This window comes from Prunus mume, linkage group LG6 (assembly GCF_029339155.1).
Source record: "Prunus mume cultivar Tortuosa linkage group LG6, ASM2933915v1, whole genome shotgun sequence".
NCBI lineage: Eukaryota > Viridiplantae > Streptophyta > Magnoliopsida > Rosales > Rosaceae > Prunus > Prunus mume.
The window spans coordinates 21,034,946-21,106,471 of record NC_142703.1 but is presented as its reverse complement, the minus strand read 5'-3'; the positions used below and the strand labels follow the sequence as shown (position 1 = coordinate 21,106,471).

The 71,526-nt window shown below is 38.0% G+C and overlaps 4 protein-coding genes and 1 pseudogene across 12 annotated transcripts; 2 read left to right on the top strand and 3 right to left on the bottom strand.

Annotated features, from left to right (window-relative positions):
• Positions 1-3,794: 3,794 nt before the first annotated feature.
• LOC148916409 (protein RETICULATA-RELATED 4, chloroplastic-like) lies at positions 3,795-8,581 on the top strand. Its single transcript, XM_089055285.1, has 8 exons — positions 3,795-4,518; positions 4,614-4,682; positions 5,425-5,556; positions 5,663-5,716; positions 5,812-5,856; positions 7,449-7,588; positions 8,057-8,182; positions 8,267-8,581. The coding sequence occupies exons 1-8, from the start codon at positions 3,982-3,984 to the stop codon at positions 8,310-8,312; spliced, it is 1,149 nt and encodes a 382-aa protein (XP_088911411.1). The 5' UTR covers positions 3,795-3,981; the 3' UTR covers positions 8,313-8,581.
• A 3,660-nt stretch (positions 8,582-12,241) lies between these two features.
• On the bottom strand, positions 12,242-29,805 carry LOC148916408 (uncharacterized; annotated as a pseudogene). Its single transcript, XR_016128060.1, has 4 exons — positions 28,890-29,805; positions 28,648-28,702; positions 13,232-13,713; positions 12,242-12,376 (listed from the first exon to the last, which is right to left on the bottom strand). The product of XR_016128060.1 is annotated as an uncharacterized LOC148916408 (transcript).
• Positions 29,806-30,311: 506 nt separating this feature from the next.
• Positions 30,312-42,016, bottom strand: LOC148916407 (NAD(H) kinase 1-like). 3 transcript variants are annotated; one of them, XM_089054162.1, is made up of 12 exons: positions 41,580-42,004; positions 40,447-40,600; positions 40,234-40,353; positions 36,639-36,776; positions 35,480-35,655; positions 34,656-34,769; positions 34,365-34,459; positions 33,591-33,697; positions 32,649-32,722; positions 32,455-32,533; positions 31,969-32,276; positions 30,312-30,956 (listed from the first exon to the last, which is right to left on the bottom strand). In XM_089054162.1, the coding sequence occupies exons 1-12, from the start codon at positions 41,604-41,606 to the stop codon at positions 30,648-30,650; spliced, it is 1,701 nt and encodes a 566-aa protein (XP_088910288.1). In that variant the 5' UTR covers positions 41,607-42,004; the 3' UTR covers positions 30,312-30,647. The 3 variants fall into 3 exon arrangements, with proteins under 3 accessions (XP_088910288.1, XP_088910290.1, XP_088910289.1); XM_089054164.1 differs by having other exon boundaries at positions 36,639-36,798; positions 41,580-41,962; XM_089054163.1 differs by lacking the exon at positions 36,639-36,776 and having other exon boundaries at positions 41,580-42,016.
• Positions 42,017-53,435: 11,419 nt separating this feature from the next.
• Positions 53,436-57,831, top strand: TRO (histone H3K4 methyltransferase TRAUCO). Its single transcript, XM_008229112.3, has 2 exons — positions 53,436-54,750; positions 57,286-57,831. Exons 1-2 carry the CDS (start codon positions 53,706-53,708, stop codon positions 57,549-57,551), a joined length of 1,311 nt encoding a protein of 436 aa, XP_008227334.2. The 5' UTR covers positions 53,436-53,705; the 3' UTR covers positions 57,552-57,831.
• Positions 57,832-61,141: 3,310 nt separating this feature from the next.
• Positions 61,142-70,823, bottom strand: LOC103326861 (ABC transporter G family member 15-like). Of its 6 annotated transcripts, XM_089054245.1 has the most exons (10): positions 65,532-66,077; positions 65,198-65,335; positions 64,261-64,340; positions 63,673-64,134; positions 63,376-63,492; positions 63,049-63,180; positions 62,649-62,933; positions 62,281-62,553; positions 62,073-62,180; positions 61,142-61,736 (listed from the first exon to the last, which is right to left on the bottom strand). In XM_089054245.1, exons 2-10 carry the CDS (start codon positions 65,232-65,234, stop codon positions 61,380-61,382), a joined length of 1,851 nt encoding a protein of 616 aa, XP_088910371.1. In that variant the 5' UTR covers positions 65,235-65,335; positions 65,532-66,077; the 3' UTR covers positions 61,142-61,379. The 6 variants fall into 6 exon arrangements, with proteins under 6 accessions (XP_088910371.1, XP_008227333.2, XP_088910370.1 ...); XM_008229111.2 differs by lacking the exons at positions 65,198-65,335; positions 65,532-66,077 and adding an exon at positions 70,294-70,823; XM_089054244.1 differs by lacking the exons at positions 65,198-65,335; positions 65,532-66,077 and adding an exon at positions 70,294-70,823 and having other exon boundaries at positions 62,820-62,933.
• Between the last annotated feature and the right edge of the window lie 703 nt (positions 70,824-71,526).

Below are 71,526 nucleotides of genomic sequence, written 5' to 3'. Positions count from 1 at the left end.
TTAATTATTGCTTGTATTTAAAAATAAAATAAAAAGCTTAGGTGTTCAAGTAGCTGCAAACATGTTGGTGATATATAATTTTCTTTCCACTGTTCCTTCTAGAATAAAATTTAATTTAATTTTTATGATTATAAGATCTGGAGAATCCCCTTATAATCGCTTTCTTATATTATTTTTTATTTAAAAAAAAAAAACATATTTGTCATAATATGTAGGAAAGTAGCTTCTGATTCTGCTACCGCAAATAACACCAAACCTTAACCGAGCCCACGTTGGATTTCTGTGTTAATTTCCCAACAACCCACCGAATTCAAACTTTCGCACGCGAGGTAAGGGCCGTGTGTACACGCACTGGTGATTAGAATCCCCTTTTTAATTGGGAGGCTGCTTTGCAATTTTGTGTCGGGTCAAAATGAATGCCCTTTTCTCTTATAAAAAATAAATGCTCTTTCTTTTTCTTTTCTTTTTTTTACCCAAAAAGCATATCATTTTCTGTTCTAGAAAGGAAAGCATACATTACTACATATATTATAATTTCAACAGATTTAATATAGTATATCAACATGTTTTATGGCGTATGCAACGCACATAATAGTCTTTTTGTACTTATATGCCTACATGAATGAAAAGTGAACATCCAATCTTGAAATAAAAATGAAAAATATATTCAAATTAAATAATCAATTGTAAGAAAAAAATAGTCTAATCGATATATTTTAAACACAGAGAAATTCAGAAATAAACATGCAATTAAATGTGCAAATTTAGGTCTCATTTGGTTCATGGAACAAATTTTAGTGGAAATCATTTCCCGTGTTATTTCCTAAGGGATGGGAAATGGAAGATTCTTTTCATATGTTTGGTATTACTGGGAAAGTAACCGAGAGATATCACTTTATTTCATTTTCCATGTTTGTTTTGAGTAGGAATGGAAAACAAAGTTTGTATAAATTTTCAATTGTACCCATGTTAAATCAAATAAGAATAGAATGCATTTAATGATATATTGTAATTCTAAATTGTTAATGGCGACAAAATGATCATAAAAAATATTTATTTAATATTGGCTCATTTTTCCAAACTTTCTCAAGAGGGGGGAAAACAAAACTCAAGTTGGGAGAATGGCTTCACTTTCCCCCTACTTTCCTATAGGTCAGGCAACGATTTCCCATGCCTAGACTTATTAAATATGGGAAAGCAATTGATTTCCTATCCCCAAGTCTCATTTCCCATGAACCAAATGAGACCTTAATGCATATGACATAAGCACAACCAACGCTAAATGTACATATAAATTAGATTAGAAACACCTGAAAATTGGTCAAGGTTTATGTTTGGCATTCTGTACTTAAGACAATTTACGCCTCATTGCAGTGCTCATGGTTGACCAGTGCTTGTCTCCTAAGATATAACGACCTAGTCCTTACTATTGTAGCACTCCAAATGAGCTAAGCCCCGAGTGAATCACAACTGTATTGAATATTATCTCATACGAAGACTCATACTCTCTATAATATGCAAGTGACTCATAAATGCTTTTGAATGACTTGGATTGCATTTCTTTAGTGAGATGTAGATCCTTTATATAGATCTGAAAGCAGTGGCAGATTCATAAATTTTTTAGGGTACGTGCAATATTTTAAAGACTAAGAGCTCATAAAAAAATTTAGACAATCAAATGCCCTTATAATTAATCAATATTATTATCTATTCATAAAAAATAATAATAAAAAGACTACAATCAAGCTATGATTGTTGCCAACTTTAATTAATATCTATTAATATAACAAAAATCAATCTCAATTAATCTAATCAAAATAAGATTATAATCAAGCTACAATTGTCACTACTCATTAAACAAATACACAGAGGGAAAAACACAAGAAAATAAAAATCAGAAGAAAAAAAAAGCAAGAGGAGTGGTGCAGTGGCGTGAGAGCCTCTTCACCTTAGATTGGGTCTGCAGCAGCAAGCGATTGAAGAGCGGCCCTTCAAGTTTTAAGGATTGCGATTAGGTATGAAGTGTTTGTAGCATATCTGACCCCCCACTCATGTCCTGGCACGTGGAGCATAAACAAGGCGAGACCACTCGGTTGGCCATGCCGAAGGTCGATCGGCATACTCTACCGTTTCATGCGTGGTCGGCAAGTCGGAAAAGCACCTACAACTGGCACCCTCACCACCTTCAACACACAATACCAAGTGACCGGTCAGACATTCGGTAGATTCTAACAGATAAACTCAAAATTCCCTCCGAACATGTCAGGGCACGTGTCGACCGCCGAAGACACTCCCACGAGTTCCACATCGAAACTAAGCACTAAGAGCACCACAAATGCTCTCTATAAATAGAGCCATTTGGCCCAGCCAAGAGGTAAGACGTTTTTGACTTGACTTACTTTCACTCTGTCAATAGAATTGCTCTCGTTACTAACTTCGGCATCGGAGGGTCTTCGGCCGACACCGCACCAGTGTCCCATACCTCACCTGACGTTTCTTTCTCTAGTCCGAATCTAGCACTACGCTCTAAGAAAAAATGCTACGGACCGAAGGCTCCTTAGGTTCAAACCTCCATTCCACTTGTAAGTTAGCTCTATTTCTATATGTTTAGCGCAAACATGAAGTATTATAATTTATAGTGTTTTAATGATTGATATCTTGCAAGAGGACTCCTTGTCCACACACTATTGCTTTTGGTGAAGGTAAGGCTATTCCATCAGGGGATTTTTATCTAAAAATAAATAAATTATGCAAAAAAGAAAAAAATCCATTCAAAGATCTAAAACAATGATTAAAAGAAAACAAATAAAATTATGATTTTTTGTTAAAGATAGGCGTTGGACTCACGTGTCTTATTTAGTGAAGGTAGCGAACCACTTTTCAGGCTCATTATATTAGACGAGCGAGTGAGGCGTTTTTTTTTCACTATTGGACTATACAGTCTCATTTAAATTAGTCTCGTTTCTTACCAAACATGAGTTTCGAGTGCTATTTAACCCAATCTAGTCCAGTGAGGTGTACCAAACATGGCCTTAGTTTATTAGAATATTTTTAACCTATGTTCTAGGTTTATTATTTTATTCTCAAACATATAGGTATTTTATTATGAAAATTAACATATGTATAGGTATGTTTTTTGTGTAATTTTTTATTTTTATAAATCCTATATAGTAGGTAGACCATATGTATTGAGTTTATTAGAATGTTTTTAACCTATGTTCTAGGTTTACTATTTTGTTTCCCAAACATAGTATTTTAATTCTTCAAAAAAAATATATATATTATATTATTTGTGTACGCCTTAATATTCCTTAAAGTGTCTTTTGTTTGGCTTCTACCTACACAGTAAGTTTATTCAAACGTGTTATATGTTGATTGTTTTTCACAGATTCTTTTAGGGTGCAATGCAATAGTCAAAATTCAAAATTTGTTAATAAAACAAAAGATGTATTAAATCAAGGAATTTGCATTAAATCAAAGGATTTTAATTTATTTTAATTATTTACCTCTAAGGGCATAATAGTCACAAAAATAAATAATAAATACAAATTGGGCCTCAATTCAATATCTGTGACACGAGGGTTTTTCCTAACATTTTTGGCATGAAATGGGTCTATAAAGACCCCAAAATTCTAAAGTTGGAATCTAGTCCCTAATTTGTTAAAATTGGATGGAGAAATGTGATTCTCCATGGTAGAGGCGAGGGACTTGAACGCGCTGGAAGCCGTGCGAGGAAGTCGCTTGGACTCTTGTAGACTTCATGACTTTGCCAAAAACCCTTAAAATAAAACACGCTTCTTCCCTCTCTCTTCGTCTCTCTCTCCCTCTCTCTGCCTCTGGAACTCACGCCCATCTGCAGAAGAAACAAACGAAGAGACAGAGAGCACACAGCCCACGCCTGAGAGCGAGAGAGAGAGAGAGAGACAAACATAAATTCCTTTGCCCACCCGCCCAAACTCTAACCAAACCCAAAAACCACCAATGGCGATCTCCTTGTGCTTCACACCCGCCTCCACCTCCTCATCCTCATCCTCTCCCTCCAAACTCAATCCCCACCATCCATCTCTACCCTCCACATCGCCCCTCCTCCACCTCCGCCTCACTGTAACCCCTCCCTCCCTCACCCACCGCCACCGCCAGTTCCGCCAGGTCCTATTCTCCACCGGCGGCGGCGAAGGAGGCATCAACGGCCGAGACTCTTCCGGAGGTGGCGGCGGCGGCGGGGATGATGGCGACATCAACGGAGGTTCGGACAATGCCGGCGGGAAGAACTTGGCGGAGGCCTTGTTGGTGTTGGCGGAGTCTAAGCGGGGCTTGGAGAGCTTGCCCACGGACCTGGCCGCCGCGATCCAGGCCGGTCGGATCCCCGGGTCGGTTGTGAGCCGGTACTTCGAGCTGGAGAAGTCGGGGCTTTTCAAGTGGTTGATGCAGTTCGCTGGGTTCAGAGAGAGGCTGCTGGCTGATGATCTTTTTTTCGCTAAGGTCTTCATGGAATGCGGCGTTGGTCTCTTCACTAAGGTCTCTCCTTCTCTCTGTTTCTCCCTGTTTTTCTTTTTAAATTAAGCTGGTTTTTTTCTTTTCTTCTTTTAATCAGTTTTGTTTGGATTTTGTAGACTGCTGCGGAGTACCAGCGTCGCGGAGAGAACTTTTTCAATGAGCTTGAAGTTGTTTTTGCAGATGTGGTATGGATGCCTTTTGTCAAACACTTTACTTCGAACCACATTGCACATTGTTATCAAAGTTGCTTTCTTGGGTTCATAGTTGTTTTTGTATCTGTGTGTTCAGCGATTTTAAGGGGAAATCAATAATTGAGAGATGGTTCAAAGTGACCGTCTTTTTATTTTTGATTGATGATTTTTGTTAAATAGAGAGAGGATTAGAGTGTAGTGCAGTGGTGACTGATGAAAGAGATATGGAAATGACTTTTAATTCATGTAAATCAATTTGGAAGTAGTTTTATAGTGCTTGCATAGCTATGGGATGTTTTGAGTTAGAGTTGGCCTCTTGGCTTGCATTATGTGTCTCCATTAGGCATGCTTATGCCCATGACCTTTTATTCGACATGGTAGTCTAAGGTGAAGCACATGATCCAAATAAAAGGTGCTTGCCAATCAGATTTTTCCAGAAGTTTTGCGTGTAAATGCATCAACAAGAGGTCATAAGCAATCCATTTTTTATCAAGTGCTTGCCAATGATTTGAATAATTGGAGATCATAGATGAGTAATGTACTTTTCTTCCATAAGCTACTGTGCGATATATTTTTGCTTTATAAATCTATCTGTGGGTACTGGACTTTGTTATTGGCAAATTTAAATGATTACGTGAATAGCGTTTCTGGTGGAAAATCTTCAGCTAACATAAATAATGTCTAGTTTAAATATTTTCAGTTCCTATCATTTATGTGTGTAGTGTATCTCTGTTAGGTAATGGCCATCATTGCAGATTTCATGCTTGTATATCTTCCAGCCCCAACTGTCTCTCTCCGACCTCCACTTGCACTCAATGCGGGAGCAATCACTAAGTTTTTCCATGGCTGCCCTGATAATGCCTTCCAGGTTACTTTCCTATGAATTATTGAATTGTTGTATTGGCAATTTGCCTTATAGATCAAATTAAAAGCCAGATACAGTTACTTATATGATTCTGAAATTCTGTCTGCAGATCGCTCTCTCTGGAACATCATACTCATTATTACAGAGGATTGGTGGAGTAGTGGTAAGTAGGCTTTTAGTAATGTGCTTTTATTTAATCTGAAGTTTGAGGTTAAGAGTCATATCAAATATTTCGTAACACCTCATTTGTTTGTGCAGAGAAACGGGGCCAAGCTCTTTGCTGTTGGTACTGCTTCATCACTGGTTAGTACTTCTGTAACTCCTTGTAATTGGTAATTTTAAATATTGTTTTGGTATTGATTAGTGTTCCACTTGTCCATGCATTAATACTTCGATGTGTTTGCATGTATATTTATGTTTTATTTTAAAGTGACAGTAATTCTCATGCATCATATTTCTTCTACCAGCTGAGACGTGTCCTGCAAATTGTGCATTTCTTCACAACTTCACATTCAATAGGACAAAATAAAAGGAAGTAATTTTTTATTTTTTATTTTTTTGGTTTTGTTTTATGGAAAACCTGTGCTTGTGCGGTCTCTTTATAGAATTGTAAAAAATGTTTCTTCTCATCAATTTGTTTTTTTTTCTCATTTTACATCCATCTTTATTGTTGCTAAAGAAAGGAGCAAAGTTCTTTTTCACATCTGTGATGTGGTAAGCGTCCGTGCTTTCCTTTATTTTAGTTGTTAAGTTCGAGTCAATTCTACTGGCTTGTGCTGGAAATGGTGAGAGAGCATCTGATTGTTAAAAATGTAGTGAAGCACTGAAGTTTGAGCTGAATGGCATAAAAGAATCTGTGTGGAGCCTTAGAAGTTTGCATTTTCCTTTCTACATGAATGCACAGTTGATTTTTTTCCCCCTAGATCTCAATACGATAATAATTTTGCTCCTAACAGCATGTAAATTTAAGGCTAAAATTTTGTCTGGTTGGGTTAGATCAATGGTAACCATTCCAACTGTAGGGGCTACTTTATCCTTTACGTTGTCACCATTGGTGGGAGTCTTGTGCTCTTGACCACCTTTTCTATGTGTGTTTTTACTGTGTTGTTACTTCCATAGATTATCCTTTATGTTTTATAGAATTAGATATCAACATAGCCTTTATGTTTTATAGAATTGGACATCAACATAGTTAACCAAAATTTTCTTTGAGACAATTGAAAAGTTCAATTCCCTATGAAATTAACGGTGGTCATCTAGCAGTAAGCATTTGATTTTAATGTAGTCTTAGGAGTAATCTATTCTTTGTAGAGCCTTACATCCAAAGACTGGATTGATATCAACAGCCAAATTTATTCATTTATAAAATTTGAAGTAATAACCAATGCCTGGGTTGAACTTAAATACCTTATGACTAAGCCTGCATCAAATCTTGAACTTTATGACTTACGCATGGGGTTTCTGTTCTACACCGTTCTGCAACTGGCATGGGCATAGACACATACTCAAACATACGTCTCATTTGGAGTTCTGCATGTGTTTGATGTGCTTTACTTCTTTTGGTCCATTGTTCTGTTGTTGCATGTTAACCTAAATCCTAATGGAGTTGATGCTATAGGGTTACTAATTCCTTGATGTATATATATTTTTTAATAATTTGAAATAGATTGTTTAAATTTTTTTTTTTGGTGGGTGCTTTCACTAGTTCTCTCAATGATACTGGTTTAAAGAGATGGCAATGTTGGTCTTCTTAATGGCTAGTATTTGCTCCATTGTAGCTTTTTTAATATTGCATGACAATCTTTTTGCAAAAGTTTTTGCCTTACTCTATGCTAATTGATGTGACCCGGTATCTCTAAATTTGATGATACATAATGCATCTCATTTTTTATTAGGTTGGGACAGCTGTGACAAATGCGTTGATCAATGCAAGGAAGGCTGTTGATAAGGACAAAGCAGGTGAAATTGAGAATGTGCCGATAGTATCCACTAGCGTTGCATATGGTGTCTACATGGCGGTTTCTAGCAATCTCAGGTACTTCATTTTTTATCAGGATTAGTTTGCTGAGTATATTGGGCATGGATTTTCTATTGGACAATGCATTTCCTGTTTCTAATTTTCTGAACTCCTTGCAGTTTTACCTTTTCTATAGTGTTGCAAATTTAACAAATTATGCATTTTAGATATGTTCTCTTCAAAAAATTATGGTGGCAGTTTTATGTTGTTAAGTTTTTGAGCTGAGTGAAACATGTTATATTTGGTTTTGTATGTAAGTGTACAAAATCCATTAGGTGTAAATGTGTGAGCTGAGTGCTCAAGACTTATTTGAAAATGGTATCCAATAGATCGAATTATTTGAAAAAATAAAGGATAACTTAAGGCGTGACAAAAATATTAAGGGTAGATTTATATCAAATGCTTTGTAAATGGAATTACTGGCATTAGGAATTGCAGAATTCTTGGGAACTGCATGTATTTACCTAAATTCAAATTCTTTGTCAGGTACCAAGTATTGGCCGGTGTTATTGAACAAAGGTGTTTGGAACCGCTACTACATAAACACAAGCTCATGCTTAGTGCAATTTGCTTTGCCGTTCGGACTGGCAACACGTTCTTGGGTTCATTATTGTGAGAACTTTTGCCTTGTGAATTTTTCCGATATAACTGATTGTTATACCCTCACGAGTCACCACTGACTACTTTACTTTGCAGGTGGGTGGACTATGCTCGTATGATAGGAATTCAGAAGGCTCATTAGTATACGAACTGCTGCATTTTCTTATTTTATAGAGTTTCTTGAAGGCGTGATTGTTGGTGTGCTGAATTTTACTCTGTTTCATAAATCGGGAAAAAACTGAGACAATTGAAGTTATGGGAGTTATAAGGTGCTAGGTTACTTAGGTTTTTTTCTCATGTATTTATACCGCTCGTGGCTGGGCAAACTTTTTTTGTTTACTTCTCTTGGTGTTGGGCGGATTTTGTTACAGAAATTCTAATAATGAAAAAAAAGGGCTTTAAATTTTTTAATGGAGTTTTGTGTAATTAGTGGAAGAGGGTTGTATGTTTGATCAAAACCAAAAGCTTTGAAACTACATCATGCAAATTGCACTAATAACTTAAACTCTATCCGAAACAGATTAAAAAGATGAACAGATACAAATTAATGAAAGTTTATTGATTTAAAAAGTTATTTTAATAATTTTAGCCATATTAAAACTTTCCATTCATCGATTTATTTGAGAACAATTATATGTCGTAATAGTTTTCGGCGTAGCTTATTCTTTGCAATAAGGACATGATATGCGTACGTGGGTTTAGGTTTCTCTACAGGACGTTCCTCTTTTATTAAAGGAAAGATTTGCATAATGTGACAAGTTAGAGATACATTATTGCAAATCCATTCATTAAGAGCATTTTCACCTATTTGCCACGGTAAAGGCAAAGGAAGACAATGCCTGTTACTATTTATGTGAATAGTGCTGGCCCTTTCAAAAGGTAAGTTGTGTTTCCACCCATTGCCATGGTGAATGGCAATTACTATTTACTTTAAAAAAATTTATTTTTTTTATACTAACAATTAATTTGGATAAGATTTTTGGTTGCAACGTGTCTATATTTATTATAAAATTCATATCTCATATTTCGGATAAGATTTTCAGTTGCCACATGTCCATATTTATTATAAAATTCAAACCTCATATTTGGATAAGATTTTCAGTTGCTACAATTGCACCATGTGTCATCTCTGTCTTCTAAATCCCTATATAAAACCACATCCTCAACTCATACCTTTCACACCATATCCTTTCTATCATTTCATTTCTAAGATTTTAGAAAACACATTCTACTCTCAATGTCTTACACGAAAAGGTTGTTGGACAAGCCGAGCGAGAAAATAAAGAAAGAATGCTCAAACGAGCTGAAGAAGAAAGGGAGTGGGAAGAAGATGATGATCAAGTTGTCATGACAGTGGATATGCTCCATCAATCAAGCCAACACCATCGTGGTTCACAACCTGGCCGTGGCCCGAATGTGGACAGACGTAGGTACTTTCAAGGTAAGAATCTCTTGGAAGATTATTTTATCCCAAATTCGTTGTACTCTAGTTTTGATTTTCGAGGACAATATAGAATGCAGCCCCATTTCTTCAATAAAACCATGCATGATGTTTGTAATTACGACACATACTTCTTTCAGAAGTACGATGCTACTAAGTTTTGGGTATTCTTCAAGAGCAAAACCTTACAGCTTCTTTAGGGATGCTAGCGTTTTGCTCATCTGTAGACCAGGTGTATGAGATTGCAAGAATGGGGAAATCTACTATCCTAGAAAGCTTAGTCAGATTCTGTGATGCAATCGAAATTCTCTACACAAGGGATTACCTTTGCAAACCTATGCCTAGGGACCTCTAAAGGCTTCTACAAAAAGTTGAGGCTCGAGGTTTCCCAGGCATGATTGGAAGCATCGACTGCATGCATTAGAAGTGGAAGAATTGCCCAACCGCATGGCTAGGAGATTATGGGAATAGGAAAGGAGAAAAAAGTATCATTCTGGAAGTTGTTGCATTATTTGATATACCTGGGTTTGACATGCTTTTTTCAGAGTTATGAGATCTCAAAACAACTTTAACGTGCTCGGTCAATCTCCGGTGTTCAACGATGTGTTGAGAGGTCAAGTCCCTCAAATCATGTATCTACTTGGATGGGTACTACCTAGCTACAACTCCGTGACTCATGTTGTGGGCACTGCTTCTTATATCCGTGCCTAATGAAAAATTTTATACTTTGTTTTTCGCAATATATGGTGGTGTTGACGTGCTTTCGTTTAAAATACGAGTAGTAATGACAATATTTTATGTCTCTAGTGTGACAATAGGGACTGTTTTATGTCCCTTGATGTTTATTAGAGATGGAGATATAATATTTCGTTCTAATAGCATTTTCTAGGGACTGTTTGTGTATCTGTCTCTGTAAAAAGGTCCTTATTGCCCAATTTTCGAGTAATGTAGAGAGACATTGTTTCCAACTTTACCTATTGGTTGGTATTGGGTTCAATAGGTATTACCTGAAGTAGAGGTGCATATCAAAGATATACCTGTTTGTTGGGTACAAAGTTTCCTTTAACAAATTCAAGGTATGAACTTGAAATATGTATTTAATTATCTAGACAATAGGTAACTTCCGAAGATAAAAAAAGAGTGTTGTTAAACGAATCCTAAAATTAATTGAGTACATCCTATTACCAAACTATTTATTGAATTATTAATTTACCCTAATATAAAATGACCAAAAAAGATATATTGAATTGTGAAACAAATGTAATTTTAATAAGTACAACATACTCATCATATTCAACATTTATCAAACGCAAGCAAAAACCCAATGAAGATAGCAAATTAGCAATAGCAATGGATGGTTAGTATTATGCGAAGAGGTGTTGGAGGCATCAAAAGGAAAATATGGTACAAAATTGATAACTAAGGGTTTGTTTGATAACCATTTCAATTTTAGTTTCTAGTTTTCATTTTTTGTACTAGAGTATAGAGTAAAATGAGAGTGAGCATGAGACTGAGAGAGAGGATGAGAGGGGATGATGAGAGGGAGGAGTAACAAAAGTGAAAACAATTTTAAATAGATTTCAGTTTTTAGATTTTGTTTTCACTTTTGTTACTCATCCCTCCCATCTTCTTCTCTTATCTTCCCTCTCAATCTCATCTCCACTCTCATTCTTACTTCCATTCACCCTTTTTTTCCTCTATACTCTAGCACAAAAAATAAAAAATAAAAACTAAAATTGAAATGATTATCAAATAGGCCCTAAGACGTATAAGTAACTGCTTCGTGTTTGCGTCTCGTCCATGGTGTCCCATTTTTTCCGTCTCAAAGATATGAAGCAATGAAACCAGTCAAGATCGAACAAGCAAGCAAACAAAAAAAGTACGCTTCAACTAAATATTTATTTGTAATAATAGATTGTATAATATAATTCTGGTATACAAACGTTAGAGATCAAAACTGCTGATCACCAAATACGTGCTATGATTTTCAATTAACCAATTATTATTGGGAGGAATTGCAATGGGTGAACAGGGATCTGGGGATTCAATTACCCAAGATTGAAAGATGAAGCAATCTTATCGCACTGCCTTCACTATGATTTTCTGTCTCAGGACTCTTAATCATACATTATTGATACGAATTCAATGGGTGACATAAGTCCTTCTACCTAGCATCCTCGGATAAATGATTGCAGAGTTCGTCAGTGTGGTCCCCTCTTTGAAAACAACTGCTGCCTCCATCTGATGGACTGTTCGGCAGCCAGTTTTCGAATTGGTTTAGTGGTATGGTAGAGTGTATTATGATGTATCAAGGGTATTTTTAGTAGTTAAATTAATAGGGTGTACTTTGTTAATATTATATTTTGATTTAAATAATAGGGTGATCAAAAGGTGCACTCAGTTAATTTAGGGTTCGTTTAATAGCACCCTAAAAAAAGTTCATGTCATATTACATGCCACATCAGTTAGTATCAATAAATTGGTATAATAGTTGGTGCCCGTAGAATTACTGTTATCTAAAATTGAAACTAAAACTAACGTCCAAGAGTAATTAACTAACTTATTTTCATTCAAGAATTCAATCTTTAATGAAGGTAAATGTCAAAATATTCATTTTTTTTTTCCTTTCCATTTTTCGGTTGTGATAAACATCGTTTTTTGTACAATTAGGCGATAATTTCACCCTCCATGCAAGCTCTGTATATAACTTGAGTAGTGTTAATGTTAGGTGCATATGCTATATCACAGCAGTCTTTCCCCCTGGCCTGAAAAGTAAGAAAGTATAAACAACATAAGACACGAACAAGTATAAACATATATATACTTAGAACGATCACGCAAAAAATGAACCACGATGTGGCAGATCTACTAAGGCACAAGGAGGTGTAGTTGTACCTCTCTTTATCGGAAAAACCATTGTAGGTGCTTCAAATTGCCCCTTTGCTCAGCTGGTGGTGGTGTACAGATTACGTTATTTCTATTTTCAACATTTAAATGTCTTTAAATGTCTTTGTCATTTTACTTTCATTTATTTTTATATTACTCCATTTACTTAAGTTTACAATGTAAATAAGGAAGTATCCTCCATTTGGATTCAAATAAAAATACTAGAAAATCAAATTCCCACCAAATCAAAATATGAAAAATCGGTTTTAGTGCAAAATACAATTTAGGCTAAAAATGATAGCTCATTAAGTCAATATATTCTTCACAATAAAATCCCATAAAATCAAATTTTCTTATTTGATGTGTAAGGAGTAAAAGCCGCCAAAAATTATCTTAAGAAAATTATTATTCCGAAAAATCATTTTTCATACTTAGTCAATATTTTTACATAAAACAATTTTTCATGTATGATATGAATGCATGAAGTGACCTAAAGTCAATCTAGATAAAAAGCCTTAGATGTTCAATCCACAAAGAGTTTTTAGCCTTTCAAAATTGCACCTCAACTAAAAAATTTCTAGGTCCGCCAGTAACGATGGGATCAAGAGATGACATTGTAGAATAGAAGGAGCCCGAATGGTTAGCGCTATATTGACTTACCAGCTGGTTATCGCTCAAGCACTATATAATATATACTTGTACTCATGAAAGGCAGTGACAAATTAAAAGCTGACCTCCAAACGTATTGCAGGCAAAGTAACCTGAATTTTGGTGATAAAATCCGCCGAGTGGTTTCCACTTGAAGAACAAGGTGGCAAACCACGTGCAGCTGTTCGTGAATAAGTTGTAACAGTTTGGTCTCCTTTAACATTCTCATCAATAGAATCAAAGGAAAACAGATGAGGAGCTTGACATGGATCATTGTAAGTTAGCCGGGTGTTGAACATGTAGAATGGCGGTCTTGTGTTCTTCCAAGGCCTAAATGTCTCGAGGGGTCTCCGTAAAATGCTCAGGGGAATTATATTATCATAAATGTGAGCAGAATAGCCCCATGAGACTGAGAAAGACCAATTGCTTGGTCTGTGGTAGCAGATGATTTGTTGAAGAAGACGAGAAGGGTCAACTTTTGCTGGCCTCATGAGGTGGTTAATGGACTCAGAGCGGCTCATGAAGGGGAATATCGCGTCTATGGTGTCAATGTGGTGGAGGGAGAGGAGAGGAGAGGTGTATAAGTGTATTAGCTGAGTATTTGTATTGAATTAAGTGAGAACCATTGGATCACAGTCCAATGGACAGCTAAGATGTATTCTTAGTTGTATCAAATTATGCCAGGTGTTGCTATCTCATAGGATAGTTAAATTGATGGTTAGATTTGAATGATGTAAACAGGGAATATACTATTCCCAAACGGTTATTGTACTGCACAGCTTGTGCGTGACTAAGTGAGAGAATAGACCCAATTTTTCTCGTCTTCCTCTCCAAGCTCTCTCTTTGTTTTCTCTTCTCACCTAAGCTCCTTCTACCAATAATCCAAATAAATCATATCATAGCCTGAGTTTTCTAACATGGCCTCAGAGCCAGGTTTGATTGTTTAAGCTGGGCGTTTGAATTTGTGAAGAAAGTGAGCTGCGTTTTTTGACGACCTTGCTTTCTTGGAGATCTGTGTCTAATATGGCAGGGTCTGGAGGTGGTGAGCTACGAGCTCCGATCTTCAATGGTGAGAACTATGAGTTTTGGAGCCTAAGAATGAAAACTATTTTCAAATCTCATGGGTAATGGGAACTTGTTGAGAAAGGGATAGAGAGCTCATATTCGAAGGGTGCCGATGAATCTGATGAGAAGAAGAAAGAAAAAGAGGAATCGAGTGGTGCTGGGAAGATGATTCTCACTGAGATCCTGATGAAAGATGCTAAGGCTTTGGGGCTGATTTAGGGAGCAGTTTCTGATGAGAATCTTCCCTAGGATTTCTCATGAAGAATGGTCTTAAGCAAGAATTTCATGGTGATAAGCAGGTAAGGAGTGTCAAGTTACAAAGTCTCCGTAGAGAATTTGAATATACTAGAATGAGAGAGGATGAATCATTATCTGCTTATCTTACAAAATTGTTTGATCTGATAAATCAAATGAGAGGCTATGGAGAAGAGTTTTCTAGAGAAAGAATTGTGCAGAAAATATTAATTAGTCTGTTGCCTTTGTATGATCCTATTTGTTCTGTAATTAAGCATTCGAGGGATCTAGGTGCAATTGAGGTTCAAGAGGTGGTTGCCTCATTGAAAAGCTATGCACAAAGGTTGGAGAGACATCATGAGAACAAGACTCAGAAGGCTTTTGCTAGTCTGAATGTAGATTCCTAATCAGCTAAGGTCACTGGAAATCAGAATAGCAAGCATCAGAAGAATTGGAAGGATAAGGGCAAAAAGTGGGATAACAAACCTGCTGATGGAACTAAAAATTCTTGCAAGCATTGTGGGAAATTGCATTTTGGAGAGTGTCGATTCAATGGCAAGCCAAAATGCTATAACTGTGACAAGTTTGGCCACATAGCAAAAGACTGCTATAGCAAGAAACCAGTGCAGCAACTTCAGTATGCTGCTCAGGTAACCTCTACACCAAATGTGTTCTATGTCAATAATGCAGCTGACAAAAGGTCCATGGAAGATGTATGGTATTTGGACCGTGGGTGTCGTAACCATATGACTGGTAGAGAAGATGTTTTGACTGATATTGATAGGAGTATAACGGTAAAAGTTGCAATGGGGACATGACAGTTGGTCAATGTTATTGGAAAAGGAAGCTTGACGGTTGAAACTAAGATGGGAAAAAGATATATTAAGGAGGTGCTATTAGTATCTGGTCTCAAGGAAAACCTACTCAGTGTTGGACAGATGATGGAGCATGGATATTTCCTAATTTTTGGAGATAACAAGGCAGAAATTTATGATGATTGCTCACTCTCTAATCTGGTGGCTAGGGTGCAAATGAAGGGAAATAGAAGTTTTCCTTTGAAACTTCAAACAGACTTACATTTTGCTCTAAAAGCAAGCATAAGTCAATCAACATTGATTTGGCATAGGAGAATAGGACACTTAAACTTCCAAAGCTTGAATCTACTGCAGAATGAAGATATGGTACTCGGTCTGCCAGAAATTAAAAATACAAGTGAAATGTGTGAGGGGTGTACTTTTGGAAAACATTGCAGGAAGTCTTTTCCAAAAGAAGCAACCAGCAGGGTCACAACTCCACTAGAATTGGTACACACTGATGTGTGTGGACCAATGCAAACTTTTACAAAAGCAGGACACATGTATTTTCTTACCTTTATAGATGACTGTACTCGAATGTGTTGGATCTATTTCTTGAGATACAAATCTGAGGTATTAACTGTGTTTAAGAAGTTTAAGGCTACTGTTGAATTGCAAAGTGGTTATAAGCTTAAGAAATTGAGAAGTGACAGAGGGGGAGAGTATACCTCTAATGAGTTTAATAGATTTTGTGATGAAATGGGGATGGAGAGGCAGCTTACAGTGGCATATTCACCATAGCAGAACGGTGTGACTGAGAGAAAGAACAGAACCATAGTGGAGATGGCTAAGTGTATGATGTTTGAGAAGAGAATGCCACTTGAGTTTTGGGCAGAAGCTGTTAATACTGCAATGTATATTCTAAATCGATGTCCAACTAAAGCTTTGGACAAGGAAACGCCATTTGAAGCCTATAGTGGAAGAAAACCAAGACTTAAACACTTAAGAGTGTTTAGTTCTCTGTGTTATGCACATGTTCCAAACCAACAGAGACAAAAACTGGACTTGGCAAGCAAAAGGTGTGTGTTTCTAGGATATGGCAGTTGTGAGAAGGGGTATAAACTGTATAATATTACCACTGGAAAGGTGATTATCTCAAGAGATGTGGTATTCAATGAAGATGCTAGTTGGGATTGGAATGCACAGCAAGAATGCAGTGTGTCCATTCCACTTACCGAAATGGTGTCTGAAAAGGAGAAAGGGATCAATGACACAACTGTGATGCAAGCAGAAAACTCAGTTGAAAATGATGTGTTATTAGAAGACAATGAAGAAGAATTTGCAGTTGACACAGGGTCGCATGATATTGATCATACTCCATTGAAATACAAAAGTCTTAAAGAGGTATATGAGAGATGCAATATATGTATCATTGAACCAGAAACTTTTGAAGAAGCTATCAAAGATGCATCATGGAAAAAGGCCATGGAAACTGAGCTTGAGATGATTGAGAAGAATCATACTTGGGAGTTGGTAAAAATGTCATCTAAAAGCCTATAGTTGGAGTCAAATGGATCTATAAAGTCAAGCTAAATCTTGATGGGTTAGTTCAGAAAAACAAAGCAAGACTAGTAGCTAAAGAGTACACTCAAAAGCCTAGAATAGACTTCAACGAGACATTTGCACCAGTTGCTCGACTTGATACAATTAGAACATTAATTGCTTTAGCTGCTCAAAGAAGGTGGCAGCTGTTCCATTAGATGTGTAGTCGACATTCTTAAATGGAGTGCTACATGAGGAAGTGTATGTGAATCAACCTTCAGGATTTGAGATTAAAGACAAGGAAGATAGAGTTTATAGACTCAAGAAGGCCTTGTATGGTCTTAAACAAGCTCCAAGAGCTTAGTATGAAGAAATCAACTCATATTTCACAGCTGCAAGATTTCAGAGAAGTCCTAGTGAGGCTACATTATATGTGAAAACTGCTGAAAGTGGAATTCTCATAGTTTCTCTATATGTAGATGATATTATCTACACAGGAAGTTCAGAAGAATTGGTGATGAGTTTTAAAACTGAAATGATGAAGAAATATGAAATGACTGATCTCGGATTATTGCACCATTTTTTTGGTTTAGGTGAGATACAAGCTGAGTCCTACATCTTCTTGCATCAGAAAAAATATGCAAGAACATGATTGGACAAGTTTGGTTTCAAAGATTGTAAAGCGGTTGCAATTCCACTTGCTATGAATGAGAAATTATCAAAGGAGGATGGAAGTGAACAAGTTGATGAAAGGGTGTACAGACAGATAGTTGGAAGCTTATTATATATGACAGCAACAAGGCCACATATCATGTTTGCTGCAAGTCTCTTAGCTAGATATATGCATGGACCTACAAGGAAGCATATGGGGACTGCCAAGAGAATACTTAGATACATTCAAGGTACTCTTGACTATGGCATAGCATATGAGAAGGGAAAAGAAGCAATGCTTGTTGGATATTGTGATAGTGATTGGTCAAGATGTGAAGATGATATGAGCAGTACTTCTGGCTATGCTTTTTGTGGGAGCAAATTTCGTCCCACAAGAATATTCGCCTAAGATTCCTTCGTCTTCTCCACTTCTCTTTCTCCTTGCAAAACAGATCGGGGTAAAGGGCCATACCCGGGGTGTTGGCCTTGTGTCGAGAGAGAAAGAATATGGTGGCTAGGGTTTTGGAGAAATGATTTCTGCAGAGTTTCAGTAGGAATTTAGACGTACCTTCACCTTTGTGTGTGACCATCTTTTTATAGTGGTCTTGGAGGCTTGGGTTTCAGAGGAATAATTCCGTAGATGGAAAGGAATTATTCCTCCCCAATTTGGAATTGATTTGCTTAATCAGGGATTTGATTTATTAGGGTAAATCAAATCCCTAATTGTGGTAGGTATCAAATCAAATCCTAATTTAATTAGGTAACTCTTCATTTAATTGGGAATTGGGGTATCAATTCTCTATTTAATTAGGTAATCCTCAATTAAATTGAGTAACTCCCAATTAGGTTGAGTAATTCCCAATTAGGTCAAATAATCCTCAAATGGAAGGAATTATTTGAGATAGGGTCTGATTTAATTCGATTCCACAAATGCCCCCCAGCTTACTGTATGGCACGTGGTGGCATGTAGGAGATGTGAATTATCTGTTGGGCTGTCCAGCTGTAATCTGGGCTTTCTTCTTGGACTTGGGCTTCTAAGTGGAAGAGGTCTTTGACTTGCCACTTTGGTCTTTTGACTTGGGCTGTCCAGAATCGGCTAGAGTCAAGCCGCTGCATTGGAGCAGTGGCGTTTGTGTCGGCTTATTTGTGGTTGATCCAAACTGCTTCAATTCCTTCTTCTTTTTGTGTCACGAACTAGGAACAGTATGAGTTAAGGTGATCATGTGTGGAGCACGGACATGTTGGAAGTCAGCGGCAGATGGGTAGGGGAGGATGGCGACTATCCACTCATTCCTCTCACCAATTGTGATGGTAAGTTGCATCCCTTTGATCTGCTATAGTTGCCATGGAATTATTTGCTATGTGTCTGACTGACTTCTGTCTCCTGGTTGTAGAAAATGACATCCACAATAAGCTCGATCTCGGCCCGAACACAACCAATGTTCATCAAGCTTTGAACATCCTCGCCAGGTTCTGTGGATTGCGCTTGTTGCTAAGTGAACATCGAAAGGAGGCTGGTGGTCTACCCTCACCAAGATGTTGAAAGATGGGAGCTGCATGGCTCGGACCTAGATGATCCGCCAGTTGAGCGGGGTCCTCGACTAAGCTTTTTCATTCTTCCACTAGCAAGTCTTCCGTAAGGGGGTCTCATTTGCTGAGAATGTCTCTATGGGAGTTGCTTCTTCATCTGCTAGGATCAAGCGCCTCATCAACACGAACAGAAAAAGATCAATGCCATGCAGGAGGTCCGGGATATTCTGCTCGGTATTCGCCGAACTACCTAAAACCCATGATCTACCCTGTGAGGAGGTTGTTGAGAAGCGAGGTTTGAGTTGCTTGTTCCGATCATAGGATCAAACTAAGAGGACTGTACTTTGTCTAGCAATCATGACTCGTCTGCAAAACCACAAAGAGTCAAGCGCCGACTCAATGTTGCAAGTTATGGCCAAAAGAGCTAAAGAGTCATCCGCTCGAGCAAAGAGTCCTTAAGTTGCGTGAACTGCCGATCCGAAGTTGGTGATAGCTCCCTGGTCAAATTCGACGCTCATGTTGAAGCCACAAAGGCATCCAAGCATGAGATTGTTGCTAATGCGTACAAGTGGGATACTTGGATTGCAGGAATAGTGCTTCTCCTTGTTGCCCTCTCGAACATGAAGACGGTAAACATATTTATCTTGACCTGCCCCCTGCTCAAAGTGAGCAGAGCAATGTTGTGGATGCGAAGCGAGTTGAAGAAGCAGATAGCAGATGAAGTTGCAACGGAGGAAGACAACTCCCAAGGTGGCGTAGCTGATAAGGCTAGACTAGATGCGAAGGAGCGCAGGTGAGGCCGTTGAGTAGATGGTGCTGGTTGGCCACTTTGCTACAAAATTTTCAGTTGTCTTTCAAACTTCAATTCTCGTTATATCTCGTAAGTGTATGTTTAGAGACATAGCACTTGAAAGATACTCCATTGAGCTTGTACTCGTAAAGTAGCTTGCCTTAAGTGGAGGTGAGGCTTGTCGCCTGCGAGCGTATGTCGGGGACATAATGCTGGAAAAAGACTCCATCAGTTTGTGCTTGAGAAGTAGCTTGCCTTCAGTGGAGGTGAGGCTTGTCGCTGCGAGCGTATGTCGAGGACATAATGCTCGAAAAAGACTCCATTGAGTTTGTGCTTGAGGAGCAACTTTGCAATGGAGATAAAGCTCACGCCTGTGCGTATGTTGGGGACATAATGCTTGAAAAAGACTCCATTGAGTTTGTGCTTCGAGGAGCAGCTTGTTTACAATGGAGGTGAGGCTTGTCGGCTGCATGCGTATGTCGGAGACATATCGCTTGAAAAAGACTTCATTGAGTTTGTGCTTCGATAAGCGCTTGTTTGCAATAAAGATAAGGCTCGTCGCCTGCGTGCTTATGTCGGGGACATAATGCTTGAAAAAGACTCTATTGAGTTTGTGCTTCGAGAAGCTTGTGTAATGGAGGTAAGGCTTGTCGCCGCTAAGAGCCGGTAAGCTTAAGAGTTTCATGGATAGTATCTCCAAGGTGGTGGGCATTCCATTGTCTCGAATTTCCTTCCCGAGTGTCGAGGGTGTAACTTCCTCTGCCCCAGATCGGTGATCACATAGGGGCCTTCCTAGTTTGGCTTCATCTTCTTTTACCCTTGTGTTAGGGCTGTAACGAAAGTTTTCCTGAGCACAAGGTCTCTAGGTCAAAACTATCTGATCTTGGCCTTCTTATTGTAGTAGGATGTCAACTGCTGCTGGTAGGCTGAGACTCGAACAATGGCCTTTTCTCGTTCTTATTCGAGCATATCAAGGTTGACTTTCATCTGCTTGTAGTTTTGGTCAAGACTACCCATCTCAATGCTCATGGAAGGGATTGTGACGTGTGGGGGAATGATTGCTTCTGTCCCATAGGCTAAGGAAAATGGTGTCTCTCCAGTCGATCTCCGTTTGGTTGTGCAATAAGATCATAGGACTCTGGCAGCTCGTCGACCCATTTTCCTTCTGCACCCTCCAGTCTTTTCTTCAGGCAATCCAACACAATCTTGTTGGATGCCTTTGCTCGGCCATTGCCTTGCGGGTATCCGAGAGTTGACAGTGTTGTTTGATAGCATACCGTAAAGATGCGGTGATCTGTCGCCTACGAATGTACCATTATAGGTGACTATCGATTGCGGGCAACCGAATTTGCAAATGATGTTCTTCTAGATGAACCGCTCAACATCAGCTTCCTTGGTAGAGGATAAAGCTTTGGCCTTGATCCATTTGGTGAAGTAATAAGTGGCAACGATCATCATCTCTTTCTTGGCAGGTGCTGTTGGCACAGTCCCACCAAGTCAATGGCCCACTGTATGAATGGCCATGGACTGTTCTGTGGATGGTATTCCTCATTGGCAGGCTAGGGACCGGTTTGTAGCGTTGGCATCGATCATATCTTCGAGCATACTCCTTGGAGTCTTGGCACATGGTAGGCCGAAATAGCCGATCTTGAGAGCCTTCGAGCAAGCGATCCGCTGCGTGATTTCCACATTCACCGTCGTGTATTTTGCAGAGAACCTCGAGCATTTGCGAGTACTTGATGCAAGTGTGGTGAGGCTAGGAGTATGATCTGCGGGTAAGTGTGCCGCCTTTCATGTAATATCTTGCACCTTCGCTTGATTTTTCGGCTCGGACAGGTTTTCTTTCACTAAGTAGTCAATGATGGGGTCTTGCCAGCTAAGATCCTCGCCGATCTGCATCAGTCTCACCGGATGGAGCTTCTAAATTGGGTATCCACTCGATCTCGCCGGGGCACTTGGCCGGATGGTGAAGTTGGGGAACGCCTTCAACAGCTCTTGGACTTTGTCAAGGTACAAGATCATCCTCGGGTGCTTCGCCATGTATTCTCCCGAGACTTGACTTATGATCAGTTGGGAATCTGAGTAGATGGCTAGTTTTTTGATTGATAGCTCCTCCGCCAAGCTCAAGCCAGCAAGCAATGCCTCATACTCGCCTCGTTGTTTGAAGCCGGGAAGCCAAGCGTGATAGCTTGCTCTAAATGTTGTTCTATCCGGTGATGATGACGACGCCTACTCCAGCTCCTTTTTGGTTCGATGCTCCATCTATGCGCAATCGCCACATGTCTCGGGTTGGTCAGGTTTAGCGAAGGTCTTGTCTGCTCTCGAACTTTCCTTCTTTTTGCCGACTTCTCTTCTTGGCGATGATGTGAATTCTGGAACAAAGTCTTGCAAGGCTTAGGCTTTTATTGCAGCCTTGAGCTGGTAGAGGAGGTCGTATTGGCTTAGCTCTATAGCCCACTTCATGAGTCGCTGAGAAGCATCAGGGCTGTGGAGGATTGATCTCAAATGAAAGTTGATCATGATGATGACTCGGTGAGCTTGGTAATAGGGTCGCAACTTTCTTGCAAAAACTACAAGGGCCAAAATGAGCTCTCCAATTTTCAGTAGCGAGTCTCTGCATCAAGGAGAGCTTTTGATGTGTAGAATATCGGATGTTGGGCCCCAAGTTCTTCTCGGATGAGAGTTGAGCTGACGGTCGAGTTGGACACTTTGCCAGTACACGAACAAGTCTTCACCAGGAACTGGCTTTGAGAGCATGGGAGGTGAAGTGAGGTAAGTCTTTAGATTCTGGAAAGCTGCTTCGCACTTCTCGTCCCACTTATCTTTTTGTCCCTTCTTCAAAGCTTTGAAGAATGGTCTGCACTTTTCGGTAGATTTTGAGAGGAATTGGTTGAGGGTCGCTACCCTGCCCGTCGACTTTGTATTTCTTTCACTGTGGAAGGCGACTACATCTCGAGAATGGCTTTGATTTGGCACGGGTGTGCCTCGATACCTCGTTGTGTGACTAAGTATCCCAGGAATCGGTCGGATGATACACCGAATGTGCATTTACTTGGATTCACTTCATGCGATCTTGGCGGAGAAGGTCGAGTGCCTCGACGAGGTTTTTAAGGTGGTCTGCCCACTTGGAGGCTTTGACCAGCATATCGTCCACGTAGACTTCCATGGTTCTGCCGATCTACTCCTTGAAAATTTTATTCACGAGCCTTTGGTAGGTTGCTCTTGCGTTCTTCAGCCCAAAGGGCATGACCTTGTAGCAGTTGGTCCCCCTCTTGATGATGAAAGAGGTCTTTGCTTTCTCATCGTCGTACATCATAATTTGATTATAACAGGAGTAGGAGTCCATGAAGCTGAGCAACTGGTTGCCGAAAGTTGAATCCACGAGCTGGTCGATCATCGGCAATGGGAAGTTGTCTTTGGGCATGCTTTTTTAAGGTAGGTGTAATCGACACACATTCTCCACTTACCCTTTTCTTGTTTTGCCACCAAAACAACGTTGGCTAGCCATTCCGAGTAGAAGACCTCTTCAATGAAACCAGCAGCTAGAAGCTTGTTGATCTCGGCTTCAATGATTGCGACTCGCTCGGGAGCGAAGTTGTGTCTCTTTTGCACCATGGGCTTGCTAGCAGGGTTGACATTGAGCCGATGACAGATGATGTTTGAGTCGATACCAGGCATGTCAGATGGCGACCACGCAAACATGTCTTTGTTGTTCTGGAGGAAGGTGGTCAGCTCCATCTTCGGGCTTAGGTGCGAGCCGATCCGTACTTTCTTGTATGGCTGTTCAGGATCGAGGGGTACTAACTCAACGTCTTCTTCAAGCTTTCAACCTTCTTCAAGGGAGCCTTCCGAGAGGATTCCCTCATCTCGATCCTTCTTGTTTGGATTCGGGCGAGCAGATTTGCGTTTTCTATCTAGCTGGTCAAGATCAGGAGGTACTAACTCGACGTCATCCTCGACTTCCAACCTTTTCGGGAGTCTTAGGGCTGATTCCTCGCCTTGATCCCTGACTCCTTAATTGCTATTGAGAGGTAGCAACTCCATTCCCGCTCAGCTTGCTTGTCCGCTAGAGCGCTTCGCCTCATTGTCACTTGCATTACCGGTGTGAACTACAATCGCTTGTTCTTCTTGAGCCCTTGGGCGTGCATCTCTTGCCATGGCTTGGTCATCTGTTGATCTGCCGATCCCACCCCAAGGATGGGGTAGCGGATCTTCCGTGTAAGGCGATGTGATGGTCTCGATCTTGCGATCCACGGTCGGCCTAAAATTCCGTGTAAGAAGAGATCTCGCCGATGACTATGAAGGTTTGCGAGCGCACCACCGGGGGTGAGTGGACGCCAAGGTCGATCGTTCCAAGCGATTCGTTCCAATAGTGATTGACGTTCCAATAGGAGCGCTCGCCTCATTGTCGCCTTGCATTCGTGTGAACTGCAATCGCTTGTTCTTCTTGAGCCCTTGGGCCGTGCATCTCCTTGTCATGGCTTGGTCATCGTTGATCGCCGATCCTACCCCAAGGATGGGGTAGCGGATCTTCCGTGTAAGGCGATGTGATGGTCTCGATCTTGCCGATCCACGGTCGGCCTAAAATTCCGTTGTAAGAAGAGATCTCGCCGATGACCATGAAGGTTTGCGGCGCACCACCGGGGGTGAGTGGACGCCAAGGTCAATCGCTCCAACAGTTCGTTCCAATAGTGATTGACGTGGCCCCATTGAAGCTGGTGAGCAATCTGGCAAGTTTGCTAATCTTGGGCTCTAATCCCATCTGTTGGATAATAGATAGTTGCAGGATGTTGGCTATGCTGCCCTCATCTACATGAACTCGCTCGATCACAACTTGTTCAATTTGGATGCAGATGACTAGGGCGTCATTATGTGGCAAGTCAAGCCCGATCAAGTCCTTCTTTTGGAAGCCGATAATAGGTGTATCCACAATGACTGGTACTCCTGTTGTGACTTTAGAGACATAAGTCGCCTACGCGATCTTTCTCTTGCCCTCATTGGTGGTCAGCTCGAACTCCTGGGAGTCAACTAGAATGGTGTTGATTCGAATGACCTTTTGGGGAGGTTCCTTGGCAATTGCATCGCGATCCTCGATCTGCTGGATGGCCTTCTTTACGACGAATTCGTGCAATGGCCTTCTCGACCAGCTCCTTCAAGTGCCTTTTCCAGGCATTGCAGTTGTTGGTGTAATGACCTTGCTCTTCGTGGAATACGCATTACTTATTGGTGTCCCTCTTAAAGGGGTCTCCCCTTATGGGTGGTGGCCTTCTCACCCACGGCTTGTCCTTCACTTGTGCAAAGATCTAGTGAATCGGGATAGCAAACTAGGTGAAGGTCCTTGTTTCTGAGCTTCCCTCTTGGGGTCGCGATCTGCGCTTATCCCGGGCTTTTTACTCGAACTTGTTGCATTTTTGGCTTGCCTGCTTTGTCGAGTGGTCAACTTGCTTGTTGTCTTTCTTCGTAGCGATACGATCATCGTCCCAAAGTGCGTAGCGCTCTGCCGTCGAGAACACTTCCGCCAAGGTTTGGCTTGGAGTTATGGCCAACTCCTTGAAGTTGAAGATGCAACTTGGTCATTGCATCCTATGATGTTAGTCTTCTCAGCCTTAAAGCGTCTCAGGTAGTCTCGTAGAGACTCATCCGCTTCTTGTGTAGGTTGAACAGGTGGTCCGCATGCTTTCTGACAGTCTTATAGGAGGTGTACTCCTTCATGAAAATGAGGGTGAACTCCTTAAAGTTGCTTATCGACGCGGACGGTAGAGTGTGGAACCAATCTTAAGCTGCTCATCGCAGAGTCGTCACAAACACTTTGCACATCAAGGCGTCGTGCGCTTGTACAGGATCATGGCGCTCTTGAATTGCCTTAAATGGCTTTTAGGTCAAAGTCCCCTTGAATGGAGTGATGGATGGCGTTGTAAACCGCCGGCGGAGCTCATTCCACCTCGTTGGTAAAGGGCGAGCAATCAACTGACCTCGGAGTTGGTCATTCCACCTTTGTATGAAAAATCGATATAAATATCATTTTTTTGGGGCAACGATATTTTGGCACCTTTCCATATATATATCGTCAATTTATCGATAATTTCGTCGATATTATCGCGATAATATCGTGGACGATAATTTCAACATTTTTCATGCTTTATTTGGGCAATATATCGCGATATTATAGATAATATCGATGATATCGCGATATGAAACCGAAAAAGACCAGAAAAATGCTGAAAATTCTCCATATTGCGCACAAAGGATTCGAACCCTCCTTTCTCATCAAAGCCACAACGCTTATCCAACTCACTGAGTTTGTGTTAATACCTTCAACTTGTAATATTTATAAGGTCTTTAAAAATGTCTGCAAGCTAATATTATCTAAGATAAATTTTCATATTAAAAAAATTCCCTAAGAATAAATTTAAGCATATATTTAATGTTATTTATTATTTTATAATAGAGTAGTATTTTGTTGTTGTTATATATTATGGAGTTTTATTATTATTCACTTCGAGTTTTAATATTGTTCATTATATGTGATACTAAGTCTGAATTTTAATAGGAATTCTTTCTATGTTGTACTAAGTTACTCATACATTTTATCTTTGTATTTTTGGTTAAGCTCATATATTTTATCATATGTATCAAGTGTAATATATTGAAGTAAATTATTATAACTAAAAAATTATGGTGTGCTTAATTTTCTTTCACTAATTACTACATATTTTCTAAAGTCACAGTGTTTGTTAGGTCGCTGCATAATCAACTTAAATCACTCAAACCCACCATGCCATGCATTTCCTTCAATTTTTTGTGATAAAGTAATAGACAATTGACTAAGTAAACATCCTCTAAAGTTTCAATAAAAATTTCCAAGTTTTTCTCATAATTTCCGTGATATTTATTCAATTTTTATCGATATCGATATTTTCTCAATATTTCCATCGATATCGATATTTTCTCGATATTTCCATCAATATCGATATTTTCTCGATATTTCCATCGATATATCCGTGTTTTTGGACCACCGATATTTCCGAAACTCCCGATATTTTAGACCTTGGTCAAGTGTGATAGTAGAGGAGGGAGAGAATGGATCTGCTCCAAGACTGGGACGACGTCGGAGTAGCCGTGGGGCTATGCAGCAAATCCTTGTTGAGTGGTGTGGTTGCTACTATGTTCGATGGCGGACAGAGAGGCGATCAGCCGCAATCGGCGATCGCAAGGCTGTGGAGGTCCCGAGGTGATGTGGCGGCTGTTCGGAATTCCAGCAAAAGGCGGCTGCAAAGCACTAGAAGACGGCTACAATTCATTGGCAGCCACGATTCCGTGCGGTTGCATTGAGGTTTCCACCACGAAACCATGAGATGGGCCCGTTGTGGTCGCGTTACTCTTCGTACGTCTTGTATCAACTATGGTTGTTTGAAAAAATGTGTAAAAGATGGATTTGGAGCACGCTTTGAATATATCTCGTACTCTCAATGAAAGCACCAATTTGTGGGAGCAAATTTCGTCCCACAAGAATATTCGCCTAAGATTCCTTCGTCTTCTCCACTTCTCTTTCTCCCTGAAAAACAAATAGGGGTAAAAGGACCACACCAGGGGTGTTGGCCAAAGGCCCTCCGATGCCTAAGTTAGGTAGGGTATTTCAAGGAAAACCAGGTGGCCAGAGCCGTGTGTGGTGGCCGGAGCCTTGTGTCAGAGAGAGAAAGAATATAGTGGCTAGGGTTTTGGAGAAATGATTTCTACAGAGTTTCAGTAGGAATTTAGACGTACCTTCACCTTTGTGTGTGGCCATCCTTTTATAGTGGTCCCGGAGGCTAAGGTTTCAGAGGAATAATTCCGTAGATGGAAAGGAATTATTCCTCCCCGATTTGGAATTGATTTGCTTAATTAGGAATTAGATTTATTAGGGTAAATCAAATCCCTAATTGTGGTAGGTATCAAATCAAATCATAATTTAATTATGTAACTCTTCATTTAATTGGAAATTGGGGTAGGAATCAAATCAATTCTCAATTTAATTAGGTAATCCTCAATTAAATTGAGTAATTCTCAATTAGGTTGAGTAATTCCCAATTAGGTCAAATAATCCCCAAATGAAAGGAATTATTTGACCTAGGGTATGATTTAATTCGGTTCCCACACTTTTCATCTTGGATCAGGTGTTTTCTCTTGGGCATCAGTCAAGCAAAGCAGTGTAGCTCTATCCACAGCAGAGGCGGAACATATTAGTGCAATAAAGCTACAAAGACAAGCAGTCTGGCTGAGGTTTGTTCTATCTGATTTTGGTGACGAACAAGTTGAAGTTACCCAAATTTTTTGTGATAACACTTCAGCAATAGTAATAACAAAGAATCTTGTATATCATCACAAGACAAGGCATATAAACAGAAGATTTCATTTCATCCGGGATGCTTTGCAAAATGGTGAGATTGATTTGTTATACTGCAGAACTGGAGAGCAGAATGCAGATATCTTTACTAAGGCGCTGGCAAGAGATCAGTTTGAATATCTAAGGAGCAAGCTTGGAGTCATTTCAGCTAAACACTTAGAAAGGAGTGTTAAAGTATAAGTGTATTAGCTGAGTATTTGTATTGACTTAAGTGAGAACCATTGGATCACAGTCCAATGGACAGCTAAGATGTATTCTTAGTTGTATCAAATTATGCCAAGTGTTGCTATCTCATAGGATAGTTAAATTGATGGTTAGATTTGAATGATGTAATCAGGGAATATACTATTCCCAAACGGTTATTGTACTGCACAGCTTGTGCGTGACTAAGTGAGAGAATAGATCCAATTTTTCTCATCTTCCTCTCCAAGCTCTCTCTTTGTTTTCTCTTCTCACCTGAGCTCCTTCTACCAATAATCCAAATAAATCAGATCATAGTCTGAGTTTTCTAACAAGGAGATTGTGGATGAGATGATAGAAGACCTGATATGTCACCATGGAGATCGATCTGTAATTACAAACACAAAAATGGACTCAGAACATGTGTTTTAAACTACAACTACTTATTAATTCTAGGTTGTTAATTAATATCTTAATGTTTTATGTTCTCTCAATACAGCAAGAAGATTACTTATTAATTTGCGACAAAATACGACTACTTATTAGTTTTTGACGGGTAAGAGGTGATTAATTACCTGGTGAAACCCCTTTTCTTGAGTTAGAGCGACTCCTAAATCAGCCAAACATGAATGTAACATAAAATCACTGACCCGCAAGTATGGGTATCTCTCAATACACTCATCCAACTTTGTTGCCAATGTTGCCACCAACGGGTAGCTCAAAGCATAACCGCCGCCGCCAAACGCCATATCGAAGGAAAAATCGAAGTTAGACTTAATACATTCCGAACTGGAACCAATGTAATAGTACTCAGTGTGGTCATACTTTGCAAGAACCTCAACTAAGTTATCAACAAAAAGGATGGTATCCGCCATTACATACCATCTCACATCTTTGTCACCCTCTCTGAATGTCTCCAAAATTGTACGTATTATTCGTACTTGGTTTGGCCTCACAATTTTTGGGTACACTTCGAATCCTGTGATGTCCTCACTGACTCGAAAAGGAGGAGCAGATGAAGGCCATGGTAGAAATTCCAGCGTAGGAGCTCGATCTAAAAAGAGGTAACGTTAGGTTTCCACCATGCTTCTGTGTGTGCTTTCTTCTTCTTCCATGTGTTCATGGAGCCAACAATTCCGACCACAATGTGGTTTAGATTGGTAGGAGGTAGGGGGACTAGGGCAACTTGTATTAGCTGCCGGACAGCTTTGCTTGAAGGCTTCCAAGAGATTTGAAGGTTAGTAATTGTGTAATTTGTCAAAGAAAAATATATAAAAAGATAGTAGGATTAGTGCTGAAATAGCTAGAAAAGAGTTGCATAAAGCTAGTTTTGGTTGAGATGAGCTAGAGTTGATGGACAGTAGAGAACACATTTTGAAGGATGAAGGCAAAGTGATTAACTATATAAAAGGAAGAAAGAAAAACATTCCCAATAACAATCCAACCAGAGCTCTCTCAAAGAAGAGGTGCTTAAAAAATTCTAGTAAACGCTAGAGGGGCGATGACCTACATAGTTTGTAAAATAATTGTTGTTGTAGAAGTCTTTGTAATTAGGCTAAAGTTTAGGTATACATGCGTCTAATAGAAAGTTGGCCACCCCATTATTAAAAAAAATAGAAGTTTTGTAAAATAATTGTTGTAGAAGTCTTTGTAATTAGGTAAAGTTTAGGTATACATGCGTCTATTAGAAAGTTGGCCACCCCAATATTAAAAAAATAGAAGTTGAAAAAGATTAACAGATGATTAGACCAGACCATGTTGATCAAATTCAAATTTTTCTCTAACTTGATCACATTTTTCTCCATTTAGTTAGAGGAAATCCCAGGTTCGACTCCATTTGTTTGGAGGAGGTCTCCATGTGTTCAATTTATTCCTAGTTAATGGTAATGTAAGCTTGCTGTGAGCGTATTTGTTGTATATTGACCTATTGTAAAAGTATTTTGTAATTATCATTTCGTTTGTAAAAACCAAAAATAAAAAATCAAATCAAATATGAATTTATAGTGAAATGCGATTTCTAAATTTTTTGCATATATTCGATCAGTAATTATGATCCAGTTTACAAGTTCCTAACACAAAAGCAATATCATTGATCTTTCGACATCCATTTAACAAGTGCTCTGCTTCAAGCCCTGACCTTATTCTAGGAGGAGAAAACATATAATCTCCTCGTTTGAGGGGAAATACATAATTATAGGAATTTTAAAGTTTCTTTTCACTTTCTACAGCCACCCAACTCCCCCCTTTTTTCCCCTCTTAAAAACGCATGATATATTTAGATTCTAACGAGATCTGCCAACTAGAGAACTAATATACAAAAGAAAAACTATGCACTATGTATCCCGAGGGCCATCAAAAGACTGAGTCTTTCGAAGATTCCAGTGGAGGCCGTCATGAATGCTGTTCAGGAAGTCACTAGTAGAATCAACTTGACAGGCAGTTGGGACAGGCCAAGGTGCCATGCTGCACACAAGTGCATCACCAGCTGCCAACCGTTTCCTATCCTTGCCATCAAACGACGCCCATGCATGGCTCCTGCTGTTGAAAGGTACTTGTACTCGCAGCGTCACATGCTCAGGTAATATCAGAGGCCGAAATGATAGGGAATGTGGACAAATAGGTGTAAACAGAATTCCAGGAACCTGAAATTATAAAGACCAAATCATAATAACAATTTTATAGTTGCAAAACATGAAACAGCTACAGGTAATAACAGTTTTAATAGATTTATTGCTTTCTCTTATTTAGGATAAGATCAACCAGAGTACCTTTTTGTGAGATTATTTTGAATATCCTAGGAATAAGATTGTCAGATTCATTGCAAGTTCCTCCTTCAAGATGTTAATTTTCTGATCTCTTTTAGCATAAGATTCTTCTCTTAAACATATTTTGATATCACTAGTATACATAGTTATTTAGTCTAAGGTTTAGTAATTTTGAAATACTTAATTCATACGAAGAAATATATATACAGAGAGCTTCCTTTGAGGGACACCTTTGTAGGGCCCACTCCGTATTGTATTTCACTAATCCAAACCGTCTATGTTTTAGATAATCATTCAAAGATCATCTTTATTTTTATACTAGTCATCTACTTTGTACTTCACATCTGTTTTGTGTTTGTTTCAGAGTAAAATTGAACATATTAGCAAAAAAAACAAATATACTTTCCAAGACTCCATGCAAACACAGGACAGTCCAAGTGTGAATATAGCAAGTAAATTACATTACAAAGTTGGTAATGTCCGTAAGGATTAAAAAGAACAGTGGCAAATGGTTTTCGGAAGTGAACGTGGCCTTGATTTTATAGGATTCAAATTCACGATGTCCCTATATAAAAATGATTATTTTTCTATGAACTTAAGGTTTTCTATCACTGTTTTAATACATTTTCTTCTTCTTAGGCATAACATTAAAGCAGTAGTAAAAAATTAAAACAAATTTTTGAAAAATAAAAAATAAAAAATTGCTCCAGGTAGCTCTGTATCAGAGTTGCCTAAGTGGGCTCCAGCACAGGCTAGATTATTAGAACCAGATGTTAGTCAACTTATCTATCAATTCACCAAGCAAGAGGCACTATAGAGTACAGAAATACCAAATATCTCATGTGGCTGTGAACAGGAGGCACTAATGGATTATAGTATAAAAACAAACCTGGGGATGAACCATTGATCCTCCGGCCGCTAATGAATAGGCAGTACTGCCAGATGTTGTTGATAATATTAAACCATCTCCTTGGACACATGTGACAAAAGAATTGTCACAATAGCATTCCAAATTCGTAAGGTATGATGATATCCCACGGTCAATTGTAACCTCATTTAATACAAGTATCGGTCCTTCAGTTTCATACTCATTTTTGGCTGCTTCTCTAATAACATGGCACTGCAAGCGGTGTCGCAACGTGATACTAATGGGACCTTTTAAAACTGAATCAAGATATTCTCGGTAACGTTCACTGTCTGAAGCATGTTAAAGATCACGTCTGAATGAGACACAGGAACAGTAACAAGTTACCAATAAGATATCCTATAAAAGACAAGTCAACATATAGACTAAATATAGAACGTTTCTGGTGTTTTTTTTTTTTTTTTGTTGTTGTTGAAAGGAGCCCTTTTAAAACAAATGATAAGAGGATACGAAAAGGGGTCATAAATCCCAGAGACCCTAAAGAAAACGGCACAACAGGAGGAACTGGTCCTTTGAACATAGATGCTGCCTGCAAATTAAAAGTATATCATAGAATCACTTCATATTCCCTCAACCCAAATACTTTAATGTACTAAAAAAATCTGAAGTAATGCAAGTTAAAGCTTAAAAGTATATGCACACACCCAGAGGACAGTTCCATCTCCACCAAGAGTTACCACAAGGTCAACTTTTGTGTGCAGGAGCATTATTTCGGTCTCTGTCAAGCAAAAAATGAAATGCTAAAAAGTAAATAGCAAAATCATGAGCATAATTATCAAGTAAATCATTATATAAATCATAGCTATTTATTAAATAACAAGTCGCAACAACTTGAGATTATTGACTATGCAAACAATTTTACACGTAAGCCCATGGTCAGAAATTAAATGGAAGAAAATATGCATGCATAAATCATTTCACTTGATTTGTGGCCGGATCTTGTACAAAATCAATAGTTGATCGCAAAACAAACAGACATTGGTGCAGTTACAGATACATAACTCTGACCAACATGACAAAATCAATTAGAGACACAAAAACGAGAGGGATTGTTTAGAGTCCAATAGGATGACTTCCAAGCACCCTAGTTGGCTATTCTGTAAAACTTTAATGACTTTTTCTCCCACACCAGTTTCATTCTTGGTAATAGTGAAAGGACTAGACTTTGGGAAGAGGTGATGGAGTAATGTTCCTTTCATGCTCTGCTTTCCTAGACTTTATTGTTTCCCTAATGCGAAGGTTCTTTCATCCACAATCTTGTAGTTTCTTCCTTGACATGCGTTGTATTGTTATCTTTAGCATTGTTCTGTTAGCTTAAGGATAGACTACTGGTCTTTTCCTTACTTTGTACTCTCTCTTTACTATTAAGACGGCATTTGTTTCTCATTTAGCCGAAAAAAATAACAATGAAAAAACTACATATATAAGAATCTGCAAGTAGCAAAAAAAAGTATGTCAAAGATTTTACAAGGATCTTTTGTAAAAAGCATCATGGAAAGTAAGTCTCGGAATTTGTTTCATGTGTTCTAAAACAGAAGTCACTTCCAATAGATAATAGAAAAGAAGCAATCTTTTGTGGTTCTTACCATCTTTCCATGTATGGACGAAGTTGTAGTAAGATGACTCTGTTAGAAGTTCAGCTCTCACGTGCGGTTCCACATAAATATCTAACTTCTTCTGCTCTCTCAACCATCTGGAAATAGAAAACAAATACTGAGGAAAGGAATAACATTTGCGAACATCCACTATAAAGTTACAGAGGCATGCAAAAATGCAAAGGTTAGGCAGGTCCTTAACTGAATTTTGGTATGAGGGACTTAACAAGAATGACAGTCACTTTTAGAAAGTACATACGTATTGTGTCAGGCTCTTTCTTTCATGTGTGACAGGGCTATTTTAAATAACTATATGAGAGACAATTGCAAATAAATTCATATTTGTATACTTTTCTTCAGTGGAAATCGTTCTCATACAAAATCTACTTTTACCCAGCCTACCTTAATGTCACACATAACTGTTCCCCAACCCCCTTGCTCAGCAGCATCAGTTTTCCTTTTGATAAGAAAAAAGCTTGTACTGAAAGGAAAGATGAAGTACAAGGAAAAGCAACGTCTTTTTCTTTTTACTACAGAAAGCAAAATCATTTTGAAAGACACGACCTAGCCATTAAAAAGCACAGAGCAAACCAATTTTAGTAATTGCAATAATGAAACAATGTGGTACATAAGATATATCTATGAGGCATTTCTTGAACCATATGATGTCTTGAGGTACCAGAGCTTGATAGGAAAAGCAACTCATGCAGAAACATAAAATCTGCTTCGAGAAGTGACAAACTAAGGATTTCTTAAAATCCATACCTGACCATCTCTGCACACAGAATTCGAACAGAAGTTGAATTTGGTTTGGTCAATATAATCACAGTTTGTGGCTGAGATTCCCACTTCAAAGAAATCTGAAACAAAAATGAGTTTCTAAATAGACAAGATGGGACCCACCAGTAAACTGAACCCAACAGTTAGGCAAACAGAAATATGCAAACCTTTGTCAAAAACATGAATAATAGCATCTACCCCAATGATTTCATCTACCCCAATGATACAAAAGTAGTGGGAAAACAAAAGTAACATGCATAGACAGGACAGGTATACTTGTTTACTGCTGCGCTCTGCAGTTGTAATGTTTCCTCTTTCAAAAGAGACAATGTCATGCTTGTGCTGGTCACTTTGGTCACCTTTGCACCACCATGAAAGTTTAAATGATGCCTGTCTCAGGAAACATGGATGTCATGATATAATCTGGGAATTCATTGCACTAATAATGTTCCAACATGTTAACATGAACAATCCATTACGACAGATAAAGAGAATTGCATGCATGGTAATAGCAGTAGAAGGGTGATATAGATATAAATATTTATCCAAAACTTTATGGTAACCAAGAATATCTTGCCAAGACAATCTTTTACATCAGGTTAAAAAACCGTGTAAGGCTTAAGTTTTGACCATACGCCAAAATTGTTATTTAGGCTAATAATCAAAGGCTAAATTCTGTTCATAACAAAATGGTAATAACAATAAACAATAAATGAGAAGGTCATGGGGTCACTACATTGTGTTCGTAACGAAATGGTAATAAACAATACAAGAAGTGATGGGTTACTATCTGTTGGACTGTATAGAGCTGTATAGTTAACCAATTAGTCTGGGAAAGCTATTGTTTAGCTGTAATTTGCTATAATTACTAGGATTACTTTACTTTTCTTGCAAACTTCCTTTTATTGTGATTCTGTAGCTTAAATACGCCATGGGGAGAAGAATGATGATCAGAAAATTATTTTTTCTAACCTAGACTTTCTGCACTATCCAAATGTGGTGACACTTTAAACAGAAATTAGAATATATACAATGAATCACAGTACACAGAACAAGCCAAAGATTAGCTGGACAGAAGGGGAAGGACAAGAAAAGGGTACCTTTCTGGCAAATTTATTGGGGACCACCTTGGAAGCAGAATCATGGTCACCATCCCGAAGAACTTCATGGGAGCATATCCCATTACTCCCACAACACTGTTCAGATTGCTCATTTGATCGGCTGGCCAAGTTCTCTGTCCTCTCATCATCACCGTTATTCTCTCTATGTGATTGCTCTATAACATAAGCCAGAAAATCCCTTTATTAAGGTATGAATAAAATTATAAAAAGACAAAAAAACTGAGAGCGATGTTACTAAAGTGAAACAAAGCACACACTGCATTACGGGAATGACCACACAACTCAAAGTATCAAGCACAAAAGGACAAAACTCAAGTTGTAACCGCAATAGCTTTGCATTGAAAACCAAATGAGAGAGAGAGAGAGAGAGAGAGAGAGAGAGAGAGAGAGAGAGAGAAAGAGAGAGACAACTCATACAATAATCAGGGGAAACCTCCACATCAAGCACCAACTTGGACATCTAAACTTTAATCATGAAGGAGGAGAAAATACAATCAATTACCAATAACTAAATACTTTTTACCAAAAGAATGATGTTCCTAAGCACGACGAAATCACAAATGCATTCCCAATATATAAGCCAAATCATTACGAACTCGACGCCCCTTCCCAAAACAATTTTGATTCATCCTATTATGGCAGTGAGATTATTAAAAGGGAAAACATCTGAAATGAAAAGGAATGTAGTACAGTTGAAGGCTGTCAAAAAAAATAATGTCTTATAGATTCAATCACATTATCTTGTAGTAAGGAAAAACTAATTGGCACGTATATTGTTGGAAAAGTTTACACTAATAAAAATTCATTATTTTTTTTTCCAACCCCTAATAGCTTAACGGAAATTACTCTGGGACAGTTATTATAAATTCCTTTGCTGCATAGCTGGCCTTCACCTGGTCATTGTAGCACCTTCAACTTAAATTTACAAATCCTTAGTTTGCAGTCAGTAATTTTCTTAAATAACCTTAAACAACATTCTCCTGTTTTGGCATTTCAAGGAAAGCCATAATATTTTTCTTTTATTTTTTGTATTCACCCCAAAAGGAGTATAACGGGGAATTTCTTCTGTCAGAAATGTGCAGATTTCTTTTGTGTTAGTATCGGAGTGACTTTATTTTGCATAAGACAAAGCAAGTACCTTCAGAAATTTTCCTGTCCCGTTCCTTGCAATTTTCCAAGCAGAAAAGGCATGGAAGCTTAAATCTTATCATTCCCATTGCATTACATAGAGAACTCTGAGTCCACCAACTTTTGAGCTTTTCATAAAAGTTGTAGCCTGATAGTGGAATACCCACAATCTGATGATAATGAGTCCAAATTTGATTAGAAAGTCGAGAAACACCAAGCAATTGATCTAAGTTTTCACCATATCCAGAGGTAACAAGTCAACTCAAAACTATGGCCAATAAAATCGTCAACAACAAGAAGCATCCCGACCTTCCCTTTTTCTTTTTATAAGAAGAGTTTTTCTATAAAGATTAATAAATAGAAATGCAAAAACAAGAAATGGAGAACCCGTCCAGAAATTAAGAGAAAATATATATATACATATATATATATAGTTTTGTTAAAATTGCATAATGCAAACGTATAATATAAAGGACCCACTCTAAGACAAGATCTATTCTTAGACCTTACAAAAGCTTCCTATAGAACAAACATGCGAAAAGATGTTCAACGACGAAATGGATTAATATGACCCAATTGGACCAGGTGTATACAGTGGCAGAGCCAACACCCCTGGCCAAAGGTGGCCTCTTACACGTTTGAAGTACTTTATAAGCACATATATTTAAGATATTTTTCTGGCGAAACAAGAAAAGTTTTGATATTCTTAGTTTTTCTCTCTTATATTTGTTTATAGCATATATCTAATGTATTTCTAACCATTCCCTTCTAGTACAATTTTCTGGTCCATCAGTCATCCTCACATAGAACCGACCATTAATTCAACATTCCATTCACATAAATTGTGTTTAGAGAAAGTAATTAAATAGAATATATATATATGTATATATATGAATTAAATAGAACTAAATTACAAATGAAATAAAAGCTTTATTTTGTTCAAAACATAATGACATTTAAGGATTTGGTTTGCTTGATGGATGACAAGAAAAAACCAATACTGATGCTCGAAGAAAACCACATGAAGCACTCAACCCCATAGATGCAACTTGGTTTAGGAAAATGAGATCCATTAACCATCCAGTTATCTATAGCCCCGTCTCACTCTTCAAAATTTGCAACCACATCTCATTTGCATATTTTGAGAGCATAAAACCCCCTTTAATATTTAAAGATAAGTTATTCCATGAGACCACAAGATGGGGATGGAAAAAGACAATTTAGTCTCGGAGAGTTTCTCCTTTTTTCTTTTGTTTCAACACTGACTTTAGTCTTGAACTTTCTAAGAAAAATCCAGGTCGATGGAAAAGAAGAAACGCAAGTCCACCTCTGGAATTTTTTCCATTAAAGGGATCATATTTCACTAAGAAATATTTCAGTTACCTTTTTCACTGAGGAGAGCCACTCTAATTTCTGGTACTTTTCTTGTTGTTACATTGGAAAGGATCAAGCCTTGACCTATCCTAACCCTAACCACATTCTCCTTCCCTTCCCCACCACATGAACTAACCCCAAGGGATTAAAATAGTAGCATGGAATCTCCAGTACTTTTCTTTGAAGTCTAATTTGAGTCCATGAAATTTGTTTAGAAACATGAAAAGGAGAACCAAAGAAAATTCCGATACCTTTTGGTCTGGACTTTCTAAAAGATATAAGAGTAAGGCCCTATTACATGTCAATTTAGGTCACTAGTTAACACCATATTATTAGACAATGATAAAGGAACAAATTCATCATAATATGGTGTGGACTTTCTAAAAGATAGAGAGGTTTTTACATAAAAAAATTCATCATAATAACATGTTAGATTTCATTCAATCAACATAAAGGTTAGAGTGATAATGGAATAACTTAGGAACAAATGATTTCTAAAATGACTCCTTAACATAGGACAATGCAAGGTAAAATATAAATGGCAGCAATTTTTCCCACATTAACTGCTAGAGAAAAGAAGATGAAGATTTAAGCCTGCTGCAATTCCAAAGTATATAGAAATGCAGGATGACATGCAGAAAGCAAACAAAGAGTTAATAGAGAGAGGATGCAAGGCTCCAAGCCTTCAATGTTCAACCATATTCTTCCATTCTAGTCTTGCAAGAGTGAGCCTCATTTGGAGGCTTTTGAAAGAACTCCAAAAAGACTTTTAAATACTCCATGAAAGATCAAAATACTCCAGAAAAACCTTTTGAAAAGAAAAGACCAAAAGAATCTTACAAAACGTAAACGAATTGATTCAATCTAAGACTCAAACACAAAAAATCTTCATCACTCTTTCCATTAACATATAGATTGATCTGATGAACCTTTTTTTTTTGGTAAGTGAATAATATATAACCAAAACAGAGGCAAAAGCCTAATACAAACAACCACGAGGTGCCTCATGGGAACAAAGAAACAACCAACTGAGCAAAAAAGTCAGAAAGGAAAGAACAACAACCCAACCAAGGGGCAACACCTAACTATCACCAGTAAGAGGTATGTTCCAGTTGTGAGCAACTGTCAAGTTAGCTTGCACAGGTTTAGAGGAGAGGGAACACAACTTGCACTGGATAGTCAAAATAATATTTTTGAGGACCATAGAAGGGGTAGATTGTGTATCCTTGAAAATCCTGTTATTATGCTCCATCCATATACCATACACCGTGACTGCCAAGGAGACCTTTTTCTTACTAACTCTCAGGCTACCATTAAATTTCTCTTTGGACCAAAAAGGATTTACTCTTAAAGTTTGCCCACTAGGCTTAGTCTTGCATATCCAAAGTGCATCACCCCTTTTGGTATCTTTCATCAATGAGAAGAGAAATTAAAGGATATTTTCCATACAAAAGAAAAGGCATGCTTTTACACTGTTTCTTAAGTATATAGGATACCTACAGGACTAAACACACGAGCACGCATCTATCCTATTATTATAGAGAGACCACTTTGTCAACCACTTTTGCCAAAGTGCCACATTATACCCCTACTTACATTAGGAAAAAGAAAGAAATGAAAGAAAAAAAAAACCTAATAACATAAGGGTAAAACAGTAATTAGCAATCATTTTAAACAAAAAAGAACACAAATCTCTCCAGATTTTAAGGGGAAAAGAAAACTTCTCCCTCTACTCTCTCTCTCTTTAACTCCTCACACACACAGTATGTGTGGCCCTTCTAGTATAAATTTAAGGAACAATGCCAAGGAAGCAATTCCAAATTTCACTAGATGGGCTTCGGATTGTGACCTTTTATACTAATGGTTGATTAAGTGACGTACAATGAAGACCAACAACATAGTGCTAAGAAGGATTTATTTTGCATAAATAAATTGGTTCAACATATGAAGAAATGTCAAAAGGAAAAATGAAGCTGCAAAGGGAACAATGGAAGGAGTATACAGATAACATGGCTCGACACTTTTTTAGATGAATTTAAGTGCTTCTAATTGCCCTAGAAATAACATCAGAAAATATCTGAAAAACTGTGTTATACATCACCAAAAATTACATTATCAAACACATAAAGAACAAATTGGAAAAAAAGAAGATATATATATATATATATATATATGAAAGAACAAACCCAGCATGTGACAATTAATGTATGTTGTTGAATCATTCAAAAAACCTTTATGTTCCAAATGGAGATTGCGGGCCTTCTCCAGTTCATATTTACGCTTCCATTCAGCTGCCTCAGCTTGCGCAGAAGCCTTTCCTTCAGCAGCCCGTCTCAGGGCCTTTGCAACAGCTAGAGAAAGTTAAATGTAATATAAGCAATGCATCTAATGATAAATAGTTTCACTGACTTTAGAAAGCACTCGAGAATAGAACATGACCATACTTCTCATAGCATCTGAGAACTCTATGAGGTGGTCATCTGTGCTCTGTACAGGAGATTGTTGCAGAAGTTCCTGCACTGCTTTCTCTGAACTTAAGAGAGAAAGTGAATTGAGAAAACCATTCTCTGGCTGTGAGCATGATACACTTGCATCACCCTGTCCACAGAAGCACATCAGATAACAAGCTCAGCTTGGTATAAGACGAGATATCTTGTCAACAATATATAGTTAGCATGGTTATTAGTTCCATGATGCAGAGGTAAGTAGAGTTCAATAAAATCATAGAAGAACAAGAGCACATCAGTTGATAAATAGAAGAAAGCCAAAAAATTATTTCCGACAAATTGAGTTCAGTGGAAATATGTCCTAGTTTCCAGGCCATGAAGAAATAACTAATACATCAGCATAAAGTCATGAAAAAATGCAGAAGAATCATGTTACCACTACTTCAGAACAAGAAGCAGCTATGACTATAAGTAATCCCATTTGGGAAAGGGTATAATTAAATTTTAATATCTATTTACATTATAATTTTTCAAGAGTTGCATAATTGGAAAACTAAATTATTAGGCTTTCTAATTCGCAGGTATCATCTTTAAGTTGTGTCCTCATCAGCACATTGGTTACTTGATACACTCAAATCTAGTTTCCTCAGATTTCGGATAGGTTATTGATCCAAATCTTGCCAATTGAGAAAAATTAAGAAAAAGAAAACACTTATCAATCAGTTTACTTCAAAGTCCGGATTGATCCAAAGTCCAGATAACAATGGCCAATATATTCAGTTAAAAAATGTCTTCATTTTAAGGGGGATCACCAATAATCAAGCAAAATTGGGCACAATAACAGATTATCCCACAAAATTCAGAATTACATATGAGCTTAAAATTTTCTCTCTTATCAAAAAGCCAAAGTTCTTCCACATTAGTTCTACCTAGAAATGCTACATGAACCCAAAATAGCACTACAATTCAAAGCTCAAAATTTCCACAACATTTCCCAGAGCTAATTACCAAAACAAAAGGGAAGAAGAAACATAATTGAAGTCCACAAAATTCAAGAAAAACCTTCCAAGTGAATAATGATTAATTAGAGTGTAATTGAGAGAGAAAGAGAGAGGGAGAGAGGTGATTACAGCAGAATTGACTTTGCTGGGAGCCATAGCTGAGCTGAGAGGGATAATTGAGTTGAGAAAAAAGAAGAGATCCCTCTTTTCTTCTTCTTCTTCTTCTTCTCCTTATACAAGAACGCAGAATGTTGGCGTGAGAGAATTCTATTCCATCTTTGGGTTTTCAACAGAGATTCAGAGGTTCCTTCCCTTTTTAGTGCAAAAAAACAAAAAACAAAAACCCACAAAGAAAAACAAAGAGAATCAGAGATTGACCACCTCTCTCCTCTCCTCTTCTCTCCTCTCAGCCCCACAAGCACAACCCCCAACCCAGACAAAGAACCCACCTACTGTCTGGAGAGAAAGAGTGGGAATCAGGCGTAGACCCCACATACAACGCGTGGCGAGTCAAAGCTTGGTGTAGGAAATAAAGTAATAAACTTTACATCTCCTTCCCTCCTTCCACAACACAAGGGCCTTTACCACATAACTTAGTCAACCAATCACCCAGCAAGCAGGACACATCACGCAGGTGTGGACGTGGTGGTAAGTAAGGACGGCCCGGATGGTCCAACTTATCGATTTGACGTAAGCACAGGCGTGGCGAGGCAATTTATATTTTTCTTTATGGGGTGTAGTCTTCCATTCTGGGCGATTTTTATTTTTTATTTTTTATTTTTATTTTATTTTATTTTATTATGGAAAGAACTGAGAACAACAATATTATACTGTTACAAAATTTCTTGATGCTTTGTAATATGTTTTGAGTGAGGTTCATGCCAACTTCCTATCATTTTGTCATGCGTTACTTTGATTGTAATACAGCTCCGTCCTTTTATCTTAGGTAACACAAATCTGTTCACTAATTCTTTACAAAAATCAAAGGGATGCATCATACTACGTTCTAATACTAAATAGGGGAAGAAGCTCATCCAATGTAAGGCATTAATCATGAATCGCTGCACTCAATTTTACCCATATACACACACAACATGTGCACTCAAACTGACGGAATTGAGGGATATGACATAATTTACTAGAGATGACGAAATTGGGAAAGTTGGAATTGCAGTGACCAAAATTGTTTTTGAGGCTAACCCGAGTGACCAAATATGTTTTTTATACTCAAATAAAATAGTAAATTACAAGCCTATGTCGAAAACTATAGCAAACTGACGTCCTTCTAGGATTAATGGATGAAGGACGTGCCAACATTGGGCCACAGTTGGGTGAACATGCAAGTTATGTCTGTGAGTGGGTAGAATCTAGTCTTCTTCAAATGATCACGGTTAAGGAAGGAACACCTCTCGAGCTTGGGTGTTTTTACCTTAGACTACAAGGATTTGGCATTCTTAATCAACCAAAGCTGTCATGTTCAGTAATACTACACCGATGAGTGAACTCGAAAACTCGCTCGCAAGGACTTAGGTCAAGTGGGTCGTCGTGGTACTACTTAATTCAAAATCATGAAAACGAAGTGAGTATAACCATCTCGAAAATAGCAATATCCTTGAAAATAGCTGGTAAAATGTACTAAAATAAAATGGGATGGTGCTCAAGATCTTTGTGAAGAACAAAGAGCTTGGTGATATAAGAGACGAATGTTACAAAAATCTCAGCAAAGGGCTTAATGGCTTGAATATGAGAGAATAACTCGAAAGAGTGTATTGATGCTTTTTTGCAGCAATTTGGCTTGTTTGATTGACTTTTTATGTATGGCCCATGCCATTGGCACCATTATTTACAGGGTATACTTCCCACTCATGATAGGAAAGCCTAACTTCATTTCTAATTAAACTCAATCTCAGAAGCCTAATATGATTCATGTTTCCATATTTGCTTCGATCTTTCCTTATATTGACTTGTACGCCAAGTCTCCTTAATTACTTAGGATTGAACCTTCTTTAAACTTCTTGATTAACTAGGAAACTCCTTGGCCTCAATTGGATATGGATAAACAAGCATAAAAACACCCGGTGCGTGATCGACATCCGGCAGGTGCCGAGCACAAATGACCTAAATGCCCTTCCAGTTAAAAACTTAAGCTTAGTGCAAGTTCGACTTCTATCGAAAAATTCGGCAGAGTCTCCCCTGTAATTTGTTCATTCCCCAAAATTTCCATATGTTAAACAAGCATAAAAACATACAACCCAACAACCAGTATGCAAAAATTTACAGATAGCAGTAAGGTTTGGATCCAAAGGCAATATCATAGGGTCTATACAGATCAATTTACAAGGAAGGGAACCCTTTGTGAACTAAGAAATCATACATCAAACTGAGGAAGTGCGGAAGTGGAAACTGCCCTGTGGTGGCTCACTGATGCACAACTACTGCCTGGGGCCGCAAAACATTGAAAATGTGAGTGGACCAAAAACAAAATTTAGAAAATACATAGGAATATACTAACCCCACTGTAAAAACAGTTATGCAAAACTAAATCATTCTCTTCATTATATTCATACTGAAATCAATGCATTCATATATTTATAAATATATGTCAATCATACTCATGGTCAACATTAATTTTTTAAAAGCATTGAAATCAATTTAAAACTACCACCTAGGTGTACCCCTTTATTTTCGTCAATTCCTTATATGCCGTCAATTCCTCATACCACCATTGGTGACACGCTCTCGCAGGTCTCGGTGACACAAGGTCAACCTGAGCTGCAACTCGCAGAATTCAAGGGACATTAGTCAGCGTGATCCGCAATCCTCGCTCCGCACGAGTCCGAGTACCATAGAACTCGTGGGGCAACTATCAAGCATGCTGACTAAACCGAAGGCAACCAATAAAATCCAAAGGCAACGTATTTACCGAAGGCAACCAATTTATCTGAAGGCAACATATTTATATTTGGGTACCTAAGGTGGCTTAAGAAAATATAAAATTTCTGTAAGATCTGATGAATAACTGAATTTCTGTTAAATATAGAACTCTGTTGCCATTTATCTGGTATTTAGCTAGCATTTCATTTTCCTATATCCTTACAGGATATCTCACTCGACAGCATGTAAATTAAAATATTTAAAAGCGTGTATGAAATTATGAAAGCACTAATCTTTGAATAAAACTTATTCAAGATCAAATAATGGAATTGATTTGCATAAATCATTTATAAAACAAAAAGTCCACTCACTACTGGTCTGTGCTCACTGGACCTTTTGAAGGTCCCTCCTGTGGGTCAACTGGTGCCCAGGTGCCTGATTCAAATACCATAATATTATATTAATATAATTACTTAATATAATGTTAAATTAAAAACTCTGAACCTCGGCTCCTAGAAGTATGTGCACCAAATTAAAGTTGTTCCTATGCCCACTGTTTGGGCCAAAATTGACACACCCCAAATAAAATTAGGCCCGAATAAAGCCGCAAAAATCAAAGAAAGATGGAAGCCCAAAACTGTAAGAGACCAAGGCTCATCAGAGCAAACAAGGCTAATCTGGGCCTCACAGCCCAATATAATAGGAAGAGGGAGCCCAGAAATAGGAACAATCCCACGTGACATCTCTGGGATAAAGAAAAGTCAGCAATGACAACTGTCATAGAAGAAGTGATTGAAGGGTTCATGACATCAAGTTGATTCTGAAAAAACTGAAGATCAAATCCCTCTTACATATATATATATATATATTCAGAGATTTTTCTTCTGTCTTTTCAGAGAAGGTAATTCTCCCAAGAAGATAAGCAAGTTACAATCTCAGAGAGGGATAAGCAGGAAAGCAGGGAGCTGTCTAGAAAAGGAATCAAACTAACCATCACGGGTAAAATATCACAAGGGGCAGTTGAAATTGGGAAAGAGATTAGGTTCCTTTTCAAGAAAAACAAGGAAGTGATTGCCTATTTGAGAGCCTATCTGCCAAAACTGAAGAAATCCTATTTTCTTTCCTTCCATTAAAGAAGAGAAAAAGGGGGGAGATATCTTTGCCGCCCAATAAATAAACACAATCACCCTACTCCAGAAAAGAAACAGTTTACTATAAATACAAGAAGGAGTGAACAGGGTAAAAAACACACAAACAACACAACAACAAAATCATCACCCAATCAAACAAAGATCCTACACAAAGAAAACCGTCAACAGACAAGTTCAAAATCAACCAACAAGCCCACTTGAATTTCAAGTGAAACCAGCTCCAGATCAGGATCCACAAAATCCAGATTTAAGAAACAAGTCATTCAAAACGAGATTTCTTTCGTTACAAATTTGGTTCAGCAAACCAAGACAGGCAGGGTTTGAGTCTCCTCCAAGTATGGAAAACCTCAACAAAATTCACAGTGCAGTCTCTAGCCCACTCAAGCCCTCAAAACCGCTCACTCCCGCCGTGCAGATTGAAAAAATTGCGATTCGCCCACTCAAAAGCCTCACAAAAGCATGAGGTACATCAAAGCTCTGCCAGAATCAGCCTTTGGTATCGATTTACAAGTTGAAGCCTAGCAGCCAAGGTTGTCAACGGTCCATCCAAGCGTCTCGATCGGCCGGGTATTTCAGTCAGTCGGCACTGAACCTTCTATCTCGACAGAAATAAAGCCCCCTGTCCCTTTCATCTTCCTCTAGTATAAGCATTCACTGTTATATATATATATATTTTCTTTTTGTAAAAGGCAGTTCCGCCTGAAGAACAATTTAAATCCCATCTAACCATTCTGGCCAAGGCAACCTCTTTATACTGAGATAAATTGTTAAAGTCCTCACCAGTCTGAGGCAGGAAAAGAACTTACTTGGGAGATATTTCTCACCCAAATTCACAATTGTTTGTTTGCAGAAATCAGTAACTTGGGACGCAAGTTATCCATTCCAAACCAAGTCTGCTAGAAATTTTGCTAGCAGTGGCACGCTCGCACACCAAAGAAAGCTGACTTGTTGACCAGTTTATGGTTCTCAAGGCAGTGGGGAACTTTGCCCTTCCATCATAGGAGTAAACCAAGAACGGGCAAACAAGCCCACAAAAGCTTTCCTTCCAATTGGAATGGTTTAGAAGTGCCTCGGGACTCAGAAAGCGCTAAAGTCCCAAACCTGAGACCCTACTGGTCCACGACCTCCAAATTCCGAATCAGGAGCTCTTAGAGGTCCCACTATACCTAGGATGCGGGTCCTGTGAGTTTGGTCTTGATCAGATAGGATTGATCAGGATTGCACGATTGGGTGATTCCTATAACCCTAGCATAGGGTTGGTGACTTCGGAGTATCCGGGACTCCAATTCACGATTCGTCGAATCCTGAACGATCCTGGAATTATCTAGATCAACTTATCTGAAAATGACTACGATCAACGGCTTAAATGTATTGATCTTGGAAATCACACAACATACGAGATCCGTTCGGGGTTCAAACGTTGTCCGAATTGAAAACCGTGAGTACCAAGGTGGTCGTGAGGATCAAGAGATCATTTCAGAACACAATGCTAGGCCACCGTGTTGCCCATGCGTCGCCAGCTCATAGGTGGCTGGATCAATTTCTGGCGGGCGGAAATACACCAAACCGTCGGCCCAAACTCCTACCCTAGGTGTAACACCCTACTTGGAACCACTTTTGTTCTTGGAACTACCCAAAAAACTAGCCAGAAGTGGCCGGAATTGCGCTCCCAAAATCAGCCGAACCCTAACTTGAAAATTGAACCACCTAGGCTAGAAATTGATCAAATCCTACCCAACCAGCAGCTAGAGCATGGAAAATAGCTAGAAATTCATACCTAACTCGTCCAATTTGGTGGCCGGATGACCGAGATCGAAAGTGGGAAGTTCTGTCAAAACCAAGGCGATCTCGGTCATTTTTCGCGATAAGGCGTGGACTAGTCGGGAAAGGAAAGAGAAGTGACGGTGGTTCAATCCGGTCCGGTCTCGTCGGCCGGAGTGAAAGGTGGCGGTGGTTATGGAGGAAAGAAAGTGACGGTTGGAGGAAGGGACGTCAGGGGAGAGAGAAGAGAGACTGAGGGAGAAGAGAGAGAAAATGGGGTTTTAAAATTCTGACTTTGAAAATTACCATTTTATCCCTCTACTTATTTTGACTGTATTTTCTTCGTTAAAACTCCGATTTGAGCCCACTACGTGTCTACGGACTCGTTTCATTGCACTTTATACAACAATACAAGCGAAATTTCCAAATTCCTTTTCGGTCAAAAAGTCAACTTTTCTGTAATAAATTAATCCAAGGGCAAAATTGTCATTTCCTCTTAATAATTTAATAATTAAATATTAATTAAGGTTTGAGTTATTACAATCTATCCCAATTGGGGCGCTAACAACTTGATTAGAAGGCCTAACAAGGGTTTTCAACCAATTGGGCTACTATTATTGTGAGACCCTGAGATATTTAGGGTGCTTAGGAAAAAAAAAAAAGTTATGATTTTTCTATGGATTCTATTGAATTTTTGGGAGATAAGTTTAAGCTTGAATTTGAATATTGAAGTAGGCTTGAAATTAAATGAAAGAGAGGATGTGTAACTTTGTGGTAGGTTGAGAGGCTTTGTGTAGTCACAACCAAGGTATGAATTGCATGACAAATGAGCTCCTTCATATGCTAATGCATAATTTGCAATATTGCAGGGATGTCATCAGTAAAAGAGTGAATCATTATCACATGCGAACTTCAAGCAATATTGTTAAAGTGTAACTCATTGATAGATTATATCACTCGATTTAATAGGGCAATTCCTCATCTTAGATACGAGGAATTAATTGCATGCATACCATGATGATGTACATGAGAAACCTTATGTGAAATTAGGATGCCAATGGATAAGCAAATGGTCGATTTGTAAACATAATATTGAGTAAGGGCATAATAGCCAATCCATGACCAAAGATCTAGGTCAAAAAGCCTTTGAGTGTGTTTGGATCTTTGATGACACCTTGGTTCCTTGGCTTGTGCTATAGCCCCATTGTTGTCACAATATAAAATAAAGGGCAACTCAATACTTGGAACCACTCCAAGTTCAGTAATGAACTTCTTCATCCAAATAGCTTCTGATGTAGCTATATACTCTACTTTAGTTGTGAAGTCGCAGTAGTCCTCTAATTGGAACATTTCCAACTGATTTCCCTTCGTTCAATGTGAACATATACTCAGAAGTGGATTTCTAGTCATCATCATCAAATTCAAAATATGAGTTTGTGTATCATTTCACTAGCAACTCTAAGCTCTCTTCATAGACTAGGAACATGTCCTTGGTCCTTTTGAGCTACTTTACATACCCTTCACAACAATCTAGTGTTCTGAACCTGGATTTGATTGATATCTGCTTGTGATGCTCACAACATAGCTGATATTAGGCCTTGTGCACAGCATGGCATACATTAGACTCCCAATTGGAGATGCATATGAGATGTTGCTCATCTGCTTCACTTCCTCTGGGGTTTTAGGACTCATACTTTTACATAGGTGGATACCATGTCTAACTGGTAAATAACCCTTCTTGGATTGTTCCATACGGAACCTTACAAGCACCTTATCCACATATAGGGATTGAGATAATCCAATTAGCCTTCTCGATCTATCCTTATAAATCTTGATACCTAATATGTAAGATGCATCACTCGTATCCTTCATTAAGAAGGTCTTTGATAACCATAGTTTCACTATGGTCAACATGCTTATGTCGTTTCCAAACATTAATATGTCATCTATGTATAGAACGAGGAATACCACTACGCTCGTACTGGTCTTCTTGTATACACACGGTCCATCTCCGTTTTGATCAAAACAAAAGTTTTAACTGCTTCATCAAAACAAATATCCCAACTCCTTGAAGCTTGCTTCAATCCATGGATTGACCTTTGAAGCTTGCATACTTACCCTTTTTCATTTTCAGATTGAAGCCTTCAGGTTGATCCATGTAGATCTCTTTGTAAAGATGGCTATTCAGAAAAGCCGCCTTCACATCCATCAGCCATATTTTGTGAAGGTAGCCATTGAGAGTCTTAATAAACACCTTTAAGTCATGTCTTCTTCAACATAATGGTATAGTAATTTCAAAGACAAACAACATAGTCACAAGACATCTATGTTGTCTCAGGTCTAAGGATACCATTGCAATATATGAGTTCTATTTTAACATGTGAGTAAAAACTTTCATTCTAGAACTCATGTATTTGATCACGTTCAGTGTACTTGTTCTCCTGCAAGCACCTAAATACGTATCTTGTTGCCACCACACTCAATGACTTGAGACCTCATCATTCTCTATATATAGAGAAGATACTGTGTGTACTAGTCTTAGCGGAATATCATTGCTCAATTGATACTCCTATGACTAGGAACATATTTAGGATTACGGATCATGACAAGTCTCGATGTATGCAATCTCAATACATAGTTCTCATGTCCATATATATTCTCCTAGGACTATAGTTATTTTGTATTTCATAAGATAATATATAATCATGAATTAAAACAACTGGTCTTGCCTATAAATAACTTAATAAGTCATTACAAAAGATGTCATTAACATTAACTATTGCATAAATAGTTGGCTTTAAGGGCATATATCTAACATAATTGTTTTGACGAATGTCATCCACATCGGGTAAATTCTGTCTCCTAGATAATACCCGCCCAAATAGATGATATTATTGATTTGATATGTGATCTGAGGGAAGGTCCTCTCAATACATCTTTGAACACCAGAGATTGACCAAACACATTAAGGTCGTTTTGAGATCCCGTGACTTCGGAAAGGCATGCTAAACCCAGGTATCAAATGATGCAACAACCTCAAGAATTATACTTTTTTGGTTCTATTCCCATAATCTCTTTGCCAGACAGTTGAACAATTCTTCCACTACCAGTGCATGCAACCGATGCTTTCAATCATGCCTGGGAAACCTCGAGCCTCAGCTTTTTGCAGAAGCCTTTGGAGGTCTCTAGGCTTAAGTTTGCAGAGGTAATCTCTCATGTAAAGAGTTTTTATTGCCTCACAGATTCTAACTAAGCACTCTAGGATAGTGGATTTCCCCATCCTAGTAATCTCATCCACTTGGTCTGTAGATGCGTCATACGCAAGCATCCGTAAGGAAGTTGTAAGTTTTTGTTCCGGAAGAAGACCCAAAACCCCAGCAGCATTGCACTTCTAAACGAAGTATGAGTTGTAATTGCAAACATCATGCATGATTTTACTGAACAAATGGGGCTACATTCTATATCACCCTTAAAAATCAACACTAGAGTACAACGAATTTAGGATAAAGTAATCTTCTAAGAGATTCTCATCTCGAGAGTGCCTACATATGTCCACGTTAATTGAGCATACCCTTCACTAAAACAACTAGATTATTATGTGCTTCCCACTCCATTTCTTCTTTAGCATGTTTGTGCATTCTTTCTTCATTTTCTTGCTCGGCTCTCTCCAACAACCTCCTCGTGTAAGACATCGAAACTAGAATGTGTTTTATAAAATTTGATAAATGAAAGGATAGAGAGGATATAGATGATTGGTGTGAGTTGAAGGTGTGGTTTTATAATAAGATTTAGATGATAAAGATGACACATGACACAATAATAGCAACCGAAAATCTTATCCGAAATCTGAGGTGTGAATTTTATAATAAATATAGACACGTGGCAACTGAAAATCTTATTCGAATATTTTATCCGAAATTTGATATGTGAATTTTATAATAAATATGGACACGTGGCAACCGAAAATCTTATCATAATATTTTATTCGAAATCTGAGATGTGCATTTTATAATAAATATGGACATGTGGCTATATTTTCTCGTAGTAGACTGTTTGGTTGTGCTTGTAATAGACTATTTGTTTTGATAAGTAGTAGTTATTTTATTTGATCTTCCAACTTTTTTTCTGAATTATATATATGCAAATTATATTTTCAATATTGACTGCAAGAATGGAGAGTGGACAGTCTAGTTAATCAAAAGGAAGTAGAAGGGTGTGGAAAGCACATGAGGAAGAAGCATTGTTGACCATACTTGAGGATGTAGTCAACTGTGGTTTACGATGTGATAATGGTTTCTTTAAATCTGGAACAATGATCCAAATTGAAAATTCATTAGTTGAGAAATTTCCCAATACTGATTTAAGGGTAGTCCCACATATTGAGTCCAAGATAAGATTTTGGAAAAAATTGCATGGGATAATATTTGACATGATTAACAAAAGTGGTTTTGCTTGGAATGATTTTTTGAAATGCATTGAGGTTGATAGTGATGAAGCATGGAACACTTATGTACAGATTAGTACATCTGTTAAGTAATATGTAATTCTTATATTTGTTATACTTACAATTTTATTTATAATTTTTCCATTTTGATGCAGCATAACAAGGATGCTGATGGTTGGAGGGGGAAACAATGCCTAATATATGATAGGTTGAAGAATATATTTGGGAATGACCAAGCAACTAGTCGAGGGTTTGCAACTCCCATTGAAATGATGAATGAGCCTGTGCATAACAATGATGTCGATGATGATAATGAGGAAGTTGAGGTTGAACCAGATCAGTCTACCTCTTTGCCAAGATCAAATCAACAGAATTCAGCTGGCTCAACAATCGAAACCGCAAACGAAATGCAAATACTGATATTCAAAAGGAAATGGCTAAAGCATTTGGTGAGATGATTTTTGCGTCTGTTGACCAATTGAAAACTATAATTAATAGTTTGATGAAAGGATCAAACCAAGACCTGGCATTGCTGCTGAATTGGCAAAGATGCACTTGGCTATTATTGACCAAATTAAGGCACTAGGACTAATTTTGGAGAAAGCAAGTGATGAGAGAACATTCCTGACATTAGGGGTGGCATCGGTATTGGAAAACCGGAACACCGAATGAGATCGGATGGAAAAAACTAGAAAGAAATCGGTTGACTAAAAAAGTCAACAAATTAACACAGAACTGGACTAGACCGGTTCCAACCGGTTTTGATTACAGTTTTACACCTCACCAAACCAGACCAAACTAGACCAGACCGGTTGTGTATAATTTTTTTTTTTTTTTTTACAAAATTATTTAACTCTAATGCTACGTTTTTAATCTTATAACTAATATTTCCCCAAGCCCAACTTTAAAACATCTCTCTTTTTTAGGCTCTATATCTCTCTTTCTATGAAATTGGATCAATTGTTAATTTTCAAGCCCAAAAAATTAAATTTTAGTTTGAATTTGTATAAAAAAAAGTTTCAAAATATAAAAATAAAAATTCGGTTAATTTTTTTTTCTTTTCACTAAAACTAAACCGGTTAAATAATACCGGTTTTGATTCCGAATTGAGGTGAAAATCGGATCCCATCCACCCTTACTTGATATTGGATGGTGCTACGAGAAAAAAATTTGTTCTTCTTTTACTTGGGCGAAGGAGCTGTGATTAACTCTTTGATGTAGTTTAGTTTATGAACAACTTTTCCTTTTGCTCTTATCACCTTAGTATATGATCACTTTGAATTATACATTATTTAGTAATGTTTTTCTTAATGTATGCAAGTATGTTGGAATTTTTATGAGATAGTACAATTATGATAATGGGTTATATGAAAAAAAAATTCTTGGCAAAAACAATTGAAAAACAAATCTTGTCATATGAATCTTAACAAATTTTTTTGTGTGTCATTTGATTTTCAATTTCCACTTAAATTATCAAATTTTTTTTTAAAAAAAATAGTCTGATCTGATGTTATTCGGAACATCACTAAACACAGATATAACTTAAGTCAGACTATTTATCCGGAACAACACAAAACGCCTTATAATATTATGAATAAACTGTCAGTACTCTTCGGAACAGATTAATATTACCTAACACAAATTAGTCAGTCCAACTTACCAAACAAGCCTCACTACAGAATTTCGCCAGCAAGATTCGTCAACAGTTTTTAGCCCAAACGTAATTCATCTAGCAGTGCCCCTCTAGCCCAGGCGTCTCTTCTTTAGGGCTAAAATTCATAGCCCAACTCAATCCTATATGTGCCTTTGAGGCATTCCAAAAACTGCTCTTCAAATCCCAGATTAAACTCTCTCTAGTCAAGTTCAACTCCCCGTAAAGAGAAACTCAAGAAACCTGCGTTATCGACAGAACCCACTTCAACCCACTCTTTCTTCACCATTTCAAATTTTCCACCTCCAAATCACATTTGAACCCTTTTGAAACTCTGGTTTAATCAAATCCAGTCTCTCTCTCTTCCCCAAGCCATGGACAACCTCCAAGGCTACAGAGACGAAGACGACGAAGAAGACGAAGAATCGAAACCCACCACCACCGCCACCCCCACAATCACAACAACCGAACAACCCATTGAACCAAGAGAAGCCATTGACCCAAGCGAACCCACCACCGACGAGCCCGACGCCGACCCCATTAACCCACAATCCAACGACCTGCAAAACGGCAACAAAACCGAAACTGAAGCCTCCGAAGACCTCTCCGAGTCCCTGAAATCCCAAGAAAACGACAACGACAATGAAAACGACAACGACGACGAAGACCCACCTCCCAAGAAGCAGAAGCAGCTCTCTTCCCTCACGATCCAGCTCTCTTCAGACCAAGATCAAACCCCATTGCCCCAACCCAGCTCCAACGGAGTCGCCCTCCCGGCCCCAACCGCCCCGAATTCCAAGAAATCGAAGAAGAAGAACAACAATGTATGGGTCACCAAGTCGACCCGAAAGGGGAAAAAGAAGAGCAAGGCCAATAACAACAACAACCACAATGCCCCTGCAGACGACACCGTTTTGATCACTCCGGTGACGCGGTTCCCGGATAAAACCGACGACACCCCGGACATGACAATCTGCCTTTCCAAGGTCTACAAGGCAGAAAAAGTCGAGGTGAGTGAGGACAGAATGAGTGCTGGCAGTACAAAAGGGTATAGAATGGTTAGGGCCACTAGGGGAGTTGTTGAAGGTGCTTGGTATTTTGAAATAAAGGTGGTGAATTTGGGGGAGAGTGGGCACACTAGGCTGGGTTGGTCCACTGAGAAAGGGGACTTGCAGGCGCCAGTTGGGTATGATGGGAATAGTTTTGGGTATAGGGACATTGATGGGAGTAAGGTGCATAAGGCTTTGAGGGAGAAGTATGGTGAGGAAGGGTATAAGGAAGGTGATGTTATTGGGTTTTATATAAATTTGCCGGATGGGGGGTCGTATGCCCCGAAACCGCCTCACTTAGTTTGGTATAAGGGGCAGCGGTATGCTTGCGCCCCTGACACGAAGGAGGACCCTCCTAAAGTTGTGCCTGGTGAGTGGTTGTTTGGTTTGTGTAATGTTTATGCTTTTCAAGTGTTTAGTTTCATTGCTTTCGTGGTTGCAATTGTGTTTGGTGTGAAATTTATTGTAGTTTCATTGTGTTTCTTGAATCTACATTCTTGTTTCATTGTATGAATATGGATATGAATATGCTTGCACAATTCAACCACTATGGCGCTATTTCTCTGTGAATGTGGATATGAAATGCTGGCAGGCATTGTGAATGTGTTAAACTGAACAGCTGTTTGTTTGATAGGAAACAGAATGAAAGTCTTTTTTTCTGAGAGGTACAATCAAAGTGGACCAGTCGTCAATAGAAGATAGACCTCACTCAACATAGGATAAAACATTCTTTAACTTAAAGAGAGACCTATTAACATCTCTTCAAACAAAAACATAATCAAAACAACTGAAGAGCTATTCAAGCGAGGCTTGTAAAGGCCGAAAGGACAATGCTTTCACTTGAAGTCTTTATTACATCTCTATTTCAGAATGACCTTTCTAGCCATATACCTGCAATTCTGAATTCTATTAACATCTCATGGGTATCTAAATTCAGGGGAACACATTAGCCAAGAGAATGCACAGAAATTCTGAGTTTGTTTTACTTTGTGAGATAGACTATAAAAGTTTATAGCAAAGATTGAGAAATGTGATTGTAAAGAAATTCATGAGAGAGAATTTATAGATTCATGTGCTTGTGAAGAAGAAAGAGAGAGAAGCCTCTACATATTGGGAGAAGTGATCTTAGTGCATTTTGGCATCCGGCCAGTCTTCTGAAGGTGATGAAATTATTTCCCATATATCAGTATTTAGCTAAGAAGCATGGAAACGCCAATTTAGTGGCGTATCCCGTATCGGATACTCGTTTGGATACGATACGCTTCGGATACGGTCCGATACGCATTGGATACGTATCGCAGTCAACGGATACGTTAGTTGACTAATGGATTCGAGTATCCGACATTCCAGACACGAGTATCTGACTTTTTAGATACGAACCTCCGGGCGAAGTTTGCCGTTGAGGGGCTGTTGAGGAGCCCCTGGGCGCTGCGTGTGAAGAGGGAGGGAGGGAGGGAGGGAAAGAGAGAGAAGAAGAAGAAGATGTCAGACTGGAGGGGGAGAGAGAGGGAGAGAGACAGAGAGACAGAGAGGGAGAGAAGAAGAAGATGTCAGACTGATCTCAAGTGACGACGTCGTTTGCTAAAATATATTTATAATTTATAAATATAATTTATTTAAAATATATTTTAGGTTATATATATTTATTAATATATGTTAATATATATTTTTAATAACCTTATCCATGACGTATCGTATCCTAGTTTTTGGAAATTTACCGTATCCCCGTGTCATGTCGTACCGTATCGCCGTATCCGTATCCGTGTCCGTGCTTCTTAGGTATTTAGCCAAATTAGTTATGCCCCCCCCCCCCCCTTTTCCTTCCTCATTCAAGAAGTCATAGCGTGAGTTAAAAAGTAGGTAAGGGGAAAATTTGTTAATGAGGAATTTGGATCTTGAATTTCAACAATTGACTCTGCAGATGCGGGGTTGAACTGCAATGCATGAGTCTACCCCCTTTAGAGTTGGGAGTTTTGACTAAGCGGTATTATAGGCTTTGAGAGTCTCCACTACATTAGGATTATTTTAAGTTTATAAGATACTACAAACCATGCAGGCATTGACTCTTGGGATGTGCAATCCAGTTACAATATAATTAGAATAGTGAAGGACATATTCTACTTGAATGACACAGGATATTAATCTTTGTGTAAGACAGGACATTGAGTTTTTGCATCCAGGCTGCCATAGTCTGAGTCCAGGTGAAAAAACATGATTGGACTTCAGTTCTACCATTTAATGACAATTGAAAAGCTTCAGCTATTATGAAGTTGAAGATATCTGTATTCTGTATTTTCTTTTCCAAGATTAAAAATAGGGAATTTGAGTGGGGTTTTCCTACCCCCATTTCAAAACCACCGCTTATTATCTATCCTGTGTTTATCAACTAAATGCCGGCCTCTATTGTGTGCAAAAAATTCAATTGTTTTGTATCTGAGAGCACCGTTGATTAATGGCTTTGATGGTTGAAAAATGCTTCCTTTTCACCAACTTGTTAATTAATTTTTTTTCTCGAGATTATAAGTACAGAATTTTGATAGGGTGTTTCCAACCAATTCCATTACAAGTCCTACTTATTTTGGTTTATCAACTCATTGGTAGCCTTATATTGTGTGCAATAGTATAATTGCTTTTGGATATATCATACCACATGTACATTTCATTTGGGAGCATCTTTGACTTACTGGGTTTGTCGTAATTCAAAATGCTGCCTCTTCCGCGCTGCCTCTTGCATCATCTTGCCATTTAATTGTTGCCTTTTCAGGGTTCTATGAGCATTTGTTGAACTTCTGTTCAACTAAAAGAATGCTTATATTCTCATTCTATAAAGTTAGATTGCTAAGGTATAATAACCTATGTTTTGTTGGAAGGGTAACATTGGAGTGATTATTGATTTGTTGTGCAGGAAGTGAGATATCCTTCTTCAAAAACGGAATATTCCAAGGAGTTGCTTTTAAGGATCTATATGGTGGCCGTTACTATCCTGCTGCTTCAATGTATACCCTTCCCCATCAACCAAATTGCGTGGTCAAGTTCAACTTTGGTCCTGAATTTGAATTCTTTCCAGAAGAGTTTGGTGGACGTTCAGTGCCCCAGCCCATGGTTGAAGTTCCTTATCATGCATTTGAAAACCGAGTTGAAAATGGAGTCTCCGATGAGAAGAAACAATAGCCAGCAAGCAGCCCAATTCATCCATATTATTAAGTGTTCTGGAGTTGCCTAAAGCCAACAAAAAACAAGAAAAGGAAACCTTCATGGATTTGGGAGAATGATATGAGTTTAACTTCCCTCTGTAATTTTGATTGTGCTAAAAGTATAATTAAAAATGAATTGACAAACACTGTATTCTTGGCCTTTATCTGACAAGTTCTGATGGAAAATATAATGATATTGCATGGCCTGATATTGTCCTGATTATTCTGAGTGATAAATATCTCTGGTTCTTTGTGCTTGTGCATTTGTCTCATGTAAGTTCATTATAATTACTGTTATTAAGCTTTAGATTCTAGATGCTATTGCGTTGGTTGAATGGATACACTTATTTCCAGATTCTCAAGGGCTTAGCTACCTGTTTCAGAATTATGCCTTGTCTATGGTTTTTTGTTATTATTTTATTTCTTTGCTTTCTGTTTAGGAATTTTACTTTCTTCCAACTTTAACTTTACTGTTGTAGTACCTAGCACATTTCCTAGAATGCTCCATCTCAGATTTTCTGCTTCTGTTCTGAACTTGGGATTGGTTAGTGCCAGTCACTGATCCTTTTTGGTTGACAAGAGATGCGTTCTTGAACGTGCTCATATTTTTCTCTTCTGGTCCTGGGGAGCTAAACTGGAAGCACATGCGTCAATGTGACCTCTCTCTCTGTGTGTCTCTCTCTCACGCACGCGCACACACACAGACACACTTGCGCGTGTGCGCACACACACACACGCACACCTGGACAGACATTCTTTAAAGTCAATTATGCCAATTATATGAAACAATTTGCAACAATTATGTACTGCTCAAAGCACATAGAGTTGTTGAGCGTTAAGGTAATCATAACTTATAATGACTCTTGTCCTTCTTTTTTTGTTTTTGGCCATAGCATATTGTGGTGTCTTTTTATTATTGTAGTTTAGATCTTAGCAGGGGTGGTTTCTTTTGTGGCTAACTTATTATCTAATTGGAAATTTCCTCTTGTGACAGGAGGTTCGTATCTCGTTGGCCCATGAGCACTTTGTTAGAATTGGTAGACTTCAACTGTATTGTAGAGGCAACTAAAATGATGGATTAGATCCTATGATAAATCTCTGTTTGGTCATATTGCTTTTGGAATGAAATCTTGCTTTCTTTTCTAGTCTTTCATGTTGTTGTGGATATTAATGTTAGGTAGATTAACGGCTTGCACTTCGCCACATGAGAATTGCAATGGTTTTTCTTGGCATGACCAGTTCCAAAGGTACACTGAGGGTTATGTCTAGACTAATAATGATTTGAGAATGACCTGGGACCCTTTTTCTTTTTCTGTACCTATTGTTAATCTTTTGACCACTCAAAATAGGTTATTGCATAACAAATATTGACAAATATATAAATTCTAGGGGTTTTCAATATGATGGCTTATGTAAAAGGGTTACACCTAACATTTTGTTGTTGAATACTAGGTTGGCATATTTCATGACATTATGTTTGTATTGTGCTTAAATGAAGACATCACGAATAGGAGATTCGAGAAGGCGCAACAATGAAGACAGCCTATGGGGTTACTTGAAGACTCAGGAGCTTCAAACTAGAGGTAGAGTCGATACATGAGATTTGCGGGGCTTCATCTAGTTCTTCAGGTAGTCTAGGTTAGAGTTAGGAGATGAGATCATGCTTTAGTTTCCTGACTTTAGGATTAGACAACCCATGATCAACTTATATGGGAGGCAGCCCTACCACATTTCTACAAAACTAATTTTGATGGATCACATAATGTGAAGTGGTGGACAAGCTTGGGTGTGGTGATGCACAAGAGGATGGTGATGAGCTTTTGGTAGCCATGGTGTGGAAAATTTCTTGAAATCTTACACCAAAAACTACAGACCTTATAGGTGTCACGTAATATCAGGATTGCGTTTAGCTCTGGATATTTATTCCATTTATCTATTCTTGAAACAGATGCAAAGGAAGTCACGTACATTTGCTACAGAACAGAGAGGAATATTTAGTGGCTAGGTTTTCTGGAATCATATTGATCACGCTTAGCTAAAATTGCTGCCCATTATATCAAAAGATTTACACTTTATTTCTCTGAATCTAGGATTTGGGTTGAAGAGCCTCCTTGGCTATCTTCAACTAAATAAACAGGAAGGGAGACGTATTTTAGGTTTTCTCGGTCATTTTCTAAGAATGGTTTGTGACAAGCACATCCTAAGTTTTACGATTGGTGATCCAGTTGCCTTTCAGGTCCTTGTATGCTGCATCTCTATTTGAATTATGTGGCGCTTAAAGTCTCTGTAACCCTGGCAAGTTGATCTTGATTTAGGGGCTAGTTGGAGAAAAAGAAATGATGAAGGTGAAGAGCAAAAAGGGGGACAAGAGGGGACAACTTATCACTTGCTACAATCCAATATATATATATATATATATATATATATATATATCATTCAATTTTCTCGATGGATTCTTGTCTTGCTCAGATCTCGTCTCTGTTCTTTGCTTGGATCTCTTCTTGATTCTCGTCTCACTATCTTGCTGACCAATTTTTTTTCTTAAAACTCTTAAGCATGCTTTCAGCTCTATTAACAGGAAGGGGGGAGTACTGATATTTACTCTCCAGCTTTAGGGGAGTGTCCTGAGTGTAGGCTGCTAATCAGTGCATTCCCTAAATTAAGAGATCTGATTTCTTATAATTAGAAATTTTCCCAGACACAAATGCATAATCCAATTATGTATTTTATCCAAAAGTATTTTGAATCATCGTGATCTCATTAGGTTTAACTGTGAAGAATATGGTTGGTCTTGAAACTCGAAAGTACGTAGATATTTCTGTTTTTAGGCTGATTTGCGTACTATTGGAGCATAGAAGGATTATGTTAAACCATATTAGTGCACGGTTGAGCCATACAAGTCTTGTGTTTTATTGTTGTTCTCATGTTATGCCTTTTCAAAGTTTTGTACATGTATGCTTTACTTAAATTTAGCTTTAATTGATTGTAATTTGTAATCACCATGAAATTCGCTTGATTTTGGAACCATTGTCCTTAGGTTAGTTGATTTTGCCTTGCAAGTTAGTTGATTTTGCCTTGCAAGTTCTGTGTATACCTCCAATGGAGATGAACAAAAATCATCCAGTTCTCAAGTAGTCTCCTGGACCACATTTTGAATTTACAGAGAGTCATGCAGATCGGGACACTGCCTCTCTACTTTCATTATTTATCTCTAATTTGAGATTAACAACTTGGCCCCTTTCATTATTATCGGCTCTTGAGGTGTCCTTCGATGGAGATAAATATAATTGTCCAATTCTGAATCTTTACAACATGATGTTTACTGTTTGTTGAAGTTCTGTGTGCACAGAGGAGAAGCATCTATGCCACTATCAGTGTCCCTAATACTTTACAGTTAATCTCATCAGAGCAGAGCAGTAAAGCCGTGTTTGCATTTACAGTTAAAGCTTCATACTTCAAATCTATTCATTTGCTAAGTTATCATTTTAATTTTGGAAATTTGTCCATCCTGAGCAGTTCTGAAATGTTAGAAATCTTTAATTGGCACCTTGTAAGTCCCATGCTTCCTCATGTCAAACATTTATTCCATTGAGATTATGATGATAAAACTTTTACTGCTCTTGTTTTGTTATGCTGCATAGGGCTCAGTGTCCCTAATACTCTCTCTCTCTCTCTCTCTCTCTCTCTCTCTCATGCACCATATCTGAGTGCAGAATAATGCAAGGAAATTACATAGTTGATGGAAGCTGTATTTGCAAGATTTGCTGGAAAAAAAAAAAACTGTGGGGTGTTTCTATTGTTGCTTCTAGTGCAGTGGAGAGTTGAGGCCCTCTTGAAAAGCCAGAGGGTGGAGAGGTTGGTGCCTCTTGGAAGGAAAAGGAGCTTCTTTCCTGAATGAAGGCCGCTTCTTGAGATGCTTCAGAGTATGCTTGGCATAATATGTCCAGAAATAAGGCGAAGCTCTCTCTTTGAGCTTAAGGATGATGAAAAAGATGATTCTGAAAGATACAAGAATGGCAACAACAGCAGCCAAGTCCCACCACTTCGAGTGATCCAGATTAATTCCTGCAATTGTTGTAAGGATATACTCGCCTTTCAGCTTTGGGCCATTTGGTTCACGAGAATCAAATTCTCGGCCAACCAATGTGTTCTTGTACTCTCCCTGCATAAGCCAGTATAACAGTGGTAAGTTCAAATTGTTAAAAGTGATTGTGTGTTCCTCATAGGACATTTTTTGGCTGATATATATGTAGAGTTGTTACCAAAGCTAGCAAAAGTTTACCCTTTCTTTTCAACAATGACAGCTTTAAGAAACTTCTCAAGAACTCTGGTTTGGAATTCTTAGGCACAACCGGTCGTAGCAAGAAAAATTCTTAGCATGGTGCCGATTTCTGCACCCAAATTTTTGACAATTCTTGGGAAGTAACAAAAACTGGTATTCTTGCAAAGAAGGGTAAACTTTTGCTAGTTAAAAACTAAAATATGTTTTGCCTGGTACCTGTAATGCCCATGCACCATAATTTAGGTATGAAATTGGATACCGCCAAACCGGTTTGGGAATGTCAGGAGGCAAGCGGAAGAATCCGGCAGTCATCATCATGATTCCCTTAATAAGCATGGTAGTTAGTGATAAATAGAACCTTAAGTAAACTTAGATGAAGATGAATGAGAGAAGCTCTGCGAAAATTATAGTCAGTTGTTCTTACTAAGTATCCTGCTCCAACTATTACTCCCATCAAGTAGTTGGGAACAAGAGAAGCTATAATCATCATGGAGCTCTCTACTGCTGCAATGGCACTGAGAAGATCGAGGCACATGAATACGAAACGAGGAAATTGAGAATGAAATTCCACCATGTAGTAAGTTATACTGGCAGTTGCAATCGACATCACAGCCAAGAATGGGAAAGAAGAGAGGAAATTTGACAAAATGAACACAGCAATCCCATAATGCCCATTGAGCCTTTCTTTATGAAAAACCTGTTATACAGAACAAAAACTCTGAGTTTCGAATTTCAATCTAATTTTAAAATCAGTTATTTTCATGCTCACAAAAACCGAGTAGTGATTTTTACTTTCATTTCTTCAAGGAAGGATGGGAAGCCTCCAATGGACAGGAAAGTCATGAAACCAGAAATGAATCCAGCACAAGCTCCTCTTGCCAATATTGAATTGAGATCTGTTCCCAGATTGAAGAATATCGTACCAACGCAGACAGATAACAGCAGATAGATGACGATTCTTACCCAGTAATACCCCATGTCCCTTGACATATTCAGAAAAGATCTCTTTGTTAATGTTGAAAGTTGCTTCCACCATGTTGCTTGGCTCCCACTCCTTTTTTCTATCATGGGTCCTTCCTGTAAAACAAGTTTTTGACTTTTGTAAATAAAATTTACACAAAATTGATCTTCCCTTTAAGTGACAGAAAGTCTCATGTAAAGTTCAAAACCTAAACTATCCTTACATCCTTACCATGGATGAGATCTCTCGGATCCTAGCCCTCGTCCTTGTTGCATATTCAGAGCTCTTGTACTTCTCAACAAGCATTGCTTTTATCTCTGCTGTTGCTAAATTCATTAAAGGATCTGATGATTTTGGGATGTCCTGTATTTGAAAACAAAGAAGGTATGTTATCAAGTGAATACCAAGGCTTCAATTATTGCAAGATGGTAGATAAACGAGGAGATTGGACATAAATTTATGAGCTAGAACCATGTTCAGTACAAAAAGATAATCAATTATAATGGAAGAGCAATTAAGCAAAACATATGTACACGTATAGTTATACAACCTACGTACACGAATTCTTTGAGAGTCATTCATTGTTACTCTGTCGAAGTCCGAATTGATACAACGAAGAAAGTGATCAGAAGGGTTTCTTCGACTTGGACATGGAACTCCTGCTTTGGCAAAGAACTGTAATTTTTTTATATAAAAAGAATCAGCACAACTAGCTTCAAACTCTCTCTAAAACTTGGAAACTTTGACACTTTCATATTAGTATACTTGTGCATAAAGTAAGCTATGCGTTCCAAAAGAATTTTGCCATTGAAATCTTTATATGTTTGTTAATTGTTTGATATATTGTTGTTGTACCTCTAGAGCCATATTTGCTTGTCCAGAAAAAATTGTTAAACCACCAGAAAGCAGAACAAGATCATCAAAGAGAGCAAAGACTTCACTGCTGGGCTGATGAATGGAGGTGATTACAGTTCTGCCATCAAGAGCAATACATCTGAGAGTTTGAACAACAAAGAAAGCTGAGGCACTGTCAAGGCCACTTGTAGGCTCATCCAAAAACAACAGTTTGGGCTTTGTAAGAATTTCAAGGGCAATGCTCAGTCTCTTCTTCTCCCCACCACTTATGCCTCTCAAATGCCAATTTCCAATTAGCCTGTCAGTACAATCGCGCAGACCCATTTCTGTAATTGTTGCATCCACAATGCCATTTACCTCTTCTTTGGTCAAAATAGTTGGAAGCCTCAAATGAGCTGAGTAAGTTATGGTTTCTTTTACTGTTAGGGTTCCCAATAGTGTATTCTCTTGGGTCACATAAGCCTGAAATTTTACATTGAGGGGTGGTAGAAAATTTAATTCATATTAAATGTGCACATTAATATGTATTGCTAGAGACTGACATTATGTGCATGTTAAATGTTGTACAATATGAAAAACACTACTTACAGCAACACCATAATCCAGTCTCTTCTTCTTTCCATTCACGAGTACATTTCCAGTCATGACAACATTTCTTGAAAGTCTACCTGTCAAGTTGCAAAAATTCAAGTTTTATGAACTATAAAATTTAACATTAGCAAGACATTTTGGATTTAAAAAAAACAAAAACAAACAAACAATAGTAAGACATTACCAATGCAGATTTTTATTTTTATTTTTTATTTTTTGGGGCAACTACCATTATAGATTTTAATCCTAAATCCCAATTCCACATAGAATTCAACATTTCGGTTGAAGTGAATCTCTACTATTTTTTCTACATGCTAAAAATGCGACCTTAAATTTAGCATCTCCAAGATGCTCTTATGACATGTTTGCTAAAATATGAAACCTAATATGAGAATATTTGTTTGTGGGAATTTTCTGTGTATTCTTTTCCTTGTAGGAGGTCATATTTATAATACAAAGGAATTTTAATGGGCAAGTAAATAATAAATTAATATTTCTATTTACAGTAGGAAATCAGGAATTAAAGTAAATCAATTACAATTATAATAGGAATTCTTTGTGTGAAAGGAAAATAAGTCAATGGCCCACAAGTCATGCCAACACTCCCTCTCACGTTGGTGCATAGATGTCGCCAATGCCCAACAGATCCAGTGAATTGTGGAATGGTTTACTAGAAATCGCCTTTGTCAAAATATCTGCGAATTGATTCTCTTACTTTACGAAAGGAAACTAAATCACTTTAGCTTCGAGCTTCTGTTTGATATAGAGTCGATCTACCTCAACATGTTTGGTGTGATCATGTTGAACTGGATTATGTGCAATAGCTATTGCAGCCTTGTTGTCACAAAAAAGATTCATTACATATGTAGGTCTATACCAAGTTCAGTAAGCAACCTCTTTAACCAAATGAGTTTGCAAATTCCTTTGGTCATACCTCTGAACTCGACTTCTGCACTAGATAAGGTGACCATCTTCTGTCTCTTGGTCCTCCATGTAACCAAATTACCTCTCACAAATGTGAAGTAACCGAATATGGATTTCTTATTTGTTATACTTCCTGCCCAATCTGCATCTGTGTAACCATCAATATTCAGATGACCATGTTTTGAGAACATAAATCATTTTTCAGGTGCAGACTTCAAATATCTAAGTATCTAAAGAACTGCATTCATGTGGTCTTCACTTAGAGAATGCATAAATTGACTAGGCTCACAACATAAGCAATATCAGGCCGCGTATAAGACAAGTAGATCAATCTTCTCACTAACCTTTGATATCTTTCTTTGTTAGTTGGAACTTGATTTGGGTATTCTCCAATATGATGATTCTGAACAATAGGAGTGTTTACAGGTTTGCAATCTAGCATTCTTGTGTCTGTCAACAAGTCCAATACATATTTTCTTTGAGAGAGAAATATGCCTTGTTGTGATCAGGCCACCTCAATCCCCAAGAATTATTTGAGTCCACCTAGATTCTTCATCTCAAATTCAGTAGCCAAATAGTCTTGTAGCTGAGATATTTCATATTTATCATTCCCAATAATAATCATGTCGTCAATATAGATTATTAAAGTTGTTACCTTCCCTTTCGGATGTTTCAAGAATAGAGTATGATTTAAGTTACTCTGTCGGAAACCATTGTTCTTCATTGCCTGAGAATAAACCTGGCATAAGATGCTTTATATAACTAAAAGATGGATGTCCCAATGGATGGTGCCACAACCACATTTGCTTTTGTTTGCTATCAAAAGGATGCGTCACACTGTTAGCCATGCCGGACCGAAGTCATCGACATAATATGGCCCCCCTCTCTTAGTACCACGACCAAGAATCACCTTAGTGTGAATATCCTGAAGTAAACAAAAACTCGGGTAATTAGTACACAATAATTCAATTGTTTAATAAGTTGACTAACGGACATCAATTTATTGGATAAAGATGGAAAAAGTAAAGTATTAGACAGTGAGAGAGAGGATGAGAGTGCAACAATGCCAGCGTCACAGGATAAGTAACTTCGTTGGCGTTAGCAATACAAGTTCTTTGGGGTTGTGTAGTATTCAGAAAATCATCAGGATCAAACGTCATATGATTAGTTGCATCAGAATCAATTATCCAGCTCGTGGAATCACTCTTATCCAAAGTATGGAATCCATAACTAGTACCATTATTAGTCGTATCATGTTGTGTTCGATTTTGAGAGTAGCCCACCAATTAGGGTAGCCATGCAATTTAAAACAAGTCTCACAAGTGTGGCTTGGATCACCACAATATGTGCAATCTCGTCCATGTATCAGGGTCGTTAGTCGGGAAGTCATAATATGTGCAGCGGTGATGCATAAGATACATGTTTAGTATGAATTTGGATCGGGATCTGAGCCTGAGTCGATGTCGGAGTCGGAGTCGAGATCTGGGTTTGAATCGAGACAAATTCGAGGTCAAGGTTGTCATCAAAGTCGGGTCGTCGTCATCGGAGTCCGGGTCGGGGTCGTTGTCATCGTAGTCGGGGTGTGGGTTGGGGTCGAGGTCGTCAAAATAGGATATTGATTCAGGATCGTGTTTAGGGTCATCAAAATAGGATCCTGATTCAGGATCAGGTTTGGGGTCAAAGTCTACATCATAGGAGCTGTGCCACCTGGGCACTCAACTCAGCTATGGTTGGTTGAGAAGGAGAGAAGAAGTCGGTGGTGCTACGTCCATGAGGGTTGAAAAAATCATCAACCCCCATAGCGATGGCGGAGGTTTGAAACTAGAGTTAGCAATTCCAAGATCGCCTCTCTGATACCATGCTAAAATATGAAACTTAATATGAGAATATTTGTTTGTGGGAATTATCTGTGTATTCTTCTCTTGCAGGAGATCATATTTATAATACAAAGGAACTTTAATGGGCAAGTAAATAATAAATTTCTATTTCTATTTATAATAGGAAATCAGGAATTAAAGTAAATCAATTACAATTATAATAAGAATTCTTTGTGTGAAAAGAAAGTAAGTCAATGGTCCACAAGTCACGCCAACAATGTTTACTAATTCGTAATTGGATTAGGAGGAATTAAATTATGGATAAATTGAATTGAATTAAGGAGGAGTGAGATTGAGAAGAATTAGATTCCGGATTCCTATTGAAGTTGTTTACACCATATGGATTGAGGAAAGTTAGATTCCGAATTCCTATTGAAGTTGTTTACTAAACCATATGGAATTGAGGTAGGAGTGGTATAAATACTAAAATGTCCTCATTGTTGGGTTAAAGTAGATGACAGATTTAGAACTTTTAAAATTGTGTGAGGAAATAATGAATAAAAAGATGAATTCCTAATGGTTTAGTTCTTCAGGAATTATAATACCACATCCCACTCGAGAATTGAATTCCTCCAAAATTAGGAATTCAAATCCTAATTTTGTGTGGGCCCCACTTACTTTTTAGTTCCTTGATGTGAAGTAACACATGAATTCTCCATAATTAGAATTCAATCCCTGATTAGTAAACACACTATAGTGTTTATATGTAATTAGGCTTAGGGTATGGACATCCAGGGACGGACTCATGAATCTAATCTCATAGGGTCATAGTGTAAAAGTTCAATTTTGTTTAAAGATTAAAAATTACACTGAACATGAAATTATAGTACGTTCATTCATAATTCATGTCAAAAACAACATTATAAATTACAATTGGCCACGACGAGGTTTCATATTGTGAGGTGGTGGAATGGAGGCAAGCTTTTGGAGGCGGCGCAGTGGCGGCAATGGAGGAGCTGGTGCTTAGAGGTTTGGTGGGAGAGAGGGTTAAAGGTTTGGGAGGAGAGGAGATTGGGGATTTAGGTTTGAGGGTTTAGAAATGGGGGTCTTGGAGTTTTGAAATCGGAAGGTCTGTTACAAATCTGTTGTAATTTTTTTAAAGACTGACCAAAACGATATCGTTTTGGATAGGTCTTTGAAGAAAAAAAATTGTTGGTGCTAGACCAAAACGACAACGCTTTGGCCAGCGAGTTTAAAAAAATTCCTAGGCTGGTCCAAAACGACGACGTTTTGGTCAGCGCTTTGAAAAAAAAATTAATTGGTCAAAACGACGCCTTTGGCCAGCGTGTTTAAAAAAATAAAATAAACATTGGACAAACGACACCGTTTTGACCAGTTAGCTTGAAAAAGAAAAAAAAGAGGAAGCGCTGTTCAACTTCTTCTTCCTCAGGTCTGCAACATCCTCCTTCATCCATTCATGGGGTCACACAACAATTTAAGGGGAACTTCTACCCTTACTTTCATGAAGTCCATAGGGTTGTTTGATCCCATTATGGGTTCGTCCCTGTGTAGATCCCACCACCTCCTTACCTAAAAGAGTAGTTGAGGCTTTGTGGGAGTTCAAGGAATATTCAACTATGAAAATAACTTTTTTAGCTGTGTCATTCATTGTACCTGCACCAAAGAAATAAGGTCCTGAACAGTGACGACAGGACTTAAAAACTATCATGTGGGTGCCCCCAAAGTTTCTGAGTGGGCCTGTCCTGTATGCCTAGTGCATGAATACTGGAACGGCCAATTTTAGATCTTTCATGCTCCACTTATACATCTCTCAACACCAGTAAATTTTTTTTAGTGGTAAAATAGTTCAGTTAAAATTACACGTGTTTAAAAATAAAAACTAGCCATCAAATTTGAATACACTGAACTCAATTGGTTTATCATTCTACACTACCACGTCACACGAACATTTCTAACAAAATTTTCTCCACAATGTGTTCATTTGAAACAAGATGATAATAATATATGCAACAGATTGCTGTCTCTTTCCTTGGCTTTAAAATGTTATCAATGTAACAGACAGGCAGAACATGCACTTTAAGTCAAGCAGAGAATTAATAGTGCACATAGCCTGTGCTCTCAGTCTCAGGTTTTAAATGCCAATCCTACGTTAAATGGTCATCGGTCATTATTTAACAACCAACCTCCCCAATTTACTAACCCATAACAAACTCCATTTATCCATATTTGGTATATTAGGAGAAAAACTTACCTACATCGGAGATATCATTGTGGCGCTATTCCGAGCCAACCACCTATTGCCATGTGTTTGAACTTTCTGACATGACAATGCAACTTTCTGACATGACAATGTTTGATAGGTTTGGAATACCGTCACAGTGTCATCCCCATTAACATGTAAGTTCTTCTCTTATATCAGCCCATGGACTACTATATGCTATTTAAAAATATTAATATAAATAAAAAATAAAGGCACTATCACATAGGTTGATATTTAAAATTTTGTAAATTGAAAATTGGTGCACAGTAGATAAAACAAAAATCAAGTGACAGAAGAGGGCTTGTTTGATATCAAACTTGGATCTAATTTTATAAACTCAGAAATAGATTTTAAGTCCAAAGCCATAAAACTCCGTTTGGTAGGTCCATTTGTGAAAATTCAAACCCAAGAAAAACTAAAAAATATCTCCATTATTAAAAACAAAAAAAGTGAGGTTTTATAGTTTTTTTTTCCTCTCTCTCTCTCTCTCTCTCCTTTTCTTTTGTTAATTTCAATTTTGGAATCTATGGTTTCTGATTTTCTGATTTTAGTTTCAATTTTTTTAGATCTTCAAAATAGTTTGGAGTTCAATACCAAACAAGTTTTTAGATCTTAAAATCACTATTTGAAAACTCATATTTTTAAAAAGAATCATAGTTTTTGAATTTACTTTTTTGAGTAAGATACCAAACAGGGCATAACCTTCATCTGCTTGTGCAAAAAAACCTTCTTAAGAGGCAAAACATTTTACCAAGAAAACTCATTTAACTCTTAATGGGAGCTAATTTGAATTCTCAACCTTGATTATTACATATACACATGCATAGCTCAAACTATATATCTACATCTTCTACTAAATGATAAGATCATAACTTTGCAAATCAATTAAGAAGACTACTATTTCTTAAACCAATTAGAACCCAGAAGTGTTGAATTTTTTAACTGAACTTGTTCATGTGATTGAAACATATAAATATATAGTAACCCAAACAAACACGAAACACAAACCTGCCAAAGAATCAAGAAGGGTTGATTTGCCAGAGCCAGAAGGACCCATAATAGCCATGATCCTACCAGGCTCAGCAAACCCACTCAGCCCATCAAGCAGTCTTCTGCTGTGCCCATTCCCAAAGTTTGGAAGCACAACACTCAGATCTTCCCACACCAAATACATGCCAAGATGATGAAGATGACCAATAATATCTTCTCTTCCACCAGCTGATAAATTCCTCTCTGCATCGACGCAAACACCATTATTATGCTTTTCTATCTCCATAGCTAGCAAATATCCAATTCCAAATTTTGTTTGATAGAAACAGAACGCAGAGAAAGGAAAGAAGGCGGAGTGATATAAAAGGCGGGCTCTACATGAATTTATTTGTTCCTGGTGTAAAATATTCCATATGGGAGTGAATAAATTTGCCAACAAATTGCAGAAAATGTTGAGAGAGAAACATGCAAGGTGGTCCTGTGCCTTTGAAGTTTTGGTCGATTGACACCTCCTTTTGGAAATGGTGAGAGAGTTACTACCGTAAGTAAGTATGTAGTAAGTGTGCTCACCAAACTACCATTAATACTTTCATAAGAGATGTCCATGACTCATGAGAGTGAAGAAACTTGTAATAAGACGTTTTTAAAAAAAATGGCTCTTGTATTATGAGATGTACATGCACCTCTTGGAACCCTAGTCTAGCAGAAGACAAATGGATTGTGAACAAATTTATTTCAGCAAGATACCATATATCTACTAATGGGGTGTTAGTTAGATTGGCTCAGGCTTTTGGTGTGCTCCTAGGTTGTCCCAAATTCAAACCCCACAGTACTCGTATGTGTAAGTTTCACTTTGGGGAAAGAAAAAATAAAAAAGATGTATCATGTATCTATATGAAAAGTCAAGTTTACAGATAACAACACATGTTCTTTTAGCAAACAATTTGAGAAACTTGTTAATGTAAAAATGAGCAAATATCCCTTTCATAACAAAATACACTGAAAACACAGTTTTGAAGGGAAAAAAAAAAAAATTCTGGACTCCATTGTTATTGTACTGACTATTATTTTACCATTTGCTAACTGTTGACAGGTGATGAGTTATTTTTGTTTTTAGTTTCTTGAAAGATTTCTCCCTAACATTAACAATTATCAGGAAACTGCACTAATAATTAGCTTGATTTCGCAGTATCATGAAATCAAATATTTGATAGAAGGGTGGTTGAGACTTTAGTTCAAATGCCAAGTCCG

Coding starts and splice junctions, on each gene's coding strand:
- LOC148916409 (XM_089055285.1), top strand. CDS start 3,982: ATGGCGATCTCCTTGTGCTTCACACCCGCCTCCACCTCCTCATCCTCA. Junction 5,557..5,662: donor GCCCTGATAATGCCTTCCAG/GTTACTTTCCTA, acceptor TTCTGTCTGCAG/ATCGCTCTCTCTGGAACATC. Junction 8,183..8,266: donor ACGTTCTTGGGTTCATTATT/GTGAGAACTTTT, acceptor TTTACTTTGCAG/GTGGGTGGACTATGCTCGTA.
- LOC148916407 (XM_089054162.1), bottom strand. CDS start 41,606: ATGGCTCCCAGCAAAGTCAATTCTGCT. Junction 40,354..40,446: donor GTTCTCAGATGCTATGAGAA/GTATGGTCATGT, acceptor AACTTTCTCTAG/CTGTTGCAAAGGCCCTGAGA. Junction 32,534..32,648: donor GAGATGGAACTGTCCTCTGG/GTGTGTGCATAT, acceptor TTTAATTTGCAG/GCAGCATCTATGTTCAAAGG.
- TRO (XM_008229112.3), top strand. CDS start 53,706: ATGGACAACCTCCAAGGCTACAGAGACGAAGACGACGAAGAAGACGAA. Junction 54,751..57,285: donor CCCTCCTAAAGTTGTGCCTG/GTGAGTGGTTGT, acceptor TTTGTTGTGCAG/GAAGTGAGATATCCTTCTTC.
- LOC103326861 (XM_008229111.2), bottom strand. CDS start 70,561: ATGGAGATAGAAAAGCATAATAATGGTGTTTGCGTCGATGCAGAGAGG. Junction 63,493..63,672: donor AAGCAAATATGGCTCTAGAG/GTACAACAACAA, acceptor AAAAAATTACAG/TTCTTTGCCAAAGCAGGAGT. Junction 62,181..62,280: donor TAGTTGGAGCAGGATACTTA/GTAAGAACAACT, acceptor ATGCTTATTAAG/GGAATCATGATGATGACTGC.